Source organism: Dendrobates tinctorius, unplaced genomic scaffold (genome assembly GCF_039654945.1).
Source record: "Dendrobates tinctorius isolate UK_male_01 unplaced genomic scaffold, ASM3965494v1 ptg000178l, whole genome shotgun sequence".
NCBI classification, from domain to species: Eukaryota; Metazoa; Chordata; class Amphibia; order Anura; family Dendrobatidae; genus Dendrobates; species Dendrobates tinctorius.
The window spans coordinates 1666789-1738877 of record NW_027361845.1 but is presented as its reverse complement, the minus strand read 5'-3'; the positions used below and the strand labels follow the sequence as shown (position 1 = coordinate 1738877).

Sequence of the window (72089 nt, the reverse complement as noted above, 5' to 3'; positions counted from 1 at the left end):
GAAGCCCAAGTGACCAGACAGCATCCTGTGCCCAGCCAGTCAAAGCCCACATGTATTTTGCCCAATCTGCTCTGGGCACCTGGTGTATCAGCGTTAAGGTCTCAAAGCTTTGCAGATGTTCATCAACCTGTGTGTTGGACTCATTATACACTGGCATGTCTCTGTTGCGGAGATAATTTCCTTGATGGTAGGCCGTCATGGAGGAAGCGTCCAGAACTGGCGGTAGGGGCACTGGATCTTCCAAAACTGATCCCATAACACAAGCCCTCTCCTTGCTTGAGGCTCTGGGATCCAATGAGATCAATAATTCCTGGTTTCGAGCTGCTTGGGACTGGGTATTTGATTCCAGACTACCACTGGATTCTTGATTTGGCAAGCAGTTTATTTCCTCTGGGTCTACCTCAATGATGTTCTGGGCATACCAATGGACAAATTCCTGGATCAAATCTCAATGAGCATCAGTGGCCTGGTACTTGATCTGTCAAAGCTGGCACAGCTCCTGTAATTGCCGTTACTTGTTGTGGATGTATATCCCCTCTGGACTTCTTCCCAAGGCAGAGTTAGTGGGGTTGGAGATGGTGGCATCCGAAACCCACTGTGTATGCCTCACCTATGGTCTGCTGGGTCTGTCTATATGCCACCCTGGATGTGGAGCCCATGGACGGTGTATACAAACAACAGTTCCCTGCTGCTTCCACAGATCTTCCGGGCTGAGTAGTATGTCACCGTGTGGTGACATGAGGGTGAGTGGGTTCTCTTGTCTGCTGGTGTGGCTGCCTTCAGAAAGACCGCATGGACCAGGGCTCATCCAACTGAATGCACGCACTGCTTCTCCATGGGTAGAATACTACTCAGACAACACAAAGTGAGGTTAGCACACTATGGTAATAATCAACTAACAGTTAACAACATATAGAACAGACCCTGCAAATATGTAAGATTGTGCAAATAACACAGTGTTAGTCTTCCATTGGTTCGCTGGAAATAAGAACATCTGAGACTGCAGGGTTTCCAGGGCCAACTACCCTAACAATTGGTACCCCGCTTTTTGGTTGGCATTCATAGAGAGGAGGAAGAGGCAAACTTAGGAAGCTGACAGAGTACATTACGGAATGTGGCCATGTGACCGGATTGTCCAAACCTGGGTCCTCCAAAAGTCTTTGAGGGTTCAGTTATGGTCAATGGGGCAGATCTGTATTCCTCCAGTTGGTGCCATGGTTCCTTGGTTGCTGTCCTGTAGAGTCTCTCTGGAGAAAGAGAGACATCACTTTTATACTACCAGTTGCCATTCAGGGCATCATCCTCCGAGTTGGTGGAAGGAGGGAGGATATAATCCGTCACTGTTCCAGTCTTCAATTAACCAAGGTTTGAAGAATAAAAAACTGCTAAGGTTGATACAATAGGTAATCAGCAGACATTCAACCAAATAACAAACATCAATTGTTCAATTAACCTGCATCTTTGTCCTCCAAGGTTAATAAAATTGAAAGCTGCAGGGGCTGATACAATAGGTCATCAGCAGGCACTCAACAAATCAACATAGAGTAAGTCAACATACAACACTAGTCAGCATGCAGGCTCATATGAACAATGATTCATGTCTCTTGACCTACTTGAATAATACATCTGGCATAAGAAAGATTACATGCTGTGTTGTCACAACTGCCCCTCTATACAAGTATTTAGATACTATAATGCTACCTTATGTACAAGAATATAACTATTATAACATAGGCCCTATGTACTAGATTATAACTACAACAATAGTACCTTATGTTCAAAAATATAACTCTATGTCTCTATGTACAAGAATATAGCTACTTTAGAATCATAGAATCATAGAATCATAGAATCATAGAATCGTAGAGTTGGAAGGGACCTCCTGGGCCATCTGGTCCAACCCCCTGCTCAAAGCAGGATTCGCTAAATCATCCCAGTTAGATGTCTGTCCAGCCTCTGTTTGAAGACTTCCATTGAAGGAGAACTCACCACTTCTCGTGGCAGCCTGTTCCACTCATTGATCACTCTAACTGTCAAAAAGTTTTTTCTAATATCTAATCTGTGTCTCCTCCCATTCAGTTTCATCCCATTGCTTCTAGTCTTTCCTTGTGTAAATGAGAATAAAGTTGATCCTTCTACAATGTGACAGCCCTTTAAATATTTGTAGACAGCTATTAAGTCTCCTGTCAGTCTTCTCTTTTGCAAACTAAACATTCCCAAATCCTGCAACCTTTCCTCATAAGACAGGGTTTGCAGACCGGTCACCATTCTGGTCGCTCTTTTCTGAACTTGCTCCAGTTTGTTGATGTCTTTTTTAAAATGTGGTGCCCAAAACTGGACACAATATTCCAGATGAGGTCTGACCAAAGAGGAGTAGAGGGAAATAATTACTTCACGTGATCTAGACTGTATGCTTCTGTTAATACATCCTAGAATTGCATTTGCCTTTTTTGCTGCTGCATCACACTGTTGACTCATATTCAGTCTGTGATCTATTAGTATACCCAAGTCTTTTTCACATGTGCTGTTGCTTAGCCCTATTCCTCCCATTCTATATATGCTTTTTTCATTTTTATTGCCCAGATGTAGTACTTTGCATTTCTCCCTGTTAAAAACCATTCTGTTAGTTGCTGCCCACTTCTCCAGTTTATTTAAATCTTTTTGAATCCTCTCTCTCTCTTCTCTAGTATTAGCTATCACTCCTAGCTTTGTGTCATCAGCAAATTTAATCAGTTTACCCTCAATTCCTTCATCTAAATCGTTGATAAAGATGTTGAACAATACAAGGCCCAGGACAAAGCCCTGTGGTACCCCACTTGAGACATTCTTCCAACTGGATGTGCAGCCATTTACGACCACTCTTTGGGTCCGATCACTAAGCCAGTTATGAATCCACCTAACAGTTGCCTTGTCCATTCCATACTTAGTCATTTTTTCAATAAGGATTGTATGAGAGACTTTGTCAAATGCTTTGCTGAAGTCAAGATATACTATATCTACAGCATTTCCTTGATCCACCCAATCAGTAATACCATCATAGAAGGAAATTAAATTAGTCTGACATGACTTATTAGTTACAAACCCATGCTGACTCTGTTTAATCACTTCATTCTTATCCAGGTATTGACATACATGTTGTTTAATAATTTGTTCAAAGATCTTTCCTGGTATAGAAGTCAGACTCACCGGCCTATAGTTGCCTGGGTCCACCTTCTTCCCCTTTTTGAAGATAGGAACAACATTTGCTCTTCTCCAGTCTTCTGGCACTTCTCCTGTTCTCCAAGAATTTTCAAAGATTATGGAGAGGGGTTCAAAAATTTCTTCTGCTATCTCCTTCAGTACTCTGGGGTGTAATTCATCTGGACCTGGAGACTTGAATTCATTTAGGTTAGCTAAGTGTTTCCTCACTATCTTTCTGTTTATAGATATCCTGGATTCTTCTATTCCCTTAATAGGACAGTGAATAACAGTTGATGTTACATTTCCTTTCTGAGAGAAAACAGATGCAAAATAGGAATTTAAAAGTTCAGCCTTCTCAACATCCTGTCTTACCATTTCATCATTTTCATCCTGTAAAAATCCTATAGCATCTTTGACTTTTCTTTTACTTTTGACATATCCCCAAAATCCTTTATTATTGCTTTTGACATCTCTTGCAAGCCTCAATTCATTTTCAGCTTTAGAAAATCTGATTTGTGCCCTGCAGGTTCTGCAGACAGCATTATATTCTTCTTTAGATATGCCTCCCTCTTTCCATTTTATAAACATTTTTTTCTTCCTTTTTAGCATGTGCTTAAGTTCTGTGTTCATCCATCCTGGTTTCCTTAAATGCTTCCTATTCTTCCCTCTTTTCGGAATTGTTAACAACTGTGCTTTGAGAATTTCATTTTTCAAGATTTCCCATCCTTCCTGGACATTTTTGTCTTTAAGGATATCCAGCCATTGAATCCCTCCACTTCTCTTTCTGAATCCCTTAAAATCTGCCTTTCTGAAATCTAACCTTGACGTCTGAGTCTTCACAGGTCTTCCGCCTCTAGTTATCCAAAATTCTAAAATAGCATGGTCGCTACCTCCTAGGGTCCCAGCCACTTTTACCTCCTCAACCATTTCCTCCCTGTTTATAAGGATTAGATCCAAGGTAGCAGTTCCCCTTGTTTTCTCCCTTACCTTTTGGAAGATAAAGTTGTCAGCAAGAGAGGATAAGAATTTCCTTGACCTGTTAGTTTTGCCTGAGAGAGATTCCCAACAAATGTCTGGATAGTTGAAATCTCCCATGACAACTATGTCATATTTTTTGGAGAACTTGGCCATTTGATGCATAAAGAGTTCATCCATATCTTCAGCTTGCACAGGCGGCCTGTAGTAAATGCCTACAAAGGTGTCCTTTCCATTGTTCTGTCCTTGTATTCTTACCCAAACAGTTTCCACAGAACTCCCAGTCTCTGAAGCTTCAATCTCTGTGCAGATATACGCGTTTCTAACATACAATGCGACACCCCCTCCTCGTTTATCAAGTCTGTTTCTTGCAAATAAGTTGTATCCTTCTAGCCTTGTATTCCAATCATGTGTGTTGTTCCACCAAGTTTCAGTGATTCCAATGACATCATATTTCTTTTCCTGTGTTAGTAGTTCCAATTCTCCTTGTTTGTTGCCCATGCTTTGTGCATTAGTATAGAAACATTTTAGTTTGTGATTGGTTTCTCTTTCTCCAATATTTTTATTAATTAGATTCTTTAGTCTTTGTTTTTCCTTTCCACTTCTAATAGCAGAGTTCTCAATAGCATTTGTCAGGTGTATGGCTTTTTCTGGTCTTTTGCTTCCCTTCCCATGTTGTTCTAGTTTAAAGCTCTCCTTACTAGTGTAGCAAGGCGACTTCCAAATACCTGCTTTCCAGTCTTCGTAAGGTGCACCCCATCTCTAGCAAGTAGTCCATCGTATAAGTAGTTCACTCCGTGATCCAGAAATCCAAATCGTTGCTGACGGCACCATCGACGTAGCCAGTTGTTCACCTGCAGAATCTTATTCCACCTCCTTGTTCCATGGCCATCCACTGGGAGGATGGAAGAGAAGACCACCTGCGCTCCCAGTTCTTTCACTTTCTTGCCTAAGTCTTCAAAGTCTCTGCAGATGGTTTCCAGGTCGTTTCTTGCGGTGTCATTTGTCCCCACATGTAGTAGCAGGAATGGGTAGTCATCTGTAGGTCTGAAGAGTCCTGATATCCTGTCAGACACATCTTTAATTTTTGCACCTGGAAGACAGCACATTTCTCTTGAAGTTATATCCGGTCTGCAGATAGCGGCCTCTGTTCCTCTCAACAGGGAATCTCCCATGACCACCACTCTCCGTTTCTTCTTCACAACATTTTTCTTTCTCCTTCCAGGAGGACTCTGAAGGCGTACAAGGTTGCTGTTTGTTGGCAAAGTCTTATCCTGATGTATTTCTTCATCGTTTTCCTGCGTGAGAGCCTGGTACTGGTTTCTGAGCAGTATGGGTGCTGACTGCCTCCTGATCCTCCTGCTTCTCTGGGTCACATGTCTCCATTCCTCTGTTTCTTCAGGTGCACTTCGAATTTCTTCTCTTTCTGTAACATGAAGAGATAATTCTGCTCTGTCCAAGAACTCTTCACCTTCCTTAATGATCTTCAACGTAGCCAACCTCTCTTCGAGATTTTGCAACTTTTCCTCCAACAGGGTCACAAGCTTGCATTTGTGGCATGTGAAGTTTGGCTTTTCCACTGGTAAATCTGTGAACATGTAGCAAGAAATGCAGCTCACCAAATGGCTCCTGGCCTCTTCCATCTTGAGATTTCTTAAAAACGATGAAAGATGAGCCCCTATATACAAGAAATGCTATAGTACTACCTTATCCACAAGATTAAAACTACTATAATACTGCTTCTTAGTATATAACTACTACAAATACTGCTCCTATGTACAAGAATACAACTACTATAACACTGCCCCTATGTACAAGAATATAACTACTATAATACTGCTCCTATGTACAAGAATATAACTACTATAATACTGCCCCTATGTACAAGATTATAGCTACTATAATACTGCTCCTACGTACAGGAATATAACTACCATAATACCGCCCCCTATGTACAAGAATATAACTACAATAATAGTGCTCCTATGTACAAGAATATAACTACTATAATACTGCCCCTGTGTAAAAGAATGCAGCTACTATAATACTGCTCCTATCTACAGGAATATAACTGCTATAATACTGCTCCCTATGTACAAGAATACAACTACTATAAAACTGCCCCCTATGTACAAGAATATAACTACAATAATACTGCTCCTATGTACAAGAATATAACTACTATAATACTGCCCCTGTGTAAAAGAATATAACTACTATAATACTGGTTTTATGTACAGCAATATAACTGCTATAAAACTGCCCCTATGTACACGAATACAACTACTATAATACTGCTCCTATGTACAAGAATATAACTACTATAATACTGCCCTCTATGTACAAGAATATAACTACTATAATACTGCTCCTATGTACAAGAATATAACTACTATAATACTGCCCCTGTGTACAAGAATATAGCTACTATAATACTGCTCCTATGTACAGGAATATAACTACTATAATACTGCCCCCTATGTACAAGAATATAACTACTATAATACTGCCCCTATGTACAAGAATATAATTACTAGAATACTGTCCCCTATGTACAAGAATATAACTACTATAATACTGCCCCTATGTACAAGAATATAGCTACTATAATACTGCCCCTGTGTACAAGAATATAGCTACTATAATACTGCTCCTATGTACAGGAATATAACTACTATAATACTGCCCCCTATGTACAAGAATATAACTACTATAATACTGCCCCTATGTACAAGAATATAATTACTAGAATACTGTCCCCTATGTACAAGAATATAACTACTATAATACTGCCCCTGTGTACAAGAATATAGCTACTATAATACTGCTCCTATGTACAGGAATATAACTACTATAATACTGCCCCCTATGTACAAGAATATAACTACTATAATACTGCCCCTATGTACAAGAATATAATTACTAGAATACTGTCCCCTATGTACAAGAATATAACTACTATAATACTGCCCCTATGTACAAGAATATAACTACTATACTGCTCTTATGTACAAGAATATAACTACTATAATACTGCCCCTAAGTACAAGAATATAACTACTATAATACTGCTCCTATGTACAAGAATATAACTACTATAATACTGCCCCTATGTACAAGAATATAACTACTATAATACTGCCCCTAAGTACAAGAATATAACTACTATAATACTGCCCCCTATGTACAAAAATATAACTACTATAATACTGCCCCTATGTACAAGAATATAACTACTATACTCCTCTTATGTACTATACTGATTTGTATGTAGAAGGAAATAACAGAAATGCAGAAAAGGTATGATTTTCGTTGCAACTGTACAAAACTTGGGCTCGTCCGGGATTTGAACCCGGGACCTCTCGCACCCAAAGCGAGAATCATACCCCTAGACCAACGAGCCAACTGGAACTGTTCACAGATCTTCTTACTTGTATTTGCACAGCTGTCAGTCACCTGTTCTGTACCTGACTCATCATGAACTTTTTCCTCAGTACCCACAATCAGTCCCGGATTTCTCATACACAGGACATTATGGCACCTGTTGCACCTCACTGAATATAACGAAGTCACAACTTTCAGCTGGAGTCATTGGCCATTTTTAAGGTCATACTCAAACCACATCTAGTCTCCCACCTCCTCAAAAGAAGAAATCTTCCTGAGTTAAAAGCAGGTTTTGGGAGAAGCTTTTTTCAGGGGTCCGTGATATTTTTCTTTATCCCTAGAAGTACACTGCTGTGTATCTAAGGCCTGTTTCACACATCCATTTGTGTCCATCAGTCAAAATCCCCCGTTTTGCAAAAAAAACGGATCCGCCATTTTTTTTGGTGGATCTTTTTTTTCCCATTAAGTTGCATTACCGTTTTTTTGCGGATCCGCCAAAATTTTGATGTCCGCCAACATGCCCGAACGGACCATGAAACGTTTTTTCGGGCGGCAGGATCCGCAGTTCTCACTGCGCATGTCCGAAAGACTTCACTCAGCTGCAAATTTAACCCTAATCTCTGTTCTAGCGGCTGAAAAATTCTCTCTCTCTCTCGCAGCGGTTCCTTTAAAATTCTTCCTTTGACGGATCCGTTAAAATAACGGTCCGGTGACAAACGTTGTGGTCAGTACAGGAACGGATCTGCTATCCACCATTTTGGCGGATTTTGACTGACCAAAACGACTGATTTGTGAAACAGGCCTAAGCTGGTAATGTGGGAGGCTCTGGGCTGTGCTCGATGCATTAAGACTTGTGCTCCACTAACGAGCCTTAAAGGTTTTCTGTCAGTAGGATCAACTCTCTTAAGTGGTATATATGGGCACGCAGGCCATAGGAAGCGGAATATAAAATATCTTGAGGTCTGATGAATGGTTTCTGAGAAATCAACATTTTTTTCTTGTAGGCAAATGAGCTGTAAAGATCTCTGTGCCTGATCTCTGAGGTGGATTTTCCCAAGAGAAATCCTCTGTAATTTTGAAACAAATCAGCAAGTGTAATGTGGATTTTGCTGCATATTTCATTACTGATAAATAGGAAGGAGGGAAATTTAGCAGCAAATATTCTCCTTCCAGGTATATGTGTCCCCCATCCTGGTATATATATTTCCCCCATCCTGGTATATATATTTCCCCATCATGGTATATATGAACTCCATCCTGGTATGTATCTATCTCTCATCTTGGTATACAGTCATGGCCAAAAGTTTAGAGAATGACACAAATATTAATTTTTACAAAGTCTACTGCTTCATTTTTTCTAATGGCAATTTGCATATACTCCAGAATGTTATAAAGAGTGATCAGCTTAACAGAAATTACTTGCAAAGTCAATATTTGCCTAGAAAATTAACTTTATCCCCCAAAACACATTTCAACATCTTTGCAGCCCTGCCTTAAAAGGACCAGCTGACATAGTTTCAGTGATTGCTCCATTAACACAGGTGTGGGTGTTGAGGACAGGACTGGAGATCAATTTGTCATGATTAAGTAAGAATGACACCACTGGACACTTTAAAAGGAGGCTGTGGCTTGGCATCATTGTTTCTCTTCTGTTAACCATGGTTATCTCTAAAGAAACACGTGCAGTCATCATTGCAATGCACAAAAATGGCCTAACAGGGAAGAGTATCGCAGCTAGAAAGATTGCACCTCAGTCAACAATCAATCGCATCATCAAGAACTTCAAGGAGAGAGGTTCCCTTGTTGCCAAAAAGGCTCCAGGGCACCCAAAAAAGACCAGCAAGCGCCAGGACCGTCTCTTAAAAGTGTTTCAGCTGCGGGATCGGGCTACCAGCAGTGCAGAGCTTGCTCAGGAATGGCAGCAGGCAGGTGTGAGTGCGTCTGCACGCACTGTGAGGCGGAGACTCTTGGAGCAAGGCCTGGTCTCAAGGAGGGCAGCAAAGAAGCCACTTCTCTCCAGAAAAAACATCACGGACAGACTGATATTCTGCAAGAGGTACAGGGAGTGGACTGCTGAGGACTGGGGTAAAGTCATTTTCTCTGATGAATCCCCTTTTTGATTGTTTGGGACATCTGGAAAATGGCTTATTCGGAGAAGACCAGGTGAGCGCTACCACCAGTCTTGTCTCATGCCAACTATCAAGCATCCTGAAACCACTCATGTGTGGGGTGGCTTCTCAGCCAAGGGAATGGGCTCTCTCTCAGTCTTGCCTAAAAACACAGCCATGAATAAAGAATGGTACCAGAATGTCCTCCAAGAGCAACTTCTCCCAACCGTCCAAGAGCAGTTTGGTGATCAACAATGCCTTTTTCAACATGATGGAGCACCTTGCCATAAAGCAAAGGTGATAACTAAATGGCTCAGGGAACAAAACATAGAGATTTTGGGACCATGGCCTGGAAACTCCCCAGATCTTAATCCCATTGAGAACTTGTGGTCAATCATCAAGAGACGGGTGGACAAACAAAAACCTTCAAATTCAGACAAAATAAAAGCATTGATTTTGCAAGAATGGACTGCTATCAGTCAGGATTTGATCCAGAAGTTGATTGAGAGCATGCCAGGGAGAATTGCTGAGGTCCTGAAGAAGAAGGGTCAACACTGCAAATATTGACTTGCTGCATTAACTCATTCTAACTGTCAATATAACCTTTTGTTACTCATAATATGATTGCAATTACATTTCTGTATGTGATAAAAACATCTGACAAACACACATAAAAACCAGAGGCCAGCAGATCATGTGAAAATATAATATTTGTTTCATTCTCTAAACTTTTGGCCATGACTGTATATATTTCCTCCTTCCTGGTATATATGTCCCTATATCCTCCATCCTGATATATATATGCTCCCCTTCCTGGTACATTTGTCTCTTATCCCGGGCCCTTTGCTGGTATATATAGCCCCCGTCCTGGGACCATCTTGGTATATATGTCCCCCATTCTGCTGCTGTTCTTTAATGCAAAGAAATAAATGATTATACTCACCTGCCCTCCGCTCCCCCATCACACAGACTCTTCTTCTGGAGCCAATGCTACCTTCAGCATGCAAGCGACGGGAGCGCCTGTCGTCACAGCCATGCATCTTCAATCATGTGAACGTCGACATCAGCTTCCAACCTCTGATTGGCCGGCAGCGTGTATTGCAGCCACAGATGTTGCTGGTGTCTGCGCCACCATGCACTTTAGCTGATCGTGCGTCCAAACCAGTTGAAGTTTGAGTTGGCATCGGTGTCCCCCCCACCCTCACAGGCCGGTAGCAATCTCTGCGACCACAATCGTTACACCTCTGCTCATCGGTTTTTATCGCACTGGGAGAAATATAAACAGTTTCTACACCTTTTCCCTTCTGACCCAGTCAGATGTCATCCGACTGTGGTCCTACGGGAGTGTTACCTACAGTTATTATACTGTCATCTATCCTCTAGGTGGTAATAAATCCTTCTGATTACAATCCGATTACAATGGCAAAAAAACACCATGCGCTGCAGCTTGTACTGAACACTGGGAGGAGGTGCAGTGAGGAGCGATCATACGAGTTCAGTGAATACAGATTCAACAGCAAATTATCTTTATTTTACACCACAACACACAAAATATGAGTCTAACAACAGGTAGCGTGGCCGAGCGGTCTAAGGCGCTGGATTAAGGCTCCAGTCTCTTCGGGGGCGTGGGTTCGAATCCCACCGCTGCCAGAGTTGTTTTATATCAATATTTACAGTAACTGATCATATTTCAGTGTATGATATTCATACATAGTTATGATTAGAATATGCCTTACTCAATTATTAACTTTGGTACAAAAGTGATCAGATATATCTACAATCTATATTTAGTATTTTTCATGTTTATGCATCGGTCCTCCAGTAGGTGGCAGTATAGCCACATAGAACTCACAGACATAGGCTGTGTGCACAGAGTTTTTTTTAAGGAATTATTTAGTAGCAGGTTCACTCTGAAAATGCCTGAAAAAAAAAAAAGATTGCTTTTAAAGAAATGTATGAAACACTTCCTATTCATTTCTATTGTAAGGCTATGTGCACACAGTGTGTTTCAGAGCATTTTTGCAGTAGAAACTGGGTATGTGCGCACAGTCATTTTGCCGAGTTTTTATCAGAGGAAAGTCTGTAGAAACTACAAGTTTTTGGAAAGTTTTGCATTTTTGAGGGGGATTTGGGTGGCTTCATGTCAGTTTCTGCTCTGGAAAAACTGCCAAAAGTTTCTGTGTCCACAAAAGCCACAGGGAATGTGCACATGATGTGTTTTTCAGGGAACCACCCATGAAAGAGCCCAGTGACACTGGCAGTCACAGGGGAAAACAATACAAAGTAATGTAGAAATGAGATGTTCGGTCTTTTGTTACTTCTTTTCAGCGCTTCAGGGTTCGAAAACCTTAAAGCGGTAAAAAGAAATAATATGGTCATTTTCCGGGCAACTAATGCTAGGAAGATGGTCACCGCTATAGTAATAATAATCTTTATATAGCGCCAACATATTCCGCAGCGCTTTACAGTTTAACAGTTTCAAAACACAAGTCATAAGTAACATCATTAACAATACAATAATTTAGACAAAATAAGATGAAATAAGCCGCCCCTGCTCATGAGAGCTTACAATCTACAATGAGGTGGGGGAGATACAAAGTACAGGTGTGTATTTACAATGATGGTGCAGCCATCTTGAGGGATGGATGGAGATAGTGATTGGGCTACACATGCACACTTACACATAGAATGACTTTGATCAGTGAATGTGATAGGCTGCTCTGAACAGATGTGTTTTGAGGGAGTGCCTAAAACTATGCAAATTGTGGATAGTCCTAATTTCTTGGGGTAGAGCATTCCAGAGGATTGGCGCAGAACAGGAGAAGTCTTGGAGTTGGAAGTGGGAGGTACGGATTAGTGCAGAGGTTAGTTGAAAGTCATTTGCAGAGCGCAGTGGTCGGTTAGGCCGATAGACAGAAATGAGGGAGGAGATGAAGGGGGTGCCGCACTGTGGAGAGCTTTATGGGTGAGAACAAGTACTTTGAATTGGATCCTATAATGAATGGGCAGCCAATGTAACGATTGGAAAAGAGCAGACCCGTCTGAATACCGATTAGCCAGATGGACGACCCTGGCTGCTGCATTAAGAATGTATTGGAGAGGGGAAAGTCGAGTGCCGGGGAGGCCAATTAGTAGAGCATTGCAGTAGTCCAGGTGGGAGTGGATCAATGCGACAGTGAGGGTTTTTGTTTCCATGGTGAGAAAAGGGCGGATTCTAGAGATGTTCTTTAGGTGTAAGCGGCAGGAGCGGGCAAGAGATTGTATATGGGATGTGAAGGAGAGATTGGTGTCAAGCATAACACCCAGACAGTGCGCCTGCTGCCAGTGTGTTATTATGGTGCGACCCACGGAGAGAGAAATGTCAGATTTAGGGAGGTTAGTAGACGGTGGGATCAGAAGAAGTTCAGTTTTTGGGAGGTTGATGTTGGAGACTGCGGACAGACAGTCACTGGCTTTCTGTAGTACAGCGTTGGTAAGGTCGGGGAATGACGTGTATAGTTGTGTGTCATCAGCATGAAGATGGTACTGAAAGCCAAATCTGCTGATGGTCTGTCCAATTGTGGCCATGTAGAGAGAGAAGAGAAGGGGGCCAAGGACTGAGCCCTGAGGTACCCCGACAGCGAGAGGAAAAGGAGATGACATGAACAGGGGTGGGATTCAAATTTTTAGCAACATGTTCTGTGTTTATGCGTAGGAAAACTACACCCATTTTAAGCCACACCCATTTACACGCACCTTTTCTTCAAACATCCACAAGTAGGGGCGCAGTCAAACAGTTGAAAAAAAATAAATTGGAATGCGATCAGAACAGTGCACATTCTGACCAGCGGCTCTCCTGACCTGAGTGTGACAGCTACATATATTTCTATGCAGCTGTCTCACTTGACTGACCGGCCGGCCAGGCTGTGCACTACATTCTGATATTAACAGTTCCCATCAAACACCAGATCACACATATAACCAGCAGCTTTTGTCTTGGCCAAAATAATTTTTAAGCTGATACCACGACACGGGAGACTCTTTCGGCCGGGCCCTACTCTACTCTAAACTATTAAAAATATATATTTAAGTATTTTTCTTTAAGGGAATGAGTCACATATATTTACATTTTTTTAAACAACCATTAATACCACATACAAGGGACAAATACCGCCACACCATGACCAGACCACATATTACCACCATATAGTGACTGAATAATACCACATACAAGGCACAAATACCGTCACACCATGACCAGACCACATAGTCACCGAATAATACCACATACAAGGGACAAATACCACCACACCATGACCAGACCACATATTACCACCACATAGTCACCGAATAATACCACATACAAGGCACAAATACCGTCACACCATGACCAGACCACATATTACCACCACATAGTCACCGAATAATCCCACATACAAGGGACAAATACCCCCACACCATGACCAGACCACATATTACCACCACATAGTCACCAAATAATACCACATACAAGGTACAAATACCGCCACACCATGACCAGACCACATATTACCACCACATAGTGACTGAATAATACCACATACAAGGAACAAATATCGTCACACCATGACCAGACCACATATTACCACCACATAGTCACCGAATAATACCGCATACAAGGAACAAATATTGTCGCACCATGACCAGACCGCATATTACCACCACATTGTCACCGAATAATACCACATACAAGGGACAAATACCGCCACACCATGACCAGAACTCATATTACCACCACATAGTGACTGAATAATACCACATACAAGGAACAAATATCGTCACACCATGACCAGATCACATATTACCACCACATAGTCACCGAATAATACCACATAAAAGGAACAAACAATGCCGCACCATGACCAGACCTCATATTACCACCACATAGTCACCAAAAAATACCACATACAAGGAACAAATAATGCTGCACCATGGCCAGACCACGTATTACCACCACATAGTGACTGAATAATTCCACATACAAGGAACAAATACCGCCACACCATGGCCAGACCACATATTACCACCACATAGTGACTGAATAATACCACATGCAAGGAACAAATACCGCCACACCATGGCCAGACCATGTATTACCAGCACATAGTCACCGAATAATACCACATACAAGGGACAAATACCGCCACACCATGGCCAGACCATATATTACCACCACATAGTGACTGAATAATACCACATGCATGGAACAAATAGCCCCACACCATGACCAGACCACCAGATAGTGACTGAATAGTACAATACTGATCATTAATTAAAAACACAAGTGCAATTGTATACAGGAACTCTGTATTTACTGTCAGTGTACAGGTGACACACTGACTCACCAGTGACGTCTCTAGCTGAAGTCCTTCATCTTTGCTTTTCATCCAGCACAGACCGTCATCACTTCGTCCAGCCAGGACTCGTCTCTGCATGAAATAGCACAGTTACCTAGAGCACGGCTTCCAGAGCACATTCCCCTCTTTTTCCCTTTCTTCTACACTACACATCTGAATACAAATATACACCCACCATTAATACATAATTAGTTATTATGCAACCCACCATTCCAAATATAAATTATAATCCACCACTGTGCACCCACTAACTATAAATGCCACTTTCCCCATTTAATATATAAATTAGCACCTGTACCCTTTCCCCCAATTCATTACCAGGCACTTCAACCTCAACGCCGCCCACTATGTACCTCCCGCTCTAACCCTAACCCTGATTCATTATATTTACATGCCCCTCCAGCCTCAAATTGTGGCGCCCCTGAGGGTTCAGTTGCCAGAGAGGTACTGCACCTCCTCCTGAGGTGTGGTACCCCACCATTCAGGTAAGGTGGAGACACCTGACCACACTCCAACACCTGCATCTCACACAACATAGTAGTGTAGCAAAGCACCGTTGGTGGCTCCCTGCTTGGAGCATAAAGAGTGCTGGGAAGTGGGTGGAGCTTAGTCTGCACCAAAAGAGTGGGAAGACATTAGGACTAGGTCAGTCCAACTAGGGCAGTCTGACAAGGTCCGTCTGTGAGAGACGATCCCCTGAGTGGGATGGATTGAAGGAAGTGCTGCAGCAGACCTCAGTGACCTGGGTCTGCTGGCACAGGAAAGAGATATTCAGAAAGCCTAATTCTCCATAAGAAAGATTGATAGATTGATTTGTACGGAACGTAAGTAGAAGAAGAGGACTAAGTACTAGGGTTAGAGTAGAGCCCTTCCTCAAGTTCTAAGCGCAAGGCCGGGGTCCGGTCCCCGAGGTTGTATGGATACTAATGGTCCTGCAGCAGACACCGGAGAAATAGAAGTTGTCACCACTTTATTCCCACACAAGACTTGGGGGCACAACAGCAATGTGAGTGAGCCGGGACTTAGTCGCAAGGAGTCCCCGAAGCAGGCTACAGCTGTCTGCCGTACAAGTAGAGTTCTAAGAACATCAGAAAGGAGGAACTCCAGTGTAACTCAGTACTGTGAGTACTTCACTACGAGCGCTAAGGAGGGAGACGTTCAGGAAAGGCACATATGTTGGCAGAGTGTTGGAACGGAGTACTTCATCTTGCCTGGAAGTTGACTGAGCCCCTTGCCTGGAGGACACGGCACGGATGCGGGCACCTGTATGCACAACAGACTGTGAGTAAAGCTTTGGTACTACATGCCCTGGTGTCCTCCACTTATTCCTGTGCCAACACACTCAGCACGGCTACATCGCTGTGCCTAACACTGCACCATCTACGTCTCCTCCCTATCTCCTCACCTACACTGTCCTGGGACCACTGCCCTACATGTAGAGGGCCACAACATCATTGCTGCACCACACCATCTGTCCCAGAGGATCTGTCTGCAGCGTCAGCTTACCAGGGGAAGAGTCTTGTGGAGATCATTTGCATATTCCCAGTGCCTTCTGGGATAAGTGAAGTGTCTCCGCGAGCTCAACGATCACTGGGTTTTGGCCGTTGCAGCTGTAAAGAGGAAATCGAAAAACCAGGGGAAGAGTCTTGAGGAGATCATTTGCATATTCCCAGTGCCTTCTGGGATAAGTGAAGTGTCTCCGCGAGCTCAACGATCACTGGGTTTTGGCCGTTGCAGCTGAAAAGAGGAAATCGAAAAACCAGGGGAAGAGTCTTGAGGAGATCATTTGCATATTCCCAGTGCCTTCTGGGATAAGTGAAGTGTCTCCGCGAGCTCAACGATCACTGGGTTTTGGCCGTTGCAGCCTATCGGCACGCGAATTTTGGCTCATCTTTCATCGTTTTTAAGAAATCTCAAGATGGAAGAGGCCAGGAGCCATTTGGTGAGCTGCATTTCTTGCTACATGTTCACAGATTTACCAGTGGAAAAGCCAAACTTCACATGCCACAAATGCAAGCTTGTGTCCCTGTTGGAGGAAAAGTTGCAAAATCTCGAAGAGAGGTTAGCTACGTTGAAGATCATTAAGGAAGGTGAAGAGTTCTTGGACAGAGCAGAATTATCTCTTCATGTTACAGAAAGAGAAGAAATTCGAAGTGCACCTGAAGAAACAGAGGAATGGAGACATGTGACCCAGAGAAGCAGGAGGATCAGGAGGCAGTCAGCACCCATACTGCTCAGAAACCAGTACCAGGCTCTCACGCAGGAAAACGATGAAGAAATAAATCAGGATAAGACTTTGCCAACAAACAGCAACCTTGTACACCTTCAGAGTCCTCCTGGATGGAGAAAGAAAAATGTTGTGAAGAAGAAACGGAGAGTGGTGGTCATGGGGGATTCCCTGTTGAGAGGAACAGAGGCCGCTATCTGCAGACCGGATATAACTTCAAGAGAAATGTGCTGTCTTCCAGGTGCAAAAATTAAAGATGTGTCTGACAGGATATCAGGACTCTTCAGACCTACAGATGACTACCCATTCCTGCTACTACATGTGGGGACAAATGACACCGCAAGAAACGACCTGGAAACCATCTGCAGAGACTTTGAAGACAGGCAAGAAAGTGAAAGAACTGGGAGCGCAGGTGGTCTTCTCTTCCATCCTCCCAGTGGATGGCCATGGAACAAGGAGGTGGAATAAGACTCTGCAGGTGAACAACTGGCTACGTCGATGGTGCCGTCAGCAACGATTTGGATTTCTGGATCACGGAGTGAATTACTTATACGATGGACTACTTGCTAGAGATGGGGTGCACCTTACGAAGACTGGAAAGCATGTATTTGGAAGTCGCCTTGCTACACTTGTAAGGAGAGCTTTAAACTAGAACAACATGGGAAGGGAAGCAAAAGACCAGAAAAAGCAATACACCTGACAAATGCTATTGAGAACTCTGCTATTAGAAGTGGAAAGGAAGAACAAAGATGAAAGAATCTAATTAATAAAAATATTGGAGAAAGAGAAACCAATCACAAACTAAAATGTTTCTATACTAATGCACAAAGCATGGGCAACAAACAAGGAGAATTGGAACTACTAACACAGGAAAAGAAATATGATGTCATTGGAATCACTGAAACTTGGTGGGACAATACACATGATTGGAATACAAGGCTAGAAGGATACAACTTTTTTGCAAGAAACAGACTTGATAAACGAGGAGGGGGTGTCGCATTGTATGTTAGAAACGCGTATATCTGCACAGAGATTGAAGCTTCAGAGACTGGGAGTTCTGTGGAAACTGTTTGGGTAAGAATACAAGGACAGAACAATGGAAAGGACACCATTGTAGGCATTTACTACAGGCCGCCTGTGCAAGCTGAAGATATGGATGAACTCTTTATGCATCAAATGGCCAAGTTCTCCAAAAAATATGACATAGTTGTCATGGGAGATTTCAACTATCCAGACATTTGTTGGGAATCTCTCTCAGGCAAAACTAACAGGTCAAGGAAATTCTTATCCTCTCTTGCTGACAACTTTATCTTCCAAAAGGTAGGGGAGAAAACAAGGGGAACTGCTACCTTGGATCTAATCCTTATAAACAGGGAGGAAATGGTTGAGGAGTTAGAAGTGGCTGGAACCCTAGGAGGTAGCGACCATGCTATTTTAGAATTTTGGATAACTAGAGGCGGAAGACCTTTGAAGACTCAGACGTCAAGGTTAGATTTCAGAAAGGCAGATTTTAAGGGATTCAGAAAGATAATTGGAGGGATCCAATGGCTGGATATCCTTAAAGACAAAAATGTCCAGGAAGGATGGGAAATCTTGAAAAATGAAATTCTCAAAGCACAGTTGTTAACAATTCCGAAAAGAGGGAAGAATAGGAAGCATTTAAGGAAACCAGGATGGATGAACACAGAACTTAAGCACATGCTAAAAAGGAAGAAAAAAATGTTTATAAAATGGAAAGAGGGAGGCATATCTAAAGAAAAATATACTGCTGTCTGCAGAACCTGCAGGGCACAAATCAGATTTTCTAAAGCTGAAAATGAATTGAGGCTTGCAAGAGATGTCAAAAGCAATAATAAAGGATTTTGGGGATATGTCAAAAGTAAAAGAAAAGTCAAAGATGCTATAGGATTTTTACAGGATGAAAATGATGAAATGGTAAGACAGGATGTTGAGAAGGCTGAACTTTTAAATTCCTATTTTGCATCTGTTTTCTCTCAGAAAGGAAATGTAACATCAACTGTTATTCACTGTCCTATTAAGGGAATAGAAGAATCCAGGATATCTATAAACAGAATGATAGTGAGGAAACACTTAGCTAACCTAAATGAATTCAAGTCTCCAGGTCCAGATGAATTACACCCCAGAGTACTGAAGGAGATAGCAGAAGAAATTTTTGAACCCCTCTCCATAATCTTTGAAAATTCTTGGAGAACAGGAGAAGTGCCAGAAGACTGGAGAAGAGCAAATGTTGTTCCTATCTTCAAAAAGGGGAAGAAGGTGGACCCAGGCAACTATAGGCCGGTGAGTCTGACTTCTATACCAGGAAAGATCTTTGAACAAATTATTAAACAACATGTATGTCAATACCTGGATAAGAATGAAGTGATCAAACAGAGTCAGCATGGGTTTGTAACTAATAAGTCATGTCAGACTAACTTAATTTCCTTCTATGACGGTATCACTGATTGGGTGGATCAAGGAAATGCTGTAGATATAGTATATCTTGACTTCAGCAAAGCATTTGACAAAGTCTCTCATACAATCCTTATTGAAAAAATGACTAAGTATGGAATGGACAAGGCAACTGTTAGGTGGATTCATAACTGGCTTAGTGATCGGACCCAAAGAGTGGTCGTAAATGGCTGCACATCCAGTTGGAAGAATGTCTCAAGTGGGGTACCACAGGGCTTTGTCCTGGGCCTTGTATTGTTCAACATCTTTATCAACGATTTAGATAAAGGAATTGAGGGTAAACTGATTAAATTTGCTGATGACACAAAGCTAGGAGGGATAGCTAATACTAGAGAAGAGAGAGAGAGGATTCAAAAAGATTTAAATAAACTGGAGAAGTGGGCAGCAACTAACAGAATGGTTTTTAACAGGGACAAATGCAAAGTACTACATCTGGGCAATAAAAATGAAAAAAGCATATATAGAATGGGAGGAATAGGGCTAAGTGACAGCACATGTGAAAAAGACTTGGGTATACTAATAGATCACAGACTGAATATGAGACAACAGTGTGATGCAGCAGCAAAAAAGGCAAATGCAATTCTAGGATGTATTAACAGAAGCATACAGTCTAGATCACATGAAGTCATTATTTCCCTCTACTCCTCTTTGGTCAGACCTCATCTGGAATATTGTGTCCAGTTTTGGGCACCACATTTTAAAAAAGACATCAACAAACTGGAGCAAGTTCAGAAAAGAGCGACCAGAATGGTGACCGGTCTGCAAACCCTGTCTTATGAGGAAAGGTTGCATGATTTGGGAATGTTTAGTTTGCAAAAGAGAAGACTGAGAGGAGACTTAATAGCTGTCTACAAATATCTAAAGGGTTGTCACATTGTAGAAGGATCAACTTTATTCTCATTTGCACAAGGAAAGACTAGAAGCAATGGGATGAAACTGAATGGGAGGAGACACAGATTAGATATTAGAAAAAACTTTTTGACAGTTAGAGTGATCAATGAGTGGAACAGGCTGCCACGAGAAGTGGTGAGTTCTCCTTCAATGGAAGTCTTCAAACAGAGGCTGGACAGACATCTGACTGGGATGATTTAGCGAATCCTGCTTTGAGCAGGGGGTTGAACCAGATGGCCCAGGAGGTCCCTTCCAACTCTACGATTCTATGATTCTATGATTCTAACATCTTCATTGCCGAACACCACAGGTGGCGTCACAAATCATTCACTCATAAACTTTAACCCCTTCCTGACATCCGACGTACTATCCCGTCCATGGGACCCGGGCCCCTATGCCCATGGACGGGATAGTACGTCTACCGCGATCAGCGGCGCCCACGTGGTGAGCGCCACTGATCGCGGCCGGGTGTCAGCTGATTATCACAGCTGACACCCGGCACAATGTGTCAGGGGCAGTCACGGACTGCCCACGACACGTTAACCCCTTGCACACCGTGATCAAACATGATCGCGGTGTACCGGGGTTTAAAGGGAAGCATCGGCAGGGAGGGGGCTCCCTCCGTGCTTCCCTGAGCCGCCCACGGCAGCGCAATGTGCAGCGCTGCTGCCGGGGGCTCCTTTCCTGCAGGCCCCCGAATCCAAGATGGCGACGGGGTCCTTCGGGAGCCTGCAGGAAGCTGGCTTCCTCAGTGCCTGCAAAGCGTAGGCATGAGGAAGCCTTGTGCACTGCCTGTGACACATTGCTGATCTGTCACAGTGATCTGTGATGTGACAGATCAGCGATCTGTCACAGAACAGTGATGTCCCACCTGGGACTATTTAATAAAGTAAAAAAAAATAAAAAAAAGTGTTAAAATAATTTTAAAAAAATCACCAAATAAATTACAAAAAAAAAAAAATATTCCCCAAATAAATCCATTTTTTGAAAAAAAAAAACAAAAACCAATAAAAGTACACATATTAGGTATCACCGTGTCCGCAACGACCCTCACTATAAAACTGTCCCATTAGTTAACCCCTTTAGTGAACCCATTAAAAAATAAAAATAAAAAACAAAGCAAAAAATAATGATTTATTATCATACCGCCAAACAAAAAGTGTAATAACGCGCGATCAAAAAAATGCATATAAATATCCATGGCACCGCTGAAAACGTCATCTTGTCCCACAAAAAACGAGCCGCCACACAGCATCATCAGAGAAAAAATAAAAAAGTTATAGCTCGCAGAATAAAGCGATGCAAAAATAATTATTTTTTATATAAAATAGTTTTCATTGCATAAAACCGACAAAACATAAAAAAAGACCTAAATGAGGTATCGCTGTAACCGTACTGACCCGAAGAATAAAACCGCTTTATCAATTTTACCGCACACGGAACGGTGTAAACGCACCCCCCCCAAAAGAAATTCATGAAACGCTGGTTTTTGTTTATTCTGCGTCCCAAAAATCGGAATAAAAAGCGATCAAAAAATGTCACGTGCACGAAAATGGTACCAATAAAAACGTCAACTCGTCCCGCAAAAAATAAGACCTCACATGACTCGGTGGATCAAAATACGGAAAAATTATAGCTCTCAATATGTGGTGATGCTCACCTCACATCTAGATAAGTTCCTTAGGGGGTCTAGTTTTCAAAATGGGGTAATTTGTGGGGGGTTTCCACTGTTTAGGTACATTAGGGGCTCTCCAAAGGCAACATGACACCCGCAGACCATTCCATCAAAGTCTGCATTCCAAAACGTCACTACTTCCCTTCCGAGCCCCGACGTGTGCCCATACAGTAGTTTTCTCCCACATATGGGGTATCAGCATACTCAGGACAAATTGGACAACAACTTTTGGGGTCCAATTTCTCCTGGTACCCTTGGGAAAATAAAAAAAATGGTGACTAAAAGATCATGTTTGTGGAAAAAATACGAATTTTTTATTTTCACGCCCGGGCGTTATAAACTTCTGTGAAGCACTGGGGGGTTCAAAGTTTTCACCACACATCTAGATAAGTTCCTTGGGGGTCTAGTTTACAAAATGGTGTCATTTGTGGGGGGTTTCCACTGTTTAGGTACATCAGGGGTTTTCCAATCGCGACATGGTGTCAGATCTCAATTCCAGCCAAAAACGTCAAATGGCGCTGCTTCCCTTCCGAGCTCTGCCATGCGCCCAAATAGTGGTTTACCCCTACATGTGGGGTATCAGCGTACTCAGGACAAATTGCACAATAACTTTTAGGGTCCTGTTACCCTTGGAAAAATAAGAATTGAGGGTGAAACGATCATTTTTGTGGAAAAAATATGATTTTTTAATTGTACGGCTTTATGTTATAAACTTCTGTGAAGCCCTTGGGGGTTCAAAGTTCTCACCACACATCTAGATAAGTTCCTTAGGGGGTCTAGTTTCCAAAATGGTGTCATTTGTGGGGGGTTTCCACTGTTTTGGTACATCAGGGGTTTTCCAATCGCGACATGATGTCCGATCTCAATTCCAGCCAAAAACGTCAAATGGCGCTGCTTCCCTTCTGAGCTCTGCCATGCGCCCAAATAGTGGTTTACCCCCACATGTGGGGTATCAGCGTACTCAGGACAAATTGCACAATAACTTTTAGGGTCCTGTTACCCTTGGGAAAATAAAAATTGGGGTGAAAAGATCATTTTTGTGGAAAAAATATGATTTTTTAATTGTACTGCTGTACGTTATAAACTTCTGTAAAGCCCTTGTGGGTTCAAAGTTCTCACCACATAACTAGATAAGTTCCTTGGGGGGTCTAGTTTCCAAAATGGGGTCACTTGTAGGGGGTTTCCACTGTTTAGGTACATCAGGGACTCTCCAAACGTGACATGGCGTCCGATCTGAATTCCAGACAATTTTGCTTTGAAAAAGTCAAACGGCGCTCCTTCCATTCTGAGCTCTGCCATGCGCCGAAACAGTCGTTCCCCCCCACATATCAGGTATCAGCGTACTCAGGACAAATTGCACAATAACTTTTGCAGTCCAATTTCTCCTGTTACCCTTGGTAAAATAAAAAAAATTGAACCTGAAGTACTTTTTTTGTGAAAAAAAGTTAGATGTTCATTTTTTTTAAATATTCAAAAAAATTCCTGTGACGCACCTAAAGGGTTAATAAACTTCTTGAATGTGGTTTTGAGCACCTTAAGGGGTGCAGTTTTTAGAATGATGTCACTTTTGGGTATTTTCTATCATATAGACCCCTCAAAGTGGCTTCAAATGTGATGTGGTCTGTAAAAATAAAATGGTGTTGTAAAAATGAGAAATCGCTGGTCAACTTTTAACCCTTATAACTTCCTAACAAAAATAAATTTTGGTTCCAAAATTGTGCTGATGTAAAGTAAACATGTGGGAAATGTTAGTTATCAAGTTTTTTGGGTGCCATATCTCTGTGATTTAAGGGCATAAAAATTCATAGTTGGAAAATTGCGAAATTTTCAAAATTTTCGCCAAATTTCCGTTTTTCTCACAAATAAACGCAAGTTATTTGAATGAAATTTTACCACTAACATGAAGTACAATATGTCACGAGAAAACAATGTCAGAATCTCCAGGATCCATGGAAGCGTTCCAGAGTTATGACCTCATAAAGGTACAGTGGTCAGAATTGTAAAAATTGGCCCGGTCATGAACGTGCAAACCACCCTTGGGGGTGAAGGGGTTAATCATCATCCACACATTCAAACATCCTCCCTTTTACAATGGACGCCCAGGGCCATGGACCGGGTCACAGCTGCCGTGACATCTCCCATTGACATCAACGGGCCCGGCTTCGAGTACCCCGCCGCCCTGGGTGCGAGGGCGATCCAAATTCATTGTCATGTCTTTCTCTCCAACCCTCTATTCATTATCAACTGTTCTACCCCACATTCAATACATCACTTACTCCCCCACACTCAAAACTTCTTTATTTGTTCTCCAGATAGGTCATTTGCTCTCCTTACCCCTCACCTTCAATTCATCATTTGCTCTCCTCACCCCCCACCATCAATTAAATTGCTGTGCCCTGTCACTCACACTGAAGTCATCATTTGCAGTCCCCCGTCCTCTCCCCCACATCATCATTTACAGTCCTCCTACTTTAATTTGAAGTCCCCTTACTTTATCCGTTGCAGTCCCCTATCACCCCTCCCTTCATCTGCAGCGCCCCATCATCATTTGCAGCCCCCTATCCCCCTTCCATTTCATCATGTGCAGTCACCCTTACCCCCACTTCATAATGTGCAGTCTCCCTTACCCCCCACTTCATCATGTGCAGTCCCCCTTACCCCCCCATCATCAAGTGCAGCCACACTCCTTCATTACAGCCCCACTTCCCCTTCATCATGTGCAGCCCCACGCCATCATGTACAGCCCCACTCCCCCCACTTCATCATGTACAGCCTCACTCCATCATGTATAGCCTCACTCCCCCCACTCCATCATGTGAAGCCCCACTCCCCCCACTCCATCATGTGCAGCCCCACTCACCCCCTGCATCATGTACAGCCCCACTCCATCATGCACAGCCTCACTCCATCATGTGCAGCCCCACTCCCCCCACTCCATCATGTACAGCCCCTCTCCCCCCACTCCATCATGTACAACCCCACTCCATCATGTACAGCCCCACTCCATCATGTACAGCCCCACTCCATCATGTACAGCCTCACTCCATCATGTACAGCCTCACTCCCCCCACTCCATCATGTACAGCCTCACTCCCCCCACTCCATCATGTGCAGTCCCACTCACCCCCTCTATCATGTACAGCCCCCGCACCCCCCTCCATAATGTACAGCCCCATTCACCCCCTCCATCTTGTGCAGCCCCATTCACCCCCTCCATCATATGCAGCCCCATTCACCCCCTCCCTCATATGCAGCCCCATTCACAACCCCTCCATCATGTGCAGCCATATTCACCCCTTCCAGCATGTACAGCTGCCCCATTCACCCCACTCCTTCATGTGTAGCTCCATTCACCCTCCTCCATCATGTACAGCCCCCACAGCCCCCGCCATCATATGCAGCCCATTCACCCCACCTCCATCATGTGCAGCCATATTCACCCCCTCATCATGTACAGCCCCCGCATCTCCCTCCATCATGTGCAGTCACATTCACTTCCTCCATCATGTACAGCCCCAGCACCCCCCTCCATCATGTACAGCCCCCGCACCCCTCTCCATCATGTACAGCTGCCCCATTCACCCCCCTCCATCATGTGCTGACCCCTCACCCACTGAATTCATTTAAAAAAAAAGGTTTCCCATACTTACCTCATAGCCACTCCTCAGCAGTGCCTCTCTGCAGCCAGCGTCCAGGTACATGTTGGCATCTGAGCGATTACGCCATTGCGCAGGCCCGACAACTGACCCGGAAGTAGAGAGGGAGCTACGCAGCTGTCAAGGTGACTGCTGTGCACAGCTCCCGGCCCGATACACTGTGACGTGGGCGACTATGTTTGCTGCCAGCCGCATCACAGAACAGAGGGCATGGCCACGCACAGTATCGGATCGCGGCTGTGAATCTCCCGGGTTCGGGGATCCGGCTGCTTTTTTTAACAACCGGTTCCCCCGAACTGGGGAGAACCGGCTGAATCCCACCCCTGGACGTGGAGCCAGCAAGCAAAACACTGAAGGACCGGTCAGAAAGATAGGAAGAGAACCAGGAGAGAGTGGTGTCCTTAATGCCTAGTGACTGGAGCCTAGAGAGTAGGACATGGTGGTCAACAGTGCCGAAAGCAGCAGAAAGGTTGATAAGAATAAGCAAAGAGTGGTCAACATAACATTTTCCTGTCAGAAGGTCATTGGTTACTTTGATGAGTGCAGTTTTAGTCTAATGTAAGGGGGCAGAAGTCGGACTGTGAAGGGTCTAGGAGGGAGTTAGTGGAGAGGTAACGGGTAAGGCAGGAGTAGACTAGGCACTCCAAAAGTTTAAAGATGAAGCGGAGATTGGAGACTGGTGTGTAGTTGTTTGTGCAGGATGGGTCGACAGTGGATTTCATAAGTAATGGAGTAACGATAGAGTGTTTGAAGGAGGATGGGAAAATACCCGAAGAGAGGGAGAGATTAAAGATTGTAGTTAGGTGAGTTGTGACAACTGGAGAGAGAGAGACTGGAGGAGATGTGAGAGAATGGGGTCAGTAGTGCATGTAGTCAGACGAGAAGAAGAGAGGAGTCTGGAGACTTCTTCTTCTGTGATGGGATCAAATGTGGAGTGAGCAAGGGGAAATGCAGGGAGGGATGGGAGTCACAGTACTTGGTGGTTGGGAGCAGATTTCCTTACAGATATTATCTATTTTCTCTATAAAGTGGGAGGCCAGGTCATCTGTACAAATATCTGTGATAGGGGATTGTGCTTTTGGCCTGAGGAGGGAGTGAAAGGTGTCAAAAAGTTTCTTGGGGTTGTTGGCTAGTGAGGAGATCAGGGTGGTGAAGTAGGTCTGTTTGGCAAGGTGAAGGGCAGAGTTATAGGTTTTTAACATAAATTTGAAGTGGATGAAGTCTAATGGTGTGCGGGTTTTTCTCCATCAGTGCTCAGCAGACCTAGAGCATCGCTGGAGAAATCGAGCTTGAGATGTGAGCCAGGGCTGTTTTACTCTGTGTTTGGAGGTTCTGAGAGTGAGGGGCGCTACCTTGTCAAGGGTGCATCTAAGAGTATCGTTGTAGTGATGAACAGCCAGAATGGGACAGGAAAAAGAGGAGTTTGGGGACAGGGAAGATTGTAGGGAGTCTGAAAGTGTCTGAGTTTTAATAGCTTGTAGATTTCTGAATGTGTGATAGGTAGGAGTATGCTGGGGTGGGTGAGGATTTGTGAGCATGAAGGAAAGAATGTTGTTGTCTGAGAGAGGAAGCGGTAAGTTATTTAGGTAGGAGATTGAGCAGAACTGGACAAAGACCAGGTCAAGGGTGTTACTGTCTTTGTGTGTCTCAGAGGTTCAGAGCTGTGAGAGGCCAAGTGAAGTGGTTAGTGATAGAAGCTGGGATGCAGCTGTGGAAGTGGGGCTGTTAATGGGGATGTTGAAGTCCCCCAGAATAAGGGTTGGTAGTTCTGAGGACAAACTAAAAGAGAAAAAATATTGGTAGTGGAGCAGCAAAAGAACAATGGCAAAGCTACACGCAAAGGTACTTCAGGAAACCACTGCCAATGTTTTCCTGAAGCAGCTTCCTTACTAAAGCTCAGAACAAAGACGTTGTGTGCATCTATCCTTATGTTTTTTAAGAAGTTTTTGATGCTGAAACGGGGTCAAAACTCTCAAAATCCTCCTTCAAATCTCAAAACTCTTCAAAAACATTGAGTTTCCTCTCAAAAATCATAGCCTACAAGATTTTTTGAAGCCGCTTTTATGGAGGATTTTGTAGAGGATCCACTCTAAGAAGCTCACACCAGTGATGAATGTGTTTTTCTGTGTAAGGCCTTGTTCTGACAGCAGTTTATAGTATTTGCATCCATGATATGGATGTGGAAATGTGACTAAACTATGACTCTCTAAGGCTGGTTTCACATTAGCGTTTGAGTTCACAGCATTTGGTCTGCATAGATCTGCATGCGACATGTGTACATATCTTTAACATGGTGTATGCAGGGACATGAGGATGTTTACGCATGCGTCGTTTCGCTGTGTGCGGCGGTGCATGGCGAACTCAACATGTTGCATTTTTTGAGGGGTCAAAAATCAGTCAAATATGCGTAGGTATGCGCATGCGGATGAGTGCGTAAAAAACCCGCATTACTGTATGTGGGAACACATTGGTACGCAAGGACATGCATACTCATGCGTTCGATATGCATATGTACTTCAGACAGAACAATCCTCCAATTAACTGCCACTTCCCCTGTAACAACTTACCCCAACCACTCCTAGCCTACCATCACAGCCCAACACCCCCCAGATCCAAAAGTAAAGCCCCTTTTTTAAAAATTTTTTGTTATTTATTTGTCAAATTTCCTCTTGTTGTTATGCTTGTTAATAAAAATTATTTTGGCTCACAATACCTGTTTCTTTATTTCTTTATTTAAACATGTGTATTGTTGAGTGAAGTATTAACGGGTGTTAAAGTAAAGGTTTTTATTATTAAGCTTACAGTCAAGGTGTTAGTATTAAAGTCAGCAAACAGTACAGGTCCATAACATTACAGGTCCATAACATTACAGGTCCATAACATTACAGGTACATAACATTACAGGTCCATTTAATTTAGCAGCTTAAACCATTTTGTCTTGCCATGCCGCACTTCCAATATCCGAAACAAAGTAGGCAGCAAATTTATTCCTCATTTGGGCAACTTCCACTGTTGTCCTCAGAGGGTGATCTTGGTAATCCTGCAATGTGGTATGAACAGGTTTGTCAAGTTCTAAGTGGCGTTGCTCTTTCACCAGGATGTAATTGTGCATACAACACACGCTTTCACAACCTCAACAATTGTCTCTGTTTCTAGATTGATGGCTGTTTCCAAAATGCGCCTTTTCGATACCAGCAATCCAAAGGCACACTCCACAGTTCTTCGTGCCCTTGTCAGTCGGTAGTTGTAAATCAGGGTCACCAACAGACGTTCCTTCACAGGAATTGCTCGACGAAGTTGTGTGTCCTGCCTGGTGATGGATCCTCGGACATGTTGCAGCAAGTCATCGAAGCTCTGTGCTGATATTCTCGTGTACTCAAAAAACTTCTCGGGGTTTTCACACAGCTCTGTGTACGAGGAGTGGTAGGCTTCACGGCTCTCTCGGACTTCTAACATGGGGTGTTGCCAATAGTGATGGCGACATCTTCTCCGTCTTTCTCTTCTTCTTTCTTCTTCACAAGCCGCAGCAAAGGCAACAGCCAATTTCAATTGCAAATCAAGATGAAAAAGGAAGCTCTCCACACTAAGATCCATCTTGCAGCTGGATACAGCAGCAACAGACGAGGATTTCATCTATGCAGTGAGTCTATATATAGAAATCCCATGAGAAACGCACATTGGGTGTCTGGTGTCAAAGAAACTCTACTGGAAAAGCATTGGAAATATCGAGCGCATGTGCAGAAACAATGCAAACGCATGCAAAAACGCATAGAAACGCATACAAACACAGCTTTTTTTTGCCGTCATGCGTAAGATGATGTGGATAAAAAAACGCTGCGTAAACATGCATTTTGGCATGCGGATGATACGCTGCAGACTCAAGCGCTAATGTGAACCTAGCCTAAAGTAGGCTTCATTTGGATGTTAGTTTTGGGATCTGTAACTCAAATAGTTAATGCACACTTTTTTCTGAGCTTTATTTCCAATGTATCAGTTACCTATTAATGGTGTATTTACCTTTACTGATGAATTGCTGGGATCTGCGGTATCCAGGAGAGCAGCTGCAGTTTTAGGCCTCTTTCACACTTCAGTTTTTTACAATCAGTCACAATCCGCCAGGTTTTAAAAAAAACGGATCCTCAATTTTCTTTTGAGGATCCGTTTTTTTTCCCCATTGACTTCCATTAATGGCGGATTGTGATGGATTGCCGTCCGTTGCATCCGTTTTTTTGAGGATCCGCCAAAAGTTGCTGTCCGTCACCATCCTCAAAGATTTCAAAACGGAGCTTGCAACGTTTTTTTCTCTGGCGGATCCTTCCAGACCCTATTTTAACCCGAAATTCTTTCTGGGTGCCGGACAAAAAAATTCTCTCTCTCTCTCTTTCTCTCCTTTTTCCAGGCTGCGATTCCTTTAAAATTCTTCATTTGTCGGATCCGTCAAAAAAACGGACAGGTGGCATCCGTTGTCATCAGTACTAAAACGGATCCGTCATCCGTCCTTTTGGCAGATTTTGACTGATGCAAAAAACTGAAGTGTGAAAGAGGCCTTATCTGGAGGTCACCTAGCTCTAGAACCTGGAACTTGGACGTCTACCGAGAGATCCTGAACCACCTGAGCTTTATTCCTGCTAATGAGTGGCTTATCAATGATTATTATTAGACCTAATGGACATTTCCAGATTATGGCGTCCATGTGAACTGTCAGAAAAAGATTCGTGATGTGCTACTTTGGATTCTGTATGTCCTCCTTCTGGCTCATATTAATTTTCGAGAAATACAGACAAGTGCGGTGTTATTTAATGGGTTACATCTCATCTGCGATTTTTTTCTCAGCTGAAATCGACTGAGAAGAAAATCACAGCATGCTGCGATTTGCTGCATATCTCAGACGAGACTCACCAATGCAAGTCAATTGATGCGAGAAAAAAATCGCACAGCACTCGCACCATGTGAGTGCTGTCCTATTTACATGCACCGGCATCCTTTGAAAAGCCAGCAATTCATGAGCGGTGTACAGTAAAATGACACTGACAGGTTAGGAATGGATAGATATATAGATAGACACATATACTGTATATATAAATAGATGTCAGTGACATATATATATGTATATATATATATATATATACTGTATATATACATGTATTTATTTTGCATAGAGATATATATAAGAATAGCCGGTAATTCATTTGTCGGCTTCTGTAAAATCACTGCAGGAGCCGATAGGAGAGATGGATTACATACAGGAAACCCATGTAGAATAGGTAAATATATACATGTCAGTGACTAATACAATTAGTACAGTGTGTGTGCAAAATACTGGACATGTATTTAATTAATAAAAGATTATTTTATGGAAAAAAATATTGTGGGGTCCCCCTGTAATTAATAGCCAGCAATGGCTATGCAGACAGCTGAGGGCTGTTGTTAATACTCTAGGAAGGGGCTGCCCCACCGGCTAAAAACATCAGCTCTCGGCCACCCCAGAAAAGGTGTATCTCTTAAATGCGCCAATTCTGGCACATAGCCTTGCTCTTCCCACTGCCCTGTAGCACTGGCATGTGGGGTACTAGTTGGGAGGTTGATGTCACCTTTCAGGTGATGTCACCTTTTAGGTGACATCAAACCCTGAGGTAAGTAATGGAGAGGCGTCAATAAAACGTCCCTATAACTAACCCCATAGTCAAATTGTAATGAAAACACAGACACCCAGTAAAAAATCCTTTACTCGAAATAAAGACACAGACTCCTTTATTATTCTTAATTAAACCATACTTATAGCCACACCTGATCCATGCGAAGCCCTCGATCTCCTGTAATAAATATAAAATAAAAAAGCAATCTCCTTGTTGTCCAGGCAGACAAGGGGGGCACTATTGTGGCTCTCAATGCTGGTTTATATAAGAAAATGAACTTGCTGGATTTAGAAAACAGTAGCACCTATATTGAATTGCCATCTAATCCAACTAATTCATTTAACTCTGAATTATTACATCTATTACAGGTGGGAATTAGTATGGGTGCTATTTCAGACAGAATTAAAAAAATTATTTTTTGTGAAACACCGATTGTCCCAATATACCACTCACTCCCTAAAGTTCCTAAAGAGGTTTTTCCTCCCCCTCTCAGACCTATCGTGTCTGGGATCGGGTCATTCAGTGAGAAACTAGGGGAGTGGGTGGATTTTTATCTCCAACCTTTAGTGCCATTAACACCAAGTCATCTTAAAGATTCCAAAAGTATAATACAGATTATGGAAAAATTTCACTGGCAATCTGATTGTGTGGTTATCTTGCGATGTGGTGGGGTTATATCCTTCTATCCCCCATCACGTCGCGTTACGATGCATCACATATTACTTGTCCAGATACAGTAATTATGAGGATTCCATTCAGAGGTTTATTGTCTCCTCAATTCAATTTCTTTTAAGCCACAACTATTTTGTGTTTGATGAGAGATATTTCCTCCAGACACAGGGTGTGAGCATGGGCGCCAAGTTTTCACCTTCCCTAGCTAACCTGGTTATGTCTGTGTGGGAAGAAAATTATATCTTTAATATTGATAACCCATACAAGGATAATATTGTTTGGCTAGGGAGATTTATTGATGATCTGATATTTGTCTGGAGGGGTAATCTCTCGTCTGCAAAAAGTTTCTTTTCTTATTTGGATTTGAATGATTTCAATCTAAAATTTACTAGTAGTGGTCATGAGGTATCAATTAACTTCTTGGATTTGAAACTGACCGCAGATCTGGACAATGATGGGGTTCTGATATCTCCCTATAAAAAATCCATTGCATGCAATAGTACTTTAATGGCTTCCTCTAATCACCCCAAACATGTCATTCAGAATATTCCTGTGGGGGAGCTTATTAGACTAAAAAGGAATACTACATCTAGTGACAAATTGGAGGAAGGAATTGAAATGACCTGTAATAATTTAAAAAAAAGGGGGTATCCTAATTGGTCCTTGGACAGAGCCAGGAAAATGGTAGCAGGCATGGATAGGGTTAAGCTGTTGGAATCTACTGAGAAAAAAAGACAGTTTGACTCTAAAAAATCTAGGGTGGTTTTCAGTACCAACTATAGTCCTCAGTTTAATTCTATTGTTAAAATCATCAAAAAATATCTTCCCTTGTTATCTCAGAATGATATTTTGAAAAATATTGTGGAAAATAATGATATTGCCTTTGTGGCAAGAAGAGCCCCGACTTTAGCTACATTATTATCACCCAGCATGTTCAAAGATCCGGATAAAATTTCCCCTAGCAATTGGTTAAAAACAACAGGATTTTTTAAATGCGGTGCCAATATCTGTAAGTGCTGCGGTTTTGCTAATAAATCTAAAACATTTACATCTATCGCCAACAAAAAACAGTTTAATGTTTGTTCTTTTATAAACTGTAATACGGAGAATGTAGTGTATCTTATTAATTGCAATATATGCCGTATGCAATATGTAGGTTGCACGATGAACCCCCTTAAAACTAGAATCCGCAAACACCTATCAGACGCTAGTAATTTGCCTATGGTTGGTGCATCAGTAGTATCCCGACATTTTTCAAAAAAACATAATGGGGATTTACGCGGTTTCTCCTTTATGGGCATAGAGCATGTAAAAAAACCATTGAGAGGGGGAGATTTTCACAAAAAAGTGCTTGCAAGAGAAAGTAGGTGGATATTTGAGTTGGGGACTCGCATGCCACAGGGCTTTAATAACCGCCTGGATATCATTATGCACTATTGATATATTTGTATTATATAATGCTGGTTAATATTATTATTCTATGTTTTTGTACCACTGGGGCTATGTGCACACGGTGCGGATTCTGCTGTGGAATTTTCCGCGTAGATTTTGCTAAATCTTTAGGTAAGATGATCTGCGTTTTGCCTGCAGATTTGTCGCAGATTTGGTGCAGTTTTTGTGCGGATTTCCCCTGCAGTTTCCGCCTGCAGATTTCTATAATGGAGCAGGTGGAGAGCTGCAGCAGAGCCGCACAGGAGAAGCGATATGCTGCTTCTTTTAGGCTGTGTGCACACGCTGCGGATTTTGCTGCGGTTCCGCAGCGGTTTTTGCTGCGGTTCCGCAGCGGTTTTTGCTGCGGTGTACAGTACCATGATTCCCTATGGGAATCAAAAACCGCAGTGCAGACGGTGCGGAATTTTCCTCGCGGATTATCTGCGGTTTTCAATCCGCAGAAAGAATTGACATGTCAATTCTTTCTGCGGATTCTGCTGCGGTTTGCCATCTCCTCCATTGAGGAGATGAAAAACCGCAGGGCAAAACCGCAGAGCAATCCGCAGGTAAAACCGCAGGTCTTTTGACCTGCGGTTTCACCTGCGGATTTTACAAAATCCGCGCGGATGAATCCGCACATAATCCGCATCGTGTGCACACAGCCTTATTCTGCACCAGATCTGCGCAGAAAAATCTGCAGCATGTGCACAGCCTTTTTTGTTTTACATAGCCTTAAATGGTACTGTGCATCACGTGCTGTTCTGTTGCTTTTCTGCTGCGGTTCTGCAGGGCCAAATCTGCTGCGGTACTGCACGGAGTCTGCACTGTGTGCACAGGGCCTTAAATCTTATGGTCAGGTTATTGGACATTCCTAATGTACTTTTCTCCAATATGTTGAATTCTTTCCTTATAATCTTTATGCATGTTGTATACTGATCAATATGTGGATAGTTTATATGTTTGATCTGCTTTTATAGCACATGTTTTTAAGTCTCTCACATATGTTTATAATTACCCTGATGGGAGTAGGATGTATATAAGGTTCCATGTTTGGAAAGCAGATTAGATTCTGGACCGTGAAGAAGGCGGGTTCTACCGCTGAAACGCGTAGTCCTATCTGCACGACTTTCCTGCGTTATTGCTGTTTTGAACTGCTTGGACCATTGCATTTTAATGGATTTATGAATAAAAAGAAAAATTTTTTTTAACAGCATCCTGGATTGCTCACGTTATTGCTGGACTTTGCTTTGTCGTTGTTCAAAAAAGCAACAATATATCATACCTGTCCATCGTTGTGTCCCATGCCATAATCCATATTTGGGTAATATACATTTTTCAACCTGGACAGTGCTAAGATATGACCGCCCCGGCTGAAAACATTGGTTAATGAGGAAGTGCTGCCAGCGCAGCCTCAGTGACTAGCGCTGACGTCACTGAGTCTGTGCTTCCTCACAGACTGAACTGCGATGACCTCTGTACCATGGGAAAATGCCAGTGAAGAGGTCACTGCAGTTCAAGGTCAGTGTATAGAGTGATCGAAACGACGCCACACTATTGTGCATTAAAGTTCTCTTTCTTTGATATTTTTGCGCTGTTTCCCTTTTTTTGATATATATATATATATATATACAGTGTGTCCGTAAAGTCATGGTGCACTTTTGACCAATCACAGGAACGTATACATGTATAATACGATCCAAGGATCTGACTTAGACTATTGGTTTTGGGGTTATGTGAAAGAACATGTGTACATTGAACTTATCAACCACATTAATTACTTAAAAGAGAGGATCACTGTGATGAACTGCAGCAGGGATATATTCGGTTATCCCACCGCTGTCACCAAATGTGAAGAGAAAATCAATGTACTGCAGGGGGGATATTTTTAGTTATCCTACCTCTGCCACCAATATGTCATGAACTGCAGGGATTTATGTATATCCCACTTTCCAGTTCCGCATTGGATCTTTCAGCTCTCCCGTGTCCCACTTACCCTCATGTCAGTAAGGGAACTGCACCTAGTATAATTAGTCACCAGACGGGCCGCCTGGATGTCTATTGGCTATTAGGCACGCTGCAGCAAGGGAAATAGAGCTACTCCCAGCCTCAGCCAGGCATTAGGCTTAGAAAACTCGTTCCGTCGCTGCCAGCTTTGCCCCAACAAGCCCAGAACACACTTCGCTGCCACCAGCCCCTATTCCTATGATTAGGAACGGGTCAGAGGCTAACCCAATCAGTTGCGAATTTAGCCTCAGAGGATGTGAGGATACATTATAGAGTAAGGAGAAATGAAGCTACTAATTTTATATATTTTACTCCAAAAAAAATAGGCATTGTTTACAAAAGGTCTAAAAGATATGACCAGGTGAGACAATTAAAATATGTCAAAACGATTACAAAATAACAGGGATTAAAAGAATAAAAAACACTTACAATTGCTTAAGTCATTTCAAAGCAGACCATGCGGGCGGGGGAGGGGCGATACATCACAGTGCATCACAGAGCCTCTCTGTATCAGGGTTCCAGGGCAAAGACCCTACAAACTGAGCTTACACTACCTTATACCCCCTTGTCGTGACATTACAGAGGTGGACTGAGCTATCGAAGCACTCCCTTTTCTACCAGAGTTGAAAACTTTGCTAAAACCTTACTAATTCCATAACTTGACAGGACAACCTAGCAGAACAATGGAACCAAAACCGATCTTGTTTAAGGATTAGCTTTCTATCAAATCTAAACATGGAGTGGTTTTTCAACTCGGTTCAGGAGAAATCAATTTCTCTGATTCTGCTGGTGCCAGACCTTAGGAAAAGACGCTGGAGTGTAGCTTTAACATTGCAGGTCCTAAATATGTAATTTTTTATATCTCTGTCACTGATTGGGACTGAGTTATTCCATCTTTAATAACTCCCTTATATATGACAAAGAAAACACATGGTGGTCACAAAGAACTGGTTTCTCCTAATTAACACATTCCTGAGGAAGGAGTAGGAGGGATTTAGTATTGCATGCAGGCAAAGTGAAGGAGCTAGGCAGAGACAGAACTTTCAGCCGTGACAGGAGGGAAAGGCAGCTTGTGTCTGTACAGCTATGGAACCTTATAGAAGGGTACTTTGAATATGAGCATATTCGTAGTATCATTACACCTCCCGCTTTTAGGTTGCGCTACGGAGGTAGGACCTCTCGGTACTCCTCCATGCGCACCTTGGCAGGTTCGCCCCGGCGGGACAACCCATCTGTGTTGCCATGCTCGCTACCCTTTTTGTGCTTCATGGTAAAGTCGTATTGCTGGAGGGCAAGGTTCCAGCGTAGCAACCTTCCGTTGGTTCCAGACACGGTGTGCAGCCAGCTCAGGGGTTGTGGACGGCCAGCACTGTGAAGGTGCATCCATACAGGTAGAGCTGCAAATGTTGCAGTGCCCAGTGTCATGAACTCATTTTCTGCTCCACCAGTTGAGAGCTCCCCTTCCGTTCTCCCTCTGGTGGTGACAGGAGGTAGTGCGGTTGGTTTAAGTGGTAGTGATCTGCCACCTGATGAGGAAGATAACGATTGGATCTCTGGAGTATCAGACTGGATATAAGACAGCAGGCGCACTATCCGGGTGCTGGTGATTCAGTCTGCTTCTCAGGTCCTGGACTTCAGCTCTCTTCCAGTCTTCTCAAGTTAAGTTTGTTTTTTGCTAATGTTCACACTTGCTCTTGTTGGTCAATTCAGTTTTTTGCGTAATCAGCCTGCCCCTGCTGGGGCTATGCTGAAATTCCACTCCTATTAATCAGTATTTGCCAATCTGCTTTTTGTCCCTTATTAGATTGGCCTCTTTTTTGATCTGTCTCAGAATATTTCAGAGTGCTGATATAGGTTTAGAAGTCTAGTGACTTCAGGGTTAATTTTGCTATCAGAAGTGTTGGACAATATTTTTGTAGGCTTTTTTTGGCAGATTGCAGACAGTGTCTTTCCTTTTCTGTCCTTTTTAGTTAACCGGGCCCCATCGTTTGCTCAGCCTATTTTCCTGCCTTTGTTTGTATTTTCATCTTGTTTCACCGTCAATACATGTGGGGGGCTGTCTTTCCTTTGGGGTCTGCTCTGGGGCAGTTAGTTTTCCTTTTTTCCTGCATTAGGGTTATGTAGTTCTCCGGGTGTGACGAGGCATCTAGGACCAACGTAGGAACGCTCCACGACTGCTGCTAGTTGTGCGGGTATGATCAGGAATCTGCAATCTGCATAGTTACCAACTTCTCTGGTTTTCTGAGACTTAGCTTGTTGTCTTTTTTTCCTCCTCGGTTTTCCATTCATAACAGCCCAGACCATGGCCAGGCACTCCTTCTCGATGGTGGAAAAGGCCACTTCCCTCGGCAGAAGCTTCTAGTTCAGGTGCTCTTGGTTACCCGAGTCAACCTTGCTTAGTACAGCATCGAGGCCAAACTCACTGGCGTCGGTCTGTACCAGGAACGGCCAACAGCTGTCAACACGGGAGAGTTGCACAGGGCTGTTTTCAAAGCCAGGAAGGACACCTCGCAGCTGTCTGTTTAGTTGACGGTTTGGGGTAGCTTCCTCTTGGTGAGGTTCGTCAAGGGCTTTGCATGGCCACTATAGATTTGTACAAAGCACCTATAGTACCCTGCCATGCCCAAGAAGGACATCACCTGTTTCTTGGCCCTGGGGGTGGGCCAGGACGTGATCGCATCCACTTTCTCTGGCTATGGCCTCATGGGGCCCCCACCTACCTGGTGATCCAGGTAGTGGATCTCACTCATGCCCATCTGGCACTTTCCTGGCTTGATGGTCAGGCCTGCTTGGTGAACACACTTGAGCACCTCCTGGAGATGCTGAAGGTGTTCCTCCGAGGTGGAACTGAAGATGGCAATGTCATCCAGGTACGCCACCATGTACTTCTCCAGTCTCTGAAGTATGTGTTTGACCATCCACTGAAAATCAGCGGTGGTTGACCATCCACTACACATCACGGGTCAGGTTTGTAAACCGTTTTTCTGGTGGTGTTTCTACTGGGTAATGGGATAGTCCTGCGCAAATGACTGGTGGATGCTCAAATCCTTGGATGACGGGTGTCCTGGAATTGGTGGGCATATTGTTTCTACAGTGAGGTTGATTGGCTGTAAACTCATCAGCAAATTGGGCTGCTTGCTCGGGGTGTTGGGTTTCTGGTCAGCTCTCATATTTTTGGGGCCATTTTATCCATAAATTTCTCGGGCTTGAACACATACTGTAGAGGTGAGACAAAGTCTGGAACTTGGTGTGATATCTCTCAGAGGTGAAGGTAAAAAGAGCCAACAGGGTGTCCCTATTAGTCCAATAGTCCAGGCAGTTCTGAAGCCCAAGTGACCAGACAGCATCCTGTGCCCAGCCAGTCAAAGCCCACATGTATTTTGCCCAATCTGCTCTGGGCACCTGGTGTATCAGCGTTAAGGTCTCAAAGCTTTGCAGATGTTCATCAACCTGTGTGTTGGACTCATTATACACTGGCATGTCTCTGTTGCGGAGATAATTTCCTTGATGGTAGGCCGTCATGGAGGAAGCGTCCAGAACTGGCGGTAGGGGCACTGGATCTTCCAAAACTGATCCCATAACACAAGCCCTCTCCTTGCTTGAGGCTCTGGGATCCAATGAGATCAATAATTCCTGGTTTCGAGCTGCTTGGGACTGGGTATTTGATTCCAGACTACCACTGGATTCTTGATTTGGCAAGCAGTTTATTTCCTCTGGGTCTACCTCAATGATGTTCTGGGCATACCAATGGACAAATTCCTGGATCAAATCTGAATGAGCATCAGTGGCCTGGTACTTGATCTGTCAAAGCTGGCACAGCTCCTGTAATTGCCGTTACTTGTTGTGGATGTATATCCCCTCTGGACTTCTTCCCAAGGCAGAGTTAGTGGGGTTGGAGATGGTGGCATCCGAAACCCACTGTGTATGCCTCACCTATGGTCTGCTGGGTCTGTCTATATGCCACCCTGGATGTGGAGCCCATGGACGGTGTATACAAACAACAGTTCCCTGCTGCTTCCACAGATCTTCCGGGCTGAGTAGTATGTCACCGTGTGGTGACACGAGGGTGAGTGGGTTCTCTTGTCTGCTGGTGTGGCTGCCTTCAGAAAGACCGCATGGACCAGGGCTCATCCAACTGAATGCACGCACTGCTTCTCCATGGGTAGAATACTACTCAGACAACACAAAGTGAGGTTAGCACACTATGGTAATAATCAACTAACAGTTAACAACATATAGAACAGACCCTGCAAATATGTAAGATTGTGCAAATAACACAGTGTTAGTCTTCCATTGGTTCGCTGGAAATAAGAACATCTGAGACTGCAGGGTTTCCAGGGCCAACTACCCTAACAATTGGTACCCCGCTTTTTGGTTGGCATTCATAGAGAGGAGGAAGAGGCAAACTTAGGAAGCTGACAGAGTACATTACGGAATGTGGCCATGTGACCGGATTGTCCAAACCTGGGTCCTCCAAAAGTCTTTGAGGGTTCAGTTATGGTCAATGGGGCAGATCTGTATTCCTCCAGTTGGTGCCATGGTTCCTTGGTTGCTGTCCTGTAGAGTCTCTCTGGAGAAAGAGAGACATCACTTTTATACTACCAGTTGCCATTCAGGGCATCATCCTCCGAGTTGGTGGAAGGAGGGAGGATATAATCCGTCACTGTTCCAGTCTTCAATTAACCAAGGTTTGAAGAATAAAAAACTGCTAAGGTTGATACAATAGGTAATCAGCAGACATTCAACCAAATAACAAACATCAATTGTTCAATTAACCTGCATCTTTGTCCTCCAAGGTTAATAAAATTGAAAGCTGCAGGGGCTGATACAATAGGTCATCAGCAGGCACTCAACAAATCAACATAGAGTAAGTCAACATACAACACTAGTCAGCATGCAGGCTCATATGAACAATGATTCATGTCTCTTGACCTACTTGAATAATACATCTGGCATAAGAAAGATTACATGCTGTGTTGTCACAACTGCCCCTCTATACAAGTATTTAGATACTATAATGCTACCTTATGTACAAGAATATAACTATTATAACATAGGCCCTATGTACTAGATTATAACTACAACAATTGTACCTTATGTTCAAAAATATAACTCTATGTCTCTATGTACAAGAATATAGCTACTTTAGAATCATAGAATCATAGAATCATAGAATCATAGAATCGTAGAGTTGGAAGGGACCTCCTGGGCCATCTGGTCCAACCCCCTGCTCAAAGCAGGATTCGCTAAATCATCCCAGTTAGATGTCTGTCCAGCCTCTGTTTGAAGACTTCCATTGAAGGAGAACTCACCACTTCTCGTGGCAGCCTGTTCCACTCATTGATCACTCTAACTGTCAAAAAGTTTTTTCTAATATCTAATCTGTGTCTCCTCCCATTCAGTTTCATCCCATTGCTTCTAGTCTTTCCTTGTGTAAATGAGAATAAAGTTGATCCTTCTACAATGTGACAGCCCTTTAAATATTTGTAGACAGCTATTAAGTCTCCTGTCAGTCTTCTCTTTTGCAAACTAAACATTCCCAAATCCTGCAACCTTTCCTCATAAGACAGGGTTTGCAGACCGGTCACCATTCTGGTCGCTCTTTTCTGAACTTGCTCCAGTTTGTTGATGTCTTTTTTAAAATGTGGTGCCCAAAACTGGACACAATATTCCAGATGAGGTCTGACCAAAGAGGAGTAGAGGGAAATAATTACTTCACGTGATCTAGACTGTATGCTTCTGTTAATACATCCTAGAATTGCATTTGCCTTTTTTGCTGCTGCATCACACTGTTGACTCATATTCAGTCTGTGATCTATTAGTATACCCAAGTCTTTTTCACATGTGCTGTTGCTTAGCCCTATTCCTCCCATTCTATATATGCTTTTTTCATTTTTATTGCCAAGATGTAGTACTTTGCATTTCTCCATGTTAAAAACCATTCTGTTAGTTGCTGCCCACTTCTCCAGTTTATTTAAATCTTTTTGAATCCTCTCTCTCTCTTCTCTAGTATTAGCTATCACTCCTAGCTTTGTGTCATCAGCAAATTTAATCAGTTTACCCTCAATTCCTTCATCTAAATCGTTGATAAAGATGTTGAACAATACAGGGCCCAGGACAGAGCCCTGTGGTACCCCACTTGAGACATTCTTCCAACTGGATGTGCAGCCATTTACGACCACTCTTTGGGTCCGATCACTAAGCCAGTTATGAATCCACCTAACAGTTGCCTTGTCCATTCCATACTTAGTCATTTTTTCAATAAGGATTGTATGAGAGACTTTGTCAAATGCTTTGCTGAAGTCAAGATATACTATATCTACAGCATTTCCTTGATCCACCCAATCAGTAATACCATCATAGAAGGAAATTAAATTAGTCTGACATGACTTATTAGTTACAAACCCATGCTGACTCTGTTTAATCACTTCATTCTTATCCAGGTATTGACATACATGTTGTTTAATAATTTGTTCAAAGATCTTTCCTGGTATAGAAGTCAGACTCACCGGCCTATAGTTGCCTGGGTCCACCTTCTTCCCCTTTTTGAAGATAGGAACAACATTTGCTCTTCTCCAGTCTTCTGGCACTTCTCCTGTTCTCCAAGAATTTTCAAAGATTATGGAGAGGGGTTCAAAAATTTCTTCTGCTATCTCCTTCAGTACTCTGGGGTGTAATTCATCTGGACTTGGAGACTTGAATTCATTTAGGTTAGCTAAGTGTTTCCTCACTATCTTTCTGTTTATAGATATCCTGGATTCTTCTATTCCCTTAATAGGACAGTGAATAACAGTTGATGTTACATTTCCTTTCTGAGAGAAAACAGATGCAAAATAGGAATTTAAAAGTTCAGCCTTCTCAACATCCTGTCTTACCATTTCATCATTTTCATCCTGTAAAAATCCTATAGCATCTTTGACTTTTCTTTTACTTTTGACATATCCCCAAAATCCTTTATTATTGCTTTTGACATCTCTTGCAAGCCTCAATTCATTTTCAGCTTTAGAAAATCTGATTTGTGCCCTGCAGGTTCTGCAGACAGCATTATATTCTTCTTTAGATATGCCTCCCTCTTTCCATTTTATAAACATTTTTTTCTTCCTTTTTAGCATGTGCTTAAGTTCTGTGTTCATCCATCCTGGTTTCCTTAAATGCTTCCTATTCTTCCCTCTTTTCGGAATTGTTAACAACTGTGCTTTGAGAATTTCATTTTTCAAGATTTCCCATCCTTCCTGGACATTTTTGTCTTTAAGGATATCCAGCCATTGAATCCCTCCACTTCTCTTTCTGAATCCCTTAAAATCTGCCTTTCTGAAATCTAACCTTGACGTCTGAGTCTTCACAGGTCTTCCGCCTCTAGTTATCCAAAATTCTAAAATAGCATGGTCGCTACCTCCTAGGGTCCAAGCCACTTTTACCTCCTCAACCATTTCCTCCCTGTTTATAAGGATTAGATCCAAGGTAGCAGTTCCCCTTGTTTTCTCCCTTACCTTTTGGAAGATAAAGTTGTCAGCAAGAGAGGATAAAAATTTCCTTGACCTGTTAGTTTTGCCTGAGAGAGATTCCCAACAAATGTCTGGATAGTTGAAATCTCCCATGACAACTATGTCATATTTTTTGGAGAACTTGGCCATTTGATGCATAAAGAGTTCATCCATATCTTCAGCTTGCACAGGCGGCCTGTAGTAAATGCCTACAAAGGTGTCCTTTCCATTGTTCTGTCCTTGTATTCTTACCCAAACAGTTTCCACAGAACTCCCAGTCTCTGAAGCTTCAATCTCTGTGCAGATATACGCGTTTCTAACATACAATGCGACACCCCCTCCTCGTTTATCAAGTCTGTTTCTTGCAAATAAGTTGTATCCTTCTAGCCTTGTATTCCAATCATGTGTGTTGTTCCACCAAGTTTCAGTGATTCCAATGACATCATATTTCTTTTCCTGTGTTAGTAGTTCCAATTCTCCTTGTTTGTTGCCCATGCTTTGTGCATTAGTATAGAAACATTTTAGTTTGTGATTGGTTTCTCTTTCTCCAATATTTTTATTAATTAGATTCTTTCGTCTTTGTTTTTCCTTTCCACTTCTAATAGCAGAGTTCTCAATAGCATTTGTCAGGTGTATGGCTTTTTCTGGTCTTTTGCTTCCCTTCCCATGTTGTTCTAGTTTAAAGCTCTCCTTACTAGTGTAGCAAGGCGACTTCCAAATACCTGCTTTCCAGTCTTCGTAAGGTGCACCCCATCTCTAGCAAGTAGTCCATCGTATAAGTAGTTCACTCCGTGATCCAGAAATCCAAATCGTTGCTGACGGCACCATCGACGTAGCCAGTTGTTCACCTGCAGAATCTTATTCCACCTCCTTGTTCCATGGCCATCCACTGGGAGGATGGAAGAGAAGACCACCTGCGCTCCCAGTTCTTTCACTTTCTTGCCTAAGTCTTCAAAGTCTCTGCAGATGGTTTCCAGGTCGTTTCTTGCGGTGTCATTTGTCCCCACATGTAGTAGCAGGAATGGGTAGTCATCTGTAGGTCTGAAGAGTCCTGATATCCTGTCAGACACATCTTTAATTTTTGCACCTGGAAGACAGCATATTTCTCTTGAAGTTATATCCGGTCTGCAGATAGCGGCCTCTGTTCCTCTCAACAGGGAATCTCCCATGACCACCACTCTCCGTTTCTTCTTCACAACATTTTTCTTTCTCCTTCCAGGAGGACTCTGAAGGCGTACAAGGTTGCTGTTTGTTGGCAAAGTCTTATCCTGATGTATTTCTTCATCGTTTTCCTGCGTGAGAGCCTGGTACTGGTTTCTGAGCAGTATGGGTGCTGACTGCCTCCTGATCCTCCTGCTTCTCTGGGTCACATGTCTCCATTCCTCTGTTTCTTCAGGTGCACTTCGAATTTCTTCTCTTTCTGTAACATGAAGAGATAATTCTGCTCTGTCCAAGAACTCTTCACCTTCCTTAATGATCTTCAACGTAGCCAACCTCTCTTCGAGATTTTGCAACTTTTCCTCCAACAGGGTCACAAGCTTGCATTTGTGGCATGTGAAGTTTGGCTTTTCCACTGGTAAATCTGTGAACATGTAGCAAGAAATGCAGCTCACCAAATGGCTCCTGGCCTCTTCCATCTTGAGATTTCTTAAAAACGATGAAAGATGAGCCCCTATATACAAGAAATGCTATAGTACTACCTTATCCACAAGATTAAAACTACTATAATACTGCTTCTTAGTATATAACTACTACAAATACTGCTCCTATGTACAAGAATACAACTACTATAACACTGCCCCTATGTACAAGAATATAACTACTATAATACTGCTCCTATGTACAAGAATATAACTACTATAATACTGCCCCTATGTACAAGATTATAGCTACTATAATACTGCTCCTACGTACAGGAATATAACTACCATAATACCGCCCCCTATGTACAAGAATATAACTACAATAATAGTGCTCCTATGTACAAGAATATAACTACTATAATACTGCCCCTGTGTAAAAGAATGCAGCTACTATAATACTGCTCCTATCTACAGGAATATAACTGCTATAATACTGCTCCCTATGTACAAGAATACAACTACTATAAAACTGCCCCCTATGTACAAGAATATAACTACAATAATACTGCTCCTATGTACAAGAATATAACTACTATAATACTGCCCCTGTGTAAAAGAATATAACTACTATAATACTGGTTTTATGTACAGCAATATAACTGCTATAAAACTGCCCCTATGTACACGAATACAACTACTATAATACTGCTCCTATGTACAAGAATATAACTACTATAATACTGCCCTCTATGTACAAGAATATAACTACTATAATACTGCTCCTATGTACAAGAATATAACTACTATAATACTGCCCCTGTGTACAAGAATATAGCTACTATAATACTGCTCCTATGTACAGGAATATAACTACTATAATACTGCCCCCTATGTACAAGAATATAACTACTATAATACTGCCCCTATGTACAAGAATATAATTACTAGAATACTGTCCCCTATGTACAAGAATATAACTACTATAATACTGCCCCTATGTACAAGAATATAACTACTATACTGCTCTTATGTACAAGAATATAACTACTATAATACTGCCCCTAAGTACAAGAATATAACTACTATAATACTGCCCCTATGTACAAGAATATAACTACTATAATACTGCCCCTATGTACAAGAATATAACTACTATAATACTGCCCCTATGTACAAGAATATAACTACTATACTGCTCTTATGTACAAGAATATAACTACTATAATACTGCCCCTAAGTACAAGAATATAACTACTATAATACTGCTCCTATGTACAAGAATATAACTACTATAATACTGCCCCTATGTACAAGAATATAACTACTATAATACTGCCCCTAAGTACAAGAATATAACTACTATAATACTGCCCCCTATGTACAAAAATATAACTACTATAATACTGCCCCTATGTACAAGAATATAACTACTATAATACTGCCCCCTATGTACAAGAATATAACTACTATACTCCTCTTATGTACTATACTGATTTGTATGTAGAAGGAAATAACAGAAATGCAGAAAAGGTATGATTTTCGTTGCAACTGTACAAAACTTGGGCTCGTCCGGGATTTGAACCCGGGACCTCTCGCACCCAAAGCGAGAATCATACCCCTAGACCAACAAGCCAACTGGAACTGTTCACAGATCTTCTTACTTGTATTTGCACAGCTGTCAGTCACCTGTTCTGTACCTGACTCATCATGAACTTTTTCCTCAGTACCCACAATCAGTCCCGGATTTCTCATACACAGGACATTATGGCACCTGTTGCACCTCACTGAATATAACGAAGTCACAACTTTCAGCTGGAGTCATTGGCCATTTTTAAGGTCATACTCAAACCACATCTAGTCTCCCACCTCCTCAAAAGAAGAAATCTTCCTGAGTTAAAAGCAGGTTTTGGGAGAAGCTTTTTTCAGGGGTCCGTGATATTTTTCTTTATCCCTAGAGGTACACTGCTGTGTATCTAAGGCCTGTTTCACATATCCATTTGTGTCCATCAGTCAAAATCCCCCGTTTTGCAAAAAAACGGATCCGCCATTTTTTTTGGTGGATCTTTTTTTTCCCATTAAGTTGCATTACCGTTTTTTTGCGGATCCGCCAAAATTTTGATGTCCGCCAACATGCCCGAACGGACCATGAAACGTTTTTTCGGGCGGCAGGATCCGCAGTTCTCACTGCGCATGTCCGAAAGACTTCACTCAGCTGCAAATTTAACCCTAATCTCTGTTCTAGCGGCTGAAAAATTCTCTCTCTCTCTCGCAGCGGTTCCTTTAAAATTCTTCCTTTGACAGATCCGTTAAAATAACGGTCCGGTGACAAACGTTGTGGTCAGTACAGGAACGGATCCGCTATCCACCATTTTGGCGGATTTTGACTGACCAAAACGACTGATTTGTGAAACAGGCCTAAGCTGGTAATGTGGGAGGCTCTGGGCTGTGCTCGATGCATTAAGACTTGTGCTCCACTAACGAGCCTTAAAGGTTTTCTGTCAGTAGGATCAACTCTCTTAAGCGGTATATATGGGCACGCAGGCCATAGGAAGCGGAATATAAAATATCTTGAGGTCTGATGAATGGTTTCTGAGAAATCAACATTTTTTCTTGTAGGCAAATGAGCTGTAAAGATCTCTGTGCCTGATCTCTGAGGTGGATTTTCCCAAGAGAAATCCTCTGTAATTTTGAAACAAATCAGCAAGTGTAATGTGGATTTTGCTGCATATTTCATTACTGATAAATAGGAAGGAGGGAAATTTAGCAGCAAATATTCTCCTTCCAGGTATATGTGTCCCCCATCCTGGTATATATATTTCCCCCATCCTGGTATATATATTTCCCCATCATGGTATATATGAACTCCATCCTGGTATGTATCTATCTCTCATCTTGGTATACAGTCATGGCCAAAAGTTTAGAGAATGACACAAATATTAATTTTTACAAAGTCTACTGCTTCATTTTTTCTAATGGCAATTTGCATATACTCCAGAATGTTATAAAGAGTGATCAGCTTAACAGAAATTACTTGCAAAGTCAATATTTGCCTAGAAAATTAACTTTATCCCCCAAAACACATTTCAACATCTTTGCAGCCCTGCCTTAAAAGGACCAGCTGACATAGTTTCAGTGATTGCTCCATTAACACAGGTGTGGGTGTTGAGGACAGGACTGGAGATCAATTTGTCATGATTAAGTAAGAATGACACCACTGGACACTTTAAAAGGAGGCTGGTGCTTGGCATCATTGTTTCTCTTCTGTTAACCATGGTTATCTCTAAAGAAACACGTGCAGTCATCATTGCAATGCACAAAAATGGCCTAACATGGAAGAGTATCGCAGCTAGAAAGATTGCACCTCAGTCAACAATCAATCGCATCATCAAGAACTTCAAGGAGAGAGGTTCCCTTGTTGCCAAAAAGGCTCCAGGGCACCCAAAAAAGACCAGCAAGCGCCAGGACCGTCTCTTAAAAGTGTTTCAGCTGCGGGATCGGGCTACCAGCAGTGCAGAGCTTCCTCAGGAATGGCAGCAGGCAGGTGTGAGTGCGTCTGCACGCACTGTGAGGCGGAGACTCTTGGAGCAAGGCCTGGTCTCAAGGAGGGCAGCAGAGAAGCCACTTCTCTCCAGAAAAAACATCACGGACAGACTGATATTCTGCAAGAGGTACAGGGAGTGGACTGCTGAGGACTGGGGTAAAGTCATTTTCTCTGATGAATCCCCTTTTCGATTGTTTGGGACATCTGGAAAACGGCTTATTCGGAGAAGACCAGGTGAGCGCTACCACCAGTCTTGTCTCATGCCAACTGTCAAGCATCCTGAAACCACTCATGTGTGGGGTGGCTTCTCAGCCAAGGGAATGGGCTCTCTCTCAGTCTTGCCTAAAAACACAGCCATGAATAAAGAATGGTACCAGAATGTCCTCCAAGAGCAACTTCTCCCAACCGTCCAAGAGCAGTTTGGTGATCAACAATGCCTTTTTCAACATGATGGAGCACCTTGCCATAAAGCAAAGGTGATAACTAAATGGCTCAGGGAACAAAACATAGAGATTTTGGGACCATGGCCTGGAAACTCCCCAGATCTTAATCCCATTGAGAACTTGTGGTCAATCATCAAGAGACGGGTGGACAAACAAAAACCTTCAAATTCAGACAAAATAAAAGCATTGATTTTGCAAGAATGGACTGCTATCAGTCAGGATTTGATCCAGAAGTTGATTGAGAGCATGCCAGGGAGAATTGCTGAGGTCCTGAAGAAGAAGGGTCAACACTGCAAATATTGACTTGCTGCATTAACTCATTCTAACTGACAATATAACCTTTTGTTACTCATAATATGATTGCAATTACATTTCTGTATGTGATAAAAACATCTGACAAACACACATAAAAACCAGAGGCCAGCAGATCATGTGAAAATATAATATTTGTGTCATTCTCTAAACTTTTGGCCATGACTGTATATATTTCCTCCTTCCTGGTATATATGTCCCTATATCCTCCATCCTGATATATATATGCTCCCCTTCCTGGTACATTTGTCTCTTATCCCGGGCCCTTTGCTGGTATATATAGCCCCCGTCCTGGGACCATCTTGGTATATATGTCCCCCATTCTGCTGCTGTTCTTTAATGCAAAGAAATAAATGATTATACTCACCTGCCCTCCGCTCCCCCATCACACAGACTCTTCTTCTGGAGCCAATGCTACCTTCAGCATGCAAGCGACGGGAGCGCCTGTCGTCACAGCCATGCATCTTCAATCATGTGAACGTCGACATCAGCTTCCAACCTCTGATTGGCCGGCAGCGTGTATTGCAGCCACAGATGTTGCTGGTGTCTGCGCCACCATGCACTTTAGCTGATCGTGCGTCCAAACCAGTTGAAGTTTGAGTTGGCATCGGTGTCCCCCCCACCCTCACAGGCCGGTAGCAATCTCTGCGACCACAATCGTTACACCTCTGCTCATCGGTTTTTATCGCACTGGGAGAAATATAAACAGTTTCTACACCTTTTCCCTTCTGACCCAGTCAGATGTCATCCGACTGTGGTCCTACGGGAGTGTTACCTACAGTTATTATACTGTCATCTATCCTCTAGGTGGTAATAAATCCTTCTGATTACAATCCGATTACAATGGCAAAAAAACACCATGCGCTGCAGCTTGTACTGAACACTGGGAGGAGGTGCAGTGAGGAGCGATCATACGAGTTCAGTGAATACAGATTCAACAGCAAATTATCTTTATTTTACACCACAACACACAAAATATGAGTCTAACAACAGGTAGCGTGGCCGAGCGGTCTAAGGCGCTGGATTAAGGCTCCAGTCTCTTCGGGGGCGTGGGTTCGAATCCCACCGCTGCCAGAGTTGTTTTATATCAATATTTACAGTAACTGATCATATTTCAGTGTATGATATTCATACATAGTTATGATTAGAATATGCCTTACTCAATTATTAACTTTGGTACAAAAGTGATCAGATATATCTACAATCTATATTTAGTATTTTTCATGTTTATGCATCGGTCCTCCAGTAGGTGGCAGTATAGCCACATAGAACTCACAGACATAGGCTGTGTGCACAGAGTTTTTTTTAAGGAATTATTTAGTAGCAGGTTCACTCTGAAAATGCCTGAAAAAAAAAAAAGATTGCTTTTAAAGAAATGTATGAAACACTTCCTATTCATTTCTATTGTAAGGCTATGTGCACACAGTGTGTTTCAGAGCATTTTTGCAGTAGAAACTGGGTATGTGCGCACAGTCATTTTGCCGAGTTTTTATCAGAGGAAAGTCTGTAGAAACTACAAGTTTTTGGAAAGTTTTGCATTTTTGAGGGGGATTTGGGTGGCTTCATGTCAGTTTCTGCTCTGGAAAAACTGCCAAAAGTTTCTGTGTCCACAAAAGCCACAGGGAATGTGCACATGATGTGTTTTTCAGGGAACCACCCATGAAAGAGCCCGGTGACACTGGCAGTCACAGGGGAAAACAATACAAAGTAATGTAGAAATGAGATGTTCGGTCTTTTGTTACTTCTTTTCAGCGCTTCAGGGTTCGAAAACCTTAAAGCGGTAAAAAGAAATAATATGGTCATTTTCCGGGCAACTAATGCTAGGAAGATGGTCACCGCTATAGTAATAATAATAATAATCTTTATATAGCGCCAACATATTCCGCAGCGCTTTACAGTTTAACAGTTTCAAAACACAAGTCATAAGTAACATCATTAACAATACAATAATTTAGACAAAATAAGATGAAATAAGACGCCCCTGCTCGTGAGAGCTTACAATCTACAATGAGGTGGGGGAGATACAAAGTACAGGTGTGTATTTACAATGATGGTGCAGCCATCTTGAGGGATGGATGGAGATAGTGATTGGGCTACACACGCACACTTACACATAGAATGACTTTGATCAGTGAATGTGATAGGCTGCTCTGAACAGATGTGTTTTGAGGGAGTGCCTAAAACTATGCAAATTGTGGATAGTCCTAATTTCTTGGGGTAGAGCATTCCAGAGGATTGGCGCAGAACAGGAGAAGTCTTGGAGTTGGAAGTGGGAGGTACGGATTAGTGCAGAGGTTAGTTGAAAGTCATTTGCAGAGCGCAGCGGTCGGTTAGGCCGATAGACAGAAATGAGGGAGGAGATGAAGGGGGTGCCGCACTGTGGAGAGCTTTATGGGTGAGAACAAGTACTTTGAATTGGATCCTATAATGAATGGGCAGCCAATGTAACGATTGGAAAAGAGCAGACCCGTCTGAATACCGATTAGCCAGATGGACGACCCTGGCTGCTGCATTAAGAATGTATTGGAGAGGGGAAAGTCGAGTGCCGGGGAGGCCAATTAGTAGAGCATTGCAGTAGTCCAGGTGGGAGTGGATCAATGCGACAGTGAGGGTTTTTGTTTCCATGGTGAGAAAAGGGCGGATTCTAGAGATGTTCTTTAGGTGTAAGCGGCAGGAGCGGGCAAGAGATTGTATATGGGATGTGAAGGAGAGATTGGTGTCAAGCATAACACCCAGACAGCGCGCCTGCTGCCAGTGTGTTATTATGGTGCGACCCACGGAGAGAGAAATGTCAGATTTAGGGAGGTTAGTAGACGGTGGGATCAGAAGAAGTTCAGTTTTTGGGAGGTTGATGTTGGAGACTGCGGACAGACAGTCACTGGCTTTCTGTAGTACAGCGTTGGTAAGGTCGGGGAATGACGTGTATAGTTGTGTGTCATCAGCATGAAGATGGTACTGAAAGCCAAATCTGCTGATGGTCTGTCCAATTGTGGCCATGTAGAGAGAGAAGAGAAGGGGGCCAAGGACTGAGCCCTGAGGTACCCCGACAGCGAGAGGAAAAGGAGATGACATGAACAGGGGTGGGATTCAAATTTTTAGCAACAGGTTCTGTGTTTATGCGTAGGAAAACTACACCCATTTTAAGCCACACCCATTTACACGCACCTTTTCTTCAAACATCCACAAGTAGGGGCGCAGTCAAACAGTTGAAAAAAAATAAATTGGAATGCGATCAGAACAGTGCACATTCTGACCAGCGGCTCTCCTGACCTGAGTGTGACAGCTACATATATTTCTATGCAGCTGTCTCACTTGACTGACCGGCCGGCCAGGCTGTGCACTACATTCTGATATTAACAGTTCCCATCAAACACCAGATCACACATATAACCAGCAGCTTTTGTCTTGGCCAAAATAATTTTTAAGCTGATACCACGACACGGGAGACTCTTTCGGCCGGGCCCTACTCTACTCTAAACTATTAAAAATATATATTTAAGTATTTTTCTTTAAGGGAATGAGTCACATATATTTACATTTTTTTAAACAACCATTAATACCACATACAAGGGACAAATACCGCCACACCATGACCAGACCACATATTACCACCACATAGTGACTGAATAATACCACATACAAGGCACAAATACCGTCACACCATGACCAGACCACATAGTCACCGAATAATACCACATACAAGGGACAAATACCACCACACCATGACCAGACCACATATTACCACCACATAGTCACCGAATAATACCACATACAAGGCACAAATACCGTCACACCATGACCAGACCACATATTACCACCACATAGTCACCGAATAATCCCACACACAAGGGACAAATACCCCCACACCATGACCAGACCACATATTACCACCACATAGTCACCAAATAATACCACATACAAGGTACAAATACCGCCACACCATGACCAGACCACATATTACCACCACATAGTGACTGAATAATACCACATACAAGGAACAAATATCGTCACACCATGACCAGACCACATATTACCACCACATAGTCACCGAATAATACCGCATACAAGGGACAAATACCGCCACACCATGACCAGACCACATATTACCACCACATAGTGACTCAATAATACCACATACAAGGAACAAATATCGTCGCACCATGACCAGACCGCATATTACCACCACATTGTCACCGAATAATACCACATACAAGGGACAAATACCGCCACACCATGACCAGAACTCATATTACCACCACATAGTGACTGAATAATACCACATACAAGGAACAAATATCGTCACACCATGACCAGATCACATATTACCACCACATAGTCACCGAATAATACCACATAAAAGGAACAAACAATGCCGCACCATGACCAGACCTCATATTACCACCACATAGTCACCAAAAAATACCACACACAAGGAACAAATAATGCTGCACCATGGCCAGACCACGTATTACCACCACATAGTGACTGAATAATTCCACATACAAGGAACAAATACCGCCACACCATGGCCAGACCACATATTACCACCACATAGTGACTGAATAATACCACATGCAAGGAACAAATAACGCTGCACCATGACCAGATCACGTATTACCACCACATAGTGACTGAATAATACCACATGCAAGGAACAAATACCGCCACACCATGGCCAGACCATGTATTACCAGCACATAGTCACCGAATAATACCACATACAAGGGACAAATACCGCCACACCATGGCCAGACCATATATTACCACCACATAGTGACTGAATAATACCACATGCATGGAACAAATAGCCCCACACCATGACCAGACCACCAGATAGTGACTGAATAGTACAATACTGATCATTAATTAAAAACACAAGTGCAATTGTATACAGGAACTCTGTATTTACTGTCAGTGTACAGGTGACACACTGACTCACCAGTGACGTCTCTAGCTGAAGTCCTTCATCTTTGCTTTTCATCCAGCACAGACCGTCATCACTTCGTCCAGCCAGGACTCGTCTCTGCATGAAATAGCACAGTTACCTAGAGCACGGCTTCCAGAGCACATTCCCCTCTTTTTCCCTTTCTTCTACACTACACATCTGAATACAAATATACACCCACCATTAATACATAATTAGTTATTATGCAACCCACCATTCCAAATATAAATTATAATCCACCACTGTGCACCCACTAACTATAAATGCCACTTTCCCCATTTAATATATAAATTAGCACCTGTACCCTTTCCCCCAATTCATTACCAGGCACTTCAACCTCAACGCTGCCCACTATGTACCTCCCGCTCTAACCCTAACCCTGATTCATTATATTTACATGCCCCTCCAGCCTCAAATTGTGGCGCCCCTGAGGGTTCAGTTGCCAGAGAGGTACTGCACCTCCTCCTGAGGTGTGGTACCCCACCATTCAGGTAAGGTGGAGACACCTGACCACACTCCAACACCTGCATCTCACACAACATAGTAGTGTAGCAAAGCACCGTTGGTGGCTCCCTGCTTGGAGCATAAAGAGTGCTGGGAAGTGGGTGGAGCTTAGTCTGCACCAAAAGAGTGGGAAGACATTAGGACTAGGTCAGTCCGACTAGGGCAGTCTGACAAGGTCCGTCTGTGAGAGACGATCCCCTGAGTGGGATGGATTGAAGGAAGTGCTGCAGCAGACCTCAGTGACCTGGGTCTGCTGGCACAGGAAAGAGATATTCAGAAAGCCTAATTCTCCATAAGAAAGATTGATAGATTGATTTGTACGGAACGTAAGTAGAAGAAGAGGACTAAGTACTAGGGTTAGAGTAGAGCCCTTCCTCAAGTTCTAAGCGCAAGGCCGGGGTCCGGTCCCCGAGGTTGTATGGATACTAATGGTCCTGCAGCAGACACCGGAGAAATAGAAGTTGTCACCACTTTATTCCCACACAAGACTTGGGGGCACAACAGCAATGTGAGTGAGCCGGGACTTAGTCGCAAGGAGTCCCCGAAGCAGGCTACAGCTGTCTGCCGTACAAGTAGAGTTCTAAGAACATCAGAAAGGAGGAACTCCAGTGTAACTCAGTACTGTGAGTACTTCACTACGAGCGCTAAGGAGGGAGACGTTCAGGAAAGGCACATATGTTGGCAGAGTGTTGGAACGGAGTACTTCATCTTGCCTGGAAGTTGACTGAGCCCCTTGCCTGGAGGACACGGCACGGATGCGGGCACCTGTATGCACAACAGACTGTGAGTAAAGCTTTGGTACTACATGCCCTGGTGTCCTCCACTTATTCCTGTGCCAACACACTCAGCACGGCTACATCGCTGTGCCTAACACTGCACCATCTACGTCTCCTCCCTATCTCCTCACCTACACTGTCCTGGGACCACTGCCCTACATGTAGAGGGCCACAACATCATTGCTGCACCACACCATCTGTCCCAGAGGATCTGTCTGCAGCGTCAGCTTACCAGGGGAAGAGTCTTGTGGAGATCATTTGCATATTCCCAGTGCCTTCTGGGATAAGTGAAGTGTCTCCGCGAGCTCAACGATCACTGGGTTTTGGCCGTTGCAGCTGTAAAGAGGAAATCGAAAAACCAGGGGAAGAGTCTTGAGGAGATCATTTGCATATTCCCAGTGCCTTCTGGGATAAGTGAAGTGTCTCCGCGAGCTCAACGATCACTGGGTTTTGGCCGTTGCAGCTGAAAAGAGGAAATCGAAAAACCAGGGGAAGAGTCTTGAGGAGATCATTTGCATATTCCCAGTGCCTTCTGGGATAAGTGAAGTGTCTCCGCGAGCTCAACGATCACTGGGTTTTGGCCGTTGCAGCCTATCGGCACGCGAATTTTGGCTCATCTTTCATCGTTTTTAAGAAATCTCAAGATGGAAGAGGCCAGGAGCCATTTGGTGAGCTGCATTTCTTGCTACATGTTCACAGATTTACCAGTGGAAAAGCCAAACTTCACATGCCACAAATGCAAGCTTGTGTCCCTGTTGGAGGAAAAGTTGCAAAATCTCGAAGAGAGGTTAGCTACGTTGAAGATCATTAAGGAAGGTGAAGAGTTCTTGGACAGAGCAGAATTATCTCTTCATGTTACAGAAAGAGAAGAAATTCGAAGTGCACCTGAAGAAACAGAGGAATGGAGACATGTGACCCAGAGAAGCAGGAGGATCAGGAGGCAGTCAGCACCCATACTGCTCAGAAACCAGTACCAGGCTCTCACGCAGGAAAACGATGAAGAAATACATCAGGATAAGACTTTGCCAACAAACAGCAACCTTGTACACCTTCAGAGTCCTCCTGGATGGAGAAAGAAAAATGTTGTGAAGAAGAAACGGAGAGTGGTGGTCATGGGGGATTCCCTGTTGAGAGGAACAGAGGCCGCTATCTGCAGACCGGATATAACTTCAAGAGAAATGTGCTGTCTTCCAGGTGCAAAAATTAAAGATGTGTCTGACAGGATATCAGGACTCTTCAGACCTACAGATGACTACCCATTCCTGCTACTACATGTGGGGACAAATGACACCGCAAGAAACGACCTGGAAACCATCTGCAGAGACTTTGAAGACAGGCAAGAAAGTGAAAGAACTGGGAGCGCAGGTGGTCTTCTCTTCCATCCTCCCAGTGGATGGCCATGGAACAAGGAGGTGGAATAAGACTCTGCAGGTGAACAACTGGCTACGTCGATGGTGCCGTCAGCAACGATTTGGATTTCTGGATCACGGAGTGAATTACTTATACGATGGACTACTTGCTAGAGATGGGGTGCACCTTACGAAGACTGGAAAGCATGTATTTGGAAGTCGCCTTGCTACACTTGTAAGGAGAGCTTTAAACTAGAACAACATGGGAAGGGAAGCAAAAGACCAGAAAAAGCAATACACCTGACAAATGCTATTGAGAACTCTGCTATTAGAAGTGGAAAGGAAGAACAAAGATGAAAGAATCTAATTAATAAAAATATTGGAGAAAGAGAAACCAATCACAAACTAAAATGTTTCTATACTAATGCACAAAGCATGGGCAACAAACAAGGAGAATTGGAACTACTAACACAGGAAAAGAAATATGATGTCATTGGAATCACTGAAACTTGGTGGGACAATACACATGATTGGAATACAAGGCTAGAAGGATACAACTTATTTGCAAGAAACAGACTTGATAAACGAGGAGGGGGTGTCGCATTGTATGTTAGAAACGCGTATATCTGCACAGAGATTGAAGCTTCAGAGACTGGGAGTTCTGTGGAAACTGTTTGGGTAAGAATACAAGGACAGAACAATGGAAAGGACACCATTGTAGGCATTTACTACAGGCCGCCTGTGCAAGCTGAAGATATGGATGAACTCTTTATGCATCAAATGGCCAAGTTCTCCAAAAAATATGACATAGTTGTCATGGGAGATTTCAACTATCCAGACATTTGTTGGGAATCTCTCTCAGGCAAAACTAACAGGTCAAGGAAATTCTTATCCTCTCTTGCTGACAACTTTATCTTCCAAAAGGTAGGGGAGAAAACAAGGGGAACTGCTACCTTGGATCTAATCCTTATAAACAGGGAGGAAATGGTTGAGGAGTTAGAAGTGGCTGGAACCCTAGGAGGTAGCGACCATGCTATTTTAGAATTTTGGATAACTAGAGGCGGAAGACCTTTGAAGACTCAGACGTCAAGGTTAGATTTCAGAAAGGCAGATTTTAAGGGATTCAGAAAGATAATTGGAGGGATCCAATGGCTGGATATCCTTAAAGACAAAAATGTCCAGGAAGGATGGGAAATCTTGAAAAATGAAATTCTCAAAGCACAGTTGTTAACAATTCCGAAAAGAGGGAAGAATAGGAAGCATTTAAGGAAACCAGGATGGATGAACACAGAACTTAAGCACATGCTAAAAAGGAAGAAAAAAATGTTTATAAAATGGAAAGAGGGAGGCATATCTAAAGAAGAATATAATGCTGTCTGCAGAACCTGCAGGGCACAAATCAGATTTTCTAAAGCTGAAAATGAATTGAGGCTTGCAAGAGATGTCAAAAGCAATAATAAAGGATTTTGGGGATATGTCAAAAGTAAAAGAAAAGTCAAAGATGCTATAGGATTTTTACAGGATGAAAATGATGAAATGGTAAGACAGGATGTTGAGAAGGCTGAACTTTTAAATTCCTATTTTGCATCTGTTTTCTCTCAGAAAGGAAATGTAACATCAACTGTTATTCACTGTCCTATTAAGGGAATAGAAGAATCCAGGATATCTATAAACAGAATGATAGTGAGGAAACACTTAGCTAACCTAAATGAATTCAAGTCTCCAGGTCCAGATGAATTACACCCCAGAGTACTGAAGGAGATAGCAGAAGAAATTTTTGAACCCCTCTCCATAATCTTTGAAAATTCTTGGAGAACAGGAGAAGTGCCAGAAGACTGGAGAAGAGCAAATGTTGTTCCTATCTTCAAAAAGGGGAAGAAGGTGGACCCAGGCAACTATAGGCCGGTGAGTCTGACTTCTATACCAGGAAAGATCTTTGAACAAATTATTAAACAACATGTATGTCAATACCTGGATAAGAATGAAGTGATCAAACAGAGTCAGCATGGGTTTGTAACTAATAAGTCATGTCAGACTAACTTAATTTCCTTCTATGACGGTATCACTGATTGGGTGGATCAAGGAAATGCTGTAGATATAGTATATCTTGACTTCAGCAAAGCATTTGACAAAGTCTCTCATACAATCCTTATTGAAAAAATGACTAAGTATGGAATGGACAAGGCAACTGTTAGGTGGATTCATAACTGGCTTAGTGATCGGACCCAAAGAGTGGTCGTAAATGGCTGCACATCCAGTTGGAAGAATGTCTCAAGTGGGGTACCACAGGGCTTTGTCCTGGGCCCTGTATTGTTCAACATCTTTATCAACGATTTAGATGAAGGAATTGAGGGTAAACTGATTAAATTTGCTGATGACACAAAGCTAGGAGGGATAGCTAATACTAGAGAAGAGAGAGAGAGGATTCAAAAAGATTTAAATAAACTGGAGAAGTGGGCAGCAACTAACAGAATGGTTTTTAACAGGGACAAATGCAAAGTACTACATCTGGGCAATAAAAATGAAAAAAGCATATATAGAATGGGAGGAATAGGGCTAAGTGACAGCACATGTGAAAAAGACTTGGGTATACTAATAGATCACAGACTGAATATGAGTCAACAGTGTGATGCAGCAGCAAAAAAGGCAAATGCAATTCTAGGATGTATTAACAGAAGCATACAGTCTAGATCACATGAAGTCATTATTTCCCTCTACTCCTCTTTGGTCAGACCTCATCTGGAATATTGTGTCCAGTTTTGGGCACCACATTTTAAAAAAGACATCAACAAACTGGAGCAAGTTCAGAAAAGAGCGACCAGAATGGTGACCGGTCTGCAAACCCTGTCTTATGAGGAAAGGTTGCATGATTTGGGAATGTTTAGTTTGCAAAAGAGAAGACTGAGAGGAGACTTAATAGCTGTCTACAAATATCTAAAGGGTTGTCACATTGTAGAAGGATCAACTTTATTCTCATTTGCACAAGGAAAGACTAGAAGCAATGGGATGAAACTGAATGGGAGGAGACACAGATTAGATATTAGAAAAAACTTTTTGACAGTTAGAGTGATCAATGAGTGGAACAGGCTGCCACGAGAAGTGGTGAGTTCTCCTTCAATGGAAGTCTTCAAACAGAGGCTGGACAGACATCTGACTGGGATGATTTAGCGAATCCTGCTTTGAGCAGGGGGTTGAACCAGATGGCCCAGGAGGTCCCTTCCAACTCTACGATTCTATGATTCTATGATTCTAACATCTTCATTGCCGAACACCACAGGTGGCGTCACAAATCATTCACTCATAAACTTTAACCCCTTCCTGACATCCGACGTACTATCCCGTCCATGGGACCCGGGCCCCTATGCCCATGGACGGGATAGTACGTCTACCGCGATCAGTGGCGCCCACGTGGTGAGCGCCACTGATCGCGGCCGGGTGTCAGCTGATTATCACAGCTGACACCCGGCACAATGTGTCAGGGGCAGTCACGGACTGCCCACGACACGTTAACCCCTTGCACACCGTGATCAAACATGATCGCGGTGTACCGGGGTTTAAAGGGAAGCATCGGCAGGGAGGGGGCTCCCTCCGTGCTTCCCTGAGCCGCCCACGGCAGCGCAATGTGCAGCACTGCTGCCGGGGGCTCCTTTCCTGCAGGCCCCCGAATCCAAGATGGCGACGGGGTCCTTCGGGAGCCTGCAGGAAGCTGGCTTCCTCAGTGCCTGCAAAGCGTAGGCATGAGGAAGCCTTGTGCACTGCCTGTGACACATTGCTGATCTGTCACAGTGATCTGTGATGTGACAGATCAGCGATCTGTCACAGAACAGTGATGTCCCACCTGGGACTATTTAATAAAGTAAAAAAAAATAAAAAAAAGTGTTAAAATAATTTAAAAAAAATCACCAAATAAATTACAAAAAAAAAAAAATATTCCCCAAATAAATCCATTTTTTGAAAAAAAAAAAAAAAAAACAATAAAAGTACACATATTAGGTATCACCGTGTCCGCAACGACCCTCACTATAAAACTGTCCCATTAGTTAACCCCTTTAGTGAACCCATTAAAAAATAAAAATAAAAAACAAAGCAAAAAATAATGATTTATTATCATACCGCCAAACAAAAAGTGTAATAACGCGCGATCAAAAAAATGCATATAAATATCCATGGCACCGCTGAAAACGTCATCTTGTCCCACAAAAAACGAGCCGCCACACAGCATAATCAGAGAAAAAATAAAAAAGTTATAGCTCGCAGAATAAAGCGATGCAAAAATAATTATTTTTTATATAAAATAGTTTTCATTGCATAAAACCGACAAAACATAAAAAAAGACCTAAATGAGGTATCGCTGTAACCGTACTGACCCGAAGAATAAAACCGCTTTATCAATTTTACCGCACACGGAACGGTGTAAACGCACCCCCCCCAAAAGAAATTCATGAAACGCTGGTTTTTGTTTATTCTGCGTCCCAAAAATCGGAATAAAAAGCGATCAAAAAATGTCACGTGCACGAAAATGGTACCAATAAAAACGTCAACTCGTCCCGCAAAAAATAAGACCTCACATGACTCGGTGGATCAAAATACGGAAAAATTATAGCTCTCAATATGTGGTGATGCTCACCTCACATCTAGATAAGTTCCTTAGGGGGTCTAGTTTTCAAAATGGGGTAATTTGTGGGGGGTTTCCACTGTTTAGGTACATTAGGGGCTCTCCAAAGGCAACATGACACCCGCAGACCATTCCATCAAAGTCTGCATTCCAAAACGTCACTACTTCCCTTCCGAGCCCCGACGTGTGCCCATACAGTAGTTTTCTCCCACATATGGGGTATCAGCATACTCAGGACAAATTGGACAACAACTTTTGGGGTCCAATTTCTCCTGGTACCCTTGGGAAAATAAAAAAAATGGTGACTAAAAGATCATGTTTGTGGAAAAAATACGAATTTTTTATTTTCACGCCCGGGCGTTATAAACTTCTGTGAAGCACTGGGGGGTTCAAAGTTTTCACCACACATCTAGATAAGTTCCTTGGGGGTCTAGTTTACAAAATGGTGTCATTTGTGGGGGGTTTCCACTGTTTAGGTACATCAGGGGTTTTCCAATCGCGACATGGTGTCAGATCTCAATTCCAGCCAAAAACGTCAAATGGCGCTGCTTCCCTTCCGAGCTCTGCCATGCGCCCAAATAGTGGTTTACCCCTACATGTGGGGTATCAGCGTACTCAGGACAAATTGCACAATAACTTTTAGGGTCCTGTTACCCTTGGAAAAATAAGAATTGAGGGTGAAACGATCATTTTTGTGGAAAAAATATGATTTTTTAATTGTACGGCTTTATGTTATAAACTTCTGTGAAGCCCTTGGGGGTTCAAAGTTCTCACCACACATCTAGATAAGTTCCTTAGGGGGTCTAGTTTCCAAAATGGTGTCATTTGTGGGGGGTTTCCACTGTTTTGGTACATCAGGGGTTTTCCAATCGCGACATGATGTCCGATCTCAATTCCAGCCAAAAACGTCAAATGGCGCTGCTTCCCTTCTGAGCTCTGCCATGCGCCCAAATAGTGGTTTACCCCCACATGTGGGGTATCAGCGTACTCAGGACAAATTGCACAATAACTTTTAGGGTCCTGTTACCCTTGGGAAAATAAAAATTGGGGTGAAAAGATCATTTTTGTGGAAAAAATATGATTTTTTAATTGTACTGCTGTACGTTATAAACTTCTGTAAAGCCCTTGTGGGTTCAAAGTTCTCACCACATAACTAGATAAGTTCCTTGGGGGGTCTAGTTTCCAAAATGGGGTCACTTGTAGGGGTTTCCACTGTTTAGGTACATCAGGGACTCTCCAAACGTGACATGGCGTCCGATCTGAATTCCAGACAATTTTGCTTTGAAAAAGTCAAACGGCGCTCCTTCCATTCTGAGCTCTGCCATGCGCCGAAACAGTCGTTCCCCCCCACATATCAGGTATCAGCGTACTCAGGACAAATTGCACAATAACTTTTGCAGTCCAATTTCTCCTGTTACCCTTGGTAAAATAAAAAAAATTGAACCTGAAGTACTTTTTTTGTGAAAAAAAGTTAGATGTTCATTTTTTTTAAATATTCAAAAAAATTCCTGTGACGCACCTAAAGGGTTAATAAACTTCTTGAATGTGGTTTTGAACACCTTAAGGGGTGCAGTTTTTAGAATGATGTCACTTTTGGGTATTTTCTATCATATAGACCCCTCAAAGTGGCTTCAAATGTGATGTGGTCTGTAAAAATAAAATGGTGTTGTAAAAATGAGAAATCGCTGGTCAACTTTTAACCCTTATAACTTCCTAACAAAAATAAATTTTGGTTCCAAAATTGTGCTGATGTAAAGTAAACATGTGGGAAATGTTAGTTATCAAGTTTTTTGGGTGCCATATCTCTGTGATTTAAGGGCATAAAAATTCATAGTTGGAAAATTGCGAAATTTTCAAAATTTTCGCCAAATTTCCGTTTTTCTCACAAATAAACGCAAGTTATTTGAATGAAATTTTACCACTAACATGAAGTACAATATGTCACGAGAAAACAATGTCAGAATCTCCAGGATCCATGGAAGCGTTCCAGAGTTATGACCTCATAAAGGTACAGTGGTCAGAATTGTAAAAATTGGCCCGGTCATGAACGTGCAAACCACCCTTGGGGGTGAAGGGGTTAATCATCATCCACACATTCAAACATCCTCCCTTTTACAATGGACGCCCAGGGCCATGGACCGGGTCACAGCTGCCGTGACATCTCCCATTGACATCAACGGGCCCGGCTTCGAGTACCCCGCCGCCCTGGGTGCGAGGGCGATCCAAATTCATTGTCATGTCTTTCTCTCCCACCCTCTATTCATTATCAACTGTTCTACCCCACATTCAATACATCACTTACTCCCCCACACTCAAAACTTCTTTATTTGTTCTCCAGATAGGTCATTTGCTCTCCTTACCCCTCACCTTCAATTCATCATTTGCTCTCCTCACCCCCCACCATCAATTAAATTGCTGTGCCCTGTCACTCACACTGAAGTCATCATTTGCAGTCCCCCGTCCTCTCCCCCACATCATCATTTACAGTCCTCCTACTTTAATTTGAAGTCCCCTTACTTTATCCGTTGCAGTCCCCTATCACCCCTCCCTTCATCTGCAGCGCCCCATCATCATTTGCAGCCCCCTATCCCCCTTCCATTTCATCATGTGCAGTCACCCTTACCCCCACTTCATCATGTGCAGTCTCCCTTACCCCCCACTTCATCATGTGCAGTCCCCCTTACCCCCCCATCATCAAGTGCAGCCACACTCCTTCATTACAGCCCCACTTCCCCTTCATCATGTGCAGCCCCACGCCATCATGTTCAGCCCCACTCCCCCCACTTCATCATGTACAGCCTCACTCCATCATGTATAGCCTCACTCCCCCCACTCCATCATGTGAAGCCCCACTCCCCCCACTCCATCATGTGCAGCCCCACTCACCCCCTGCATCATGTACAGCCCCACTCCATCATGCACAGCCTCACTCCATCATGTGCAGCCCCACTCCCCCCACTCCATCATGTACAGCCCCTCTCCCCCCACTCCATCATGTACAACCCCACTCCATCATGTACAGCCCCACTCCATCATGTACAGCCCCACTCCATCATGTACAGCCTCACTCCATCATGTACAGCCTCACTCCCCCCACTCCATCATGTACAGCCTCACTCCCCCCACTCCATCATGTGCAGTCCCACTCACCCCCTCTATCATGTACAGCCCCCGCACCCCCCTCCATAATGTACAGCCCCATTCACCCCCCTCCATCTTGTGCAGCCCCATTCACCCCCTCCATCATATGCAGCCCCATTCACCCCCTCCCTCATATGCAGCCCCATTCACAACCCCTCCATCATGTGCAGCCATATTCACCCCTTCCAGCATGTACAGCTGCCCCATTCACCCCACTCCTTCATGTGTAGCTCCATTCACCCTCCTCCATCATGTACAGCCCCCGCAGCCCCCGCCATCATATGCAGCCCATTCACCCCACCTCCATCATGTGCAGCCATATTCACCCCCTCATCATGTACAGCCCCCGCATCTCCCTCCATCATGTGCAGTCACATTCACTTCCTCCATCATGTACAGCCCCAGCACCCCCCTCCATCATGTACAGCCCCCGCACCCCTCTCCATCATGTACAGCTGCCCCATTCACCCCCCTCCATCATGTGCTGACCCCTCACCCACTGAATTCATTTAAAAAAAAAGGTTTCCCATACTTACCTCATAGCCACTCCTCAGCAGTGCCTCTCTGCAGCCAGCGTCCAGGTACATGTTGGCATCTGAGCGATTACGCCATTGCGCAGGCCCGACAACTGACCCGGAAGTAGAGAGGAAGCTACGCAGCTGTCAAGGTGACTGCTGTGCACAGCTCCCGGCCCGATACACTGTGACGTGGGCGACTATGTTTGCTGCCAGCCGCATCACAGAACAGAGGGCATGGCCACGCACAGTATCGGATCGCGGCTGTGAATCTCCCGGGTTCGGGGATCCGGCTGCTTTTTTTAACAACCGGTTCCCCCGAACTGGGGAGAACCGGCTGAATCCCACCCCTGGACGTGGAGCCAGCAAGCAAAACACTGAAGGACCGGTCAGAAAGATAGGAAGAGAACCAGGAGAGAGTGGTGTCCTTAATGCCTAGTGACTGGAGCCTAGAGAGTAGGACATGGTGGTCAACAGTGCCGAAAGCAGCAGAAAGGTTGATAAGAATAAGCAAAGAGTGGTCAACATAACATTTTCCTGTCAGAAGGTCATTGGTTACTTTGATGAGTGCAGTTTTAGTCTAATGTAAGGGGGCAGAAGTCGGACTGTGAAGGGTCTAGGAGGGAGTTAGTGGAGAGGTAACGGGTAAGGCAGGAGTAGACTAGGCACTCCAAAAGTTTAAAGATGAAGCGGAGATTGGAGACTGGTGTGTAGTTGTTTGTGCAGGATGGGTCGACAGTGGATTTCATAAGTAATGGAGTAACGATAGAGTGTTTGAAGGAGGATGGGAAAATACCCGAAGAGAGGGAGAGATTAAAGATTGTAGTTAGGTGAGTTGTGACAACTGGAGAGAGAGAGACTGGAGGAGATGTGAGAGAATGGGGTCAGTAGTGCATGTAGTCAGACGAGAAGAAGAGAGGAGTCTGGAGACTTCTTCTTCTGTGATGGGATCAAATGTGGAGTGAGCAAGGGGAAATGCAGGGAGGGATGGGAGTCACAGTACTTGGTGGTTGGGAGCAGATTTCCTGACAGATATTATCTATTTTCTCTATAAAGTGGGAGGCCAGGTCATCCGTACAAATATCTGTGATAGGGGATTGTGCTTTTGGCCTGAGGAGGGAGTGAAAGGTGTCAAAAAGTTTCTTGGGGTTGTTGGCTAGTGAGGAGATCAGGGTGGTGAAGTAGGTCTGTTTGGCAAGGTGAAGGGCAGAGTTATAGGTTTTTAACATAAATTTGAAGTGGATGAAGTCTAATGGTGTGCGGGTTTTTCTCCATCAGTGCTCAGCAGACCTAGAGCATCGCTGGAGAAATCGAGCTTGAGATGTGAGCCAGGGCTGTTTTACTCTGTGTTTGGAGGTTCTGAGAGTGAGGGGCGCTACCTTGTCAAGGGTGCATCTAAGAGTATCGTTGTAGTGATGAACAGCCAGAATGGGACAGGAAAAAGAGGAGTTTGGGGACAGGGAAGATTGTAGGGAGTCTGAAAGTGTCTGAGTTTTAATAGCTTGTAGATTTCTGAATGTGTGATAGGTAGGAGTATGCTGGTGTGGGTGAGGATTTGTGAGCATGAAGGAAAGAATGTTGTTGTCCGAGAGAGGAAGCGGTAAGTTATTTAGGTAGGAGATTGAGCAGAACTGGACAAAGACCAGGTCAAGGGTGTTACTGTCTTTGTGTGTCTCAGAGGTTCAGAGCTGTGAGAGGCCAAGTGAAGTGGTTAGTGATAGAAGCTGGGATGCAGCTGTGGAAGTGGGGCTGTTAATGGGGATGTTGAAGTCCCCCAGAATAAGGGTTGGTAGTTCTGAGGACAAACTAAAAGAGAAAAAATATTGGTAGTGGAGCAGCAAAAGAACAATGGCAAAGCTACACGCAAAGGTACTTCAGGAAACCACTGCCAATGTTTTCCTGAAGCAGCTTCCTTACTAAAGCTCAGAACAAAGACGTTGTGTGCATCTATCCTTATGTTTTTTAAGAAGTTTTTGATGCTGAAACGGGGTCAAAACTCTCAAAATCCTCCTTCAAATCTCAAAACTCTTCAAAAACATTGAGTTTCCTCTCAAAAATCATAGCCTACAAGATTTTTTGAAGCCGCTTTTATGGAGGATTTTGTAGAGGATCCACTCTAAGAAGCTCACACCAGTGATGAATGTGTTTTTCTGTGTAAGGCCTTGTTCTGACAGCAGTTTATAGTATTTGCATCCATGATATGGATGTGGAAATGTGACTAAACTATGACTCTCTAAGGCTGGTTTCACATTAGCGTTTGAGTTCACAGCATTTGGTCTGCATAGATCTGCATGCGACATGTGTACATATCTTTAACATGGTGTATGCAGGGACATGAGGATGTTTACGCATGCGTCGTTTCGCTGTGTGCGGCGGTGCATGGCGAACTCAACATGTTGCATTTTTTGAGGGGTCAAAAATCAGTCAAATATGCGTAGGTATGCGCATGCGGATGAGTGCGTAAAAAACCCGCATTACTGTATGTGGGAACACATTGGTACGCAAGGACATGCATACTCATGCGTTCGATATGCATATGTACTTCAGACAGAACAATCCTCCAATTAACTGCCACTTCCCCTGTAACAACTTACCCCAACCACTCCTAGCCTACCATCACAGCCCAACACCCCCCAGATCCAAAAGTAAAGCCCCTTTTTTAAAAATTTTTTGTTATTTATTTGTCAAATTTCCTCTTGTTGTTATGCTTGTTAATAAAAATTATTTTGGCTCACAATACCTGTTTCTTTATTTCTTTATTTAAACATGTGTATTGTTGAGTGAAGTATTAACGGGTGTTAAAGTAAAGGTTTTTATTATTAAGCTTACAGTCAAGGTGTTAGTATTAAAGTCAGCAAACAGTACAGGTCCATAACATTACAGGTCCATAACATTACAGGTCCATAACATTACAGGTACATAACATTACAGGTCCATTTAATTTAGCAGCTTAAACCATTTTGTCTTGCCATGCCGCACTTCCAATATCCGAAACAAAGTAGGCAGCAAATTTATTCCTCATTTGGGCAACTTCCACTGTTGTCCTCAGAGGGTGATCTTGGTAATCCTGCAATGTGGTATGAACAGGTTTGTCAAGTTCTAAGTGGCGTTGCTCTTTCACCAGGATGTAATTGTGCATACAACACACGCTTTCACAACCTCAACAATTGTCTCTGTTTCTAGATTGATGGCTGTTTCCAAAATGCGCCTTTTCGATACCAGCAATCCAAAGGCACACTCCACAGTTCTTCGTGCCCTTGTCAGTCGGTAGTTGTAAATCAGGGTCACCAACAGACGTTCCTTCACAGGAATTGCTCGACGAAGTTGTGTGTCCTGCCTGGTGATGGATCCTCGGACATGTTGCAGCAAGTCATCGAAGCTCTGTGCTGATATTCTCGTGTACTCAAAAAACTTCTCGGGGTTTTCACACAGCTCTGTGTACGAGGAGTGGTAGGCTTCACGGCTCTCTCGGACTTCTAACATGGGGTGTTGCCAATAGTGATGGCGACATCTTCTCCGTCTTTCTCTTCTTCTTTCTTCTTCACAAGCCGCAGCAAAGGCAACAGCCAATTTCAATTGCAAATCAAGATGAAAAAGGAAGCTCTCCACACTAAGATCCATCTTGCAGCTGGATACAGCAGCAACAGACGAGGATTTCATCTATGCAGTGAGTCTATATATAGAAATCCCATGAGAAACGCACATTGGGTGTCTGGTGTCAAAGAAACTCTACTGGAAAAGCATTGGAAATATCGAGCGCATGTGCAGAAACAATGCAAACGCATGCAAAAACGCATAGAAACGCATACAAACACAGCTTTTTTTTGCCGTCATGCGTAAGATGATGTGGATAAAAAAACGCTGCGTAAACATGCATTTTGGCATGCGGATGATACGCTGCAGACTCAAGCGCTAATGTGAACCTAGCCTAAAGTAGGCTTCATTTGGATGTTAGTTTTGGGATCTGTAACTCAAATAGTTAATGCACACTTTTTTCTGAGCTTTATTTCCAATGTATCAGTTACCTATTAATGGTGTATTTACCTTTACTGATGAATTGCTGGGATCTGCGGTATCCAGGAGAGCAGCTGCAGTTTTAGGCCTCTTTCACACTTCAGTTTTTTACAATCAGTCACAATTCGCCAGGTTTTGAAAAAAACGGATCCTCAATTTTCTTTTGAGGATCCGTTTTTTTTTCCCCATTGACTTCCATTAATGGCAGATTGTGATGGATTGCCGTCCGTTGCATCCGTTTTTTTTGAGGATCCGCCAAAAGTTGCTGTCCGTCAGCATCCTCAAAGATTTCAAAACGGAGCTTGCAACGTTTTTTTTCTCTGGCGGATCCTTCCAGACACTGATTTAACCCGAAATTCTTTCTGGGTGCCGGACAAAAAAATTCTCTCTCTCTCTCTTTCTCTCCTTTTTCCAGGCTGCGATTCCTTTAAAATTCTTCATTTGTCGGATCCGTCAAAAAAACGGACAGGTGGCATCCGTTGTCATCAGTACTAAAACGGATCCGCCATCCGTCCTTTTGGCAGATTTTGACTGATGCAAAAAACTGAAGTGTGAAAGAGGCCTTATCTGGAGGTCACCTAGCTCTAGAACCTGGAACTTGGACGTCTACCGAGAGATCCTGAACCACCTGAGCTTTATTCCTGCTAATGAGTGGCTTATCAATGATTATTATTAGACCTAATGGACATTTCCAGATTATGGCATCCATGTGAACTGTCAGAAAAAGATTCGTGATGTGCTACTTTGGATTCTGTATGTCCTCCTTCTGGCTCATATTAATTTTCGAGAAATACAGACAAGTGCAGTGTTATTTAATGGGTTACATCTCATCTGCGATTTTTTTCTCAGCTGAAATCGACTGAGAAGAAAATCACAGCATGCTGCGATTTGCTGCATATCTCAGACGAGACTCACCAATGCAAGTCAATTGATGCGAGAAAAAAATCGCACAGCACTCGCACCATGTGAGTGCTGTCCTATTTACATGCACCGGCATCCTTTGAAAAGCCGGCAATTCATGAGCGGTGTACAGTAAAATGACACTGACAGGTTAGGAATGGATAGATATATAGATAGACACATATACTGTATATATAAATAGATGTCAGTGACATATATATATGTATATATATATATATATATATACTGTATATATACATGTATTTATTTTGCATAGAGATATATATAAGAATAGCCGGTAATTCATTTGTCGGCTTCTGTAAAATCACTGCAGGAGCCGATAGGAGAGATGGATTACATACAGGAAACCCATGTAGAATAGGTAAATATATACATGTCAGTGACTAATACAATTAGTACAGTGTGTGTGCAAAATACTGGACATGTATTTAATTAATAAAAGATTATTTTATGGAAAAAAATATTGTGGGGTCCCCCTGTAATTAATAGCCAGCAATGGCTATGCAGACAGCTGAGGGCTGTTGTTAATACTCTAGGAAGGGGCTGCCCCCCCCGGCTAAAAACATCAGCTCTCGGCCACCCCAGAAAAGGTGCATCTCTAAGATGCGCCAATTCTGGCACATAGCCTTGCTCTTCCCACTGCCCTGTAGCACTGGCATGTGGGGTACTAGTTGGGAGGTTGATGTCACCTTTCAGGTGATGTCACCTTTTAGGTGACATCAAACCCTGAGGTAAGTAATGGAGAGGCGTCAATAAAACGTCCCTATAACTAACCCCATAGTCAAATTGTAATGAAAACACAGACACCCAGTAAAAAATCCTTTACTCGAAATAAAGACACAGACTCCTTTATTATTCTTAATTAAACCATACTTATAGCCACACCTGATCCATGCGAAGCCCTCGATCTCCTGTAATAAATATAAAATAAAAAAGCAATCTCCTTGTTGTCCAGGCAGACAAGGGGGGCACTATTGTGGCTCTCAATGCTGGTTTATATAAGAAAATGAACTTGCTGGATTTAGAAAACAGTAGCACCTATATTGAATTGCCATCTAATCCAACTAATTCATTTAACTCTGAATTATTACATCTATTACAGGTGGGAATTAGTATGGGTGCTATTTCAGACAGAATTAAAAAAAATATTTTTTGTGAAACACCGATTGTCCCAATATACCACTCACTCCCTAAAGTTCCTAAAGAGGTTTTTCCTCCCCCTCTCAGACCTATCGTGTCTGGGATCGGGTCATTCAGTGAGAAACTAGGGGAGTGGGTGGATTTTTATCTTCAACCTTTAGTGCCATTAACACCAAGTCATCTTAAAGATTCCAAAAGTATAATACAGATTATGGAAAAATTTCACTGGCAATCTGATTGTGTGGTTATCTTGCGATGTGGTGGGGTTATATCCTTCTATCCCCCATCACGTCACGTTACGATGCATCACATATTACTTGTCCAGATACAGTAATTATGAGGATTCCATTCAGAGGTTTATTGTCTCCTCAATTCAATTTCTTTTAAGCCACAACTATTTTGTGTTTGATGAGAGATATTTCCTCCAGACACAGGGTGTGAGCATGGGCGCCAAGTTTTCACCTTCCCTAGCTAACCTGGTTATGTCTGTGTGGGAAGAAAATTATATCTTTAATATTGATAACCCATACAAGGATAATATTGTTTGGCTGGGGAGATTTATTGATGATCTGATATTTGTCTGGAGGGGTAATCTCTCGTCTGCAAAAAGTTTCTTTTCTTATTTGGATTTGAATGATTTCAATCTAAAATTTACTAGTGGTCATGAGGTATCAATTAACTTCTTGGATTTGAAACTGACCGCAGATCTGGACAATGATGGGGTTCTGATATCTCCCTATAAAAAATCCATTGCATGCAATAGTACTTTAATGGCTTCCTCTAATCACCCCAAACATGTCATTCAGAATATTCCTGTGGGGGAGCTTATTAGACTAAAAAGGAATACTACATCTAGTGACAAATTGGAGGAAGGAATTGAAATGACCTGTAATAATTTAAAAAAAAGGGGGTATCCTAATTGGTCCTTGGACAGAGCCAGGAAAATGGTAGCAGGCATGGATAGGGTTAAGCTGTTGGAATCTACTGAGAAAAAAAGACAGTTTGACTCTAAAAAATCTAGGGTGGTTTTCAGTACCAACTATAGTCCTCAGTTTAATTCTATTGTTAAAATCATCAAAAAATATCTTCCCTTGTTATCTCAGAATGATATTTTGAAAAA

General features: G+C 42.9%; 4 non-coding genes across 4 annotated transcripts; 2 read left to right on the top strand and 2 right to left on the bottom strand.

Moving 5' to 3' along the window:
- Positions 1–7486: 7486 nt before the first annotated feature.
- Positions 7487–7558, bottom strand: TRNAP-UGG (transfer RNA proline (anticodon UGG)). The gene has a single exon. It is a non-coding gene; the product is annotated as a tRNA-Pro (tRNA).
- A 3657-nt stretch (positions 7559–11215) lies between these two features.
- TRNAL-AAG (transfer RNA leucine (anticodon AAG)) lies at positions 11216–11297 on the top strand. Its single transcript has one exon. It is a non-coding gene; the product is annotated as a tRNA-Leu (tRNA).
- A 35017-nt stretch (positions 11298–46314) lies between these two features.
- On the bottom strand, positions 46315–46386 carry TRNAP-UGG (transfer RNA proline (anticodon UGG)). Its single transcript has one exon. It is a non-coding gene; the product is annotated as a tRNA-Pro (tRNA).
- A 3655-nt stretch (positions 46387–50041) lies between these two features.
- On the top strand, positions 50042–50123 carry TRNAL-AAG (transfer RNA leucine (anticodon AAG)). The gene has a single exon. It is a non-coding gene; the product is annotated as a tRNA-Leu (tRNA).
- The last annotated feature ends 21966 nt before the right edge of the window (positions 50124–72089 follow it).